The sequence below is a fragment of the Rhinolophus sinicus genome, chromosome 2, assembly GCF_057876585.1.
Source record: "Rhinolophus sinicus isolate RSI-liver-muscle chromosome 2, RSI-T2T, whole genome shotgun sequence".
Taxonomy (NCBI): domain Eukaryota; kingdom Metazoa; phylum Chordata; class Mammalia; order Chiroptera; family Rhinolophidae; genus Rhinolophus; species Rhinolophus sinicus.
Window position 1 is genome coordinate 16,717,678 of NC_142502.1, and position 60,948 is coordinate 16,778,625.

The 60,948-nt window shown below is 39.7% G+C and overlaps 1 protein-coding gene across 1 annotated transcript; it reads right to left on the reverse strand.

The window, feature by feature from the left end:
- Window positions 1-5,072: 5,072 nt before the first annotated feature.
- Window positions 5,073-60,073, reverse strand: SAMD5 (sterile alpha motif domain containing 5). Its single transcript, XM_019746928.3, has 2 exons — window positions 58,760-60,073; window positions 5,073-9,859 (listed from the first exon to the last, which is right to left on the reverse strand). The coding sequence occupies exons 1-2, from the start codon at window positions 59,222-59,224 to the stop codon at window positions 9,797-9,799; spliced, it is 528 nt and encodes a 175-aa protein (XP_019602487.1). The 5' UTR covers window positions 59,225-60,073; the 3' UTR covers window positions 5,073-9,796.
- Window positions 60,074-60,948: the final 875 nt, after the last annotated feature.

Below are 60,948 nucleotides of genomic sequence, written 5' to 3' on the forward strand. Positions count from 1 at the left end.
ACATTAGCGATGTGCCTCCTCGCCAGATGACTCTGTGAGGATGACAGGGTCACTCAGGGACCTGAGTTGGAAAGATTCAGAAAAATCTGCCTCAAAAAAGTTGTAGGATTGCCTCATGTCTATTTTTGTATGTTTGAGTGACACATCATAAACATTCTGTATAAATAAGTCGAAGATAGCTTTATCAATAAATGGAAAACAAAAACCTTAATTGAAAAGCAGTTTCGTGCAATCGTTGAATTGGCAACACTCTTCTTTTTCAGTGCGACGTAGCAGTGGTGTTGCCCTCTACGGCATCTTTGACTTGAGGAAATGCAATCTATTTGATACCTTCTTCAACGGGCTCCTCAAGCACTCCCTCTTTTATGATAAACTCCACTGTCATGAACCTCTTCCATTTCTTAATTTATGGTCCTTTTATTTGGTCTTGTATTAAATCTGGCCCCATAAAATACAAAGGTTAGGAGGACACACTTAAAGTCATCTGTTGAGATTCAGATTCCAGTTTTCCTGGTTACTGGCTGTGTGGCCTTGGGTAAATTACCAAAAATATGTCTTTTTCCTCAGTTCCTCATCTATAGCATGGGAATAACAATCATACCTACCTCACAAGACTGTTGTGAAGATTAAATAAGAAAATACATGTAAAGTACTTTGAAATGTCCTGGGCACATATTAAATGTCTTTTTAAGTGGTGGCAGCTCTACTTCTTAATGTTGTTCTATAATCAGTTCAAGTAAGTAAGCTTTTTTCCTAACATATCTTGAAATCAATTTTAGTCCATGTTCACAAACCTCTCCTTATATTCTACCTGCCAGCACTACCGAGCTAGAGTAAGGATTCATGTTCCCCCAACACAAAACCCTCTATGGTTGTCTTTCATGTTATTTTGTTCAACGTGCACGAGACTTCTCGTGAGGCAGTGTTAGTAACCTCACTTTTCAGATGGGAAAATAGACTGGAAGGACTAAGTCATGTGCCTAAGGACTTAACCAGGTGTGGGGAGTTCGCATGTGCATCCAGGTTTCTGTTACTCCAAATCTTAAATGTTCTTACCTCCCTTGCACATTATTCACACATATCAGGTAATAAAAGAAAGACGAGGCATGTAATTACTGGATACTTGCAAGTTTCCTCTTTGGTCCAGCCTCCGTAATTCTCAGCAGCTCTGTGGGATTCAAACCTAGGTTTGAACAACCCTGAAGTGACTCTTTTAACTACTCAATGCTTTTTTTAACCTTTCTATTGGTAGAAGGTAAAAGTAACTTTTAGGGAAGAAATAATTATTTCCAGGGACAAAACCACGGGTCATGTATTTACATTAAATATATGTAAAAGGAAGTGTGTCCAAAATGCAATTTGAGAGGGAAATGAATATTTGTATAGGGCAGGTTATCAAAATATCTTTGCTTTTTGTCTAGCAGCACACCATACGCTAGCATGTATGTGATAAGGACATTAATCACAAGTTTGATTAGTTTTAATCGCAGGAATAGATGATATTCCATTCTACAATTCAGATTAGGAAAAAATAGCCAAAAGAAAATCATAATTCAAATAGTGTCACTTGAGTATTTTCATATGCCTTCACAAATTATAATGCTTAATACATTTCTGCAAAAGAAAACCTAAATGAGCATGCAAAATTTTCTTTTATAAATTACTTGCATTTATAGTCTTATCTACAAGAAAACAGAAAAGTCAGAGGACCGGAATAACAAGAAAACCACACCCCAAGGTGAACTTCTGATAAAGAAAAACTTTGGGTGAAAGGTATTCTCTCCGCCAGACTCAAAACTTCCTGGAAGTTCCCCGAAACCAGGAAATGCCCTAGTAGAACCGACTTACAGAATTTTAAAATCAGTTTCCTTAGGTGAGTGAGAAAGTCCATTTAGTCGTTCATTCATTCAGAAATACTATTGAGCACCTACAACGTGCCAGAAAACACACCAGGAACTATGGAAGTACAAAAGGGAGACCAACAGTAGTGGGGGCAAACCGGGTGGGTTCATAGCCTCCTGCAGGTCACAGTAAAAAAATATCAGAACCATGTTACTCTGTGACTTTCTTCTAAACATGAGTCTATTCAGATACTGTTTCCCAGACCTTTCACAGGGTGTGTTTAGGTAACACTGCTCACTGGAGATTTTATAGTTGAGAGAGTAGAGGTGCAAAAGGAAGTGATTTAGCTACTAATCAGGAAAACCAAGACCTCTGATTCACGACCTCTGATTTAGTGGTCAGGATTTAGAAAAAAAATCGAATGCATATCCTTCTCTCAAAATGGCTATTTTTGCAAATGCTGTTATGTAGATTAATTTCCAAAATGAAGTCAAAGTTAAATAGATTGAGCACAACGGATGTCAAAGAATGCACACTGAATATATACAATTCACAATCGGTGCTCATTATTCAACCAAGAAACAGATGAGATTCCACAGACATCCTGTTAAAGGTACATGGATGTATTTTAAAGTAGAGGAGGTTGGCCAAAAAAGTGTCCATAATTACATGAATGCACTTTCTCCTCAGGGTAACTCTAGGAGGGGGAAGAAAAGTAATTTTTTCATTTAAAATTGTTCAAGCTCCGTCTTTTAAATTAAAAAATCCTCAGTGGAGCGGCATATGGCCTGCAATAAGACTAGAAGGTATTCATTTTCCAGGTTCAGATGAAAGACTTTTAAAGCTGCCTTATGTGAAGTGATTTTATTAATGATATAAACCATCCTATTTTTTATCAAACACTCTTATTACCGTGTTTCCCCGAAAATAAGACCCAGCCGAACAATCAGCTCTAATGCGTCTTTTGGAGCAAAAAGTAATATAATTTTTATTTTACTATAAGACCCGGTCTTATATAAAACCAGGCCTTATATTAATTTTTGCTCCAAAAGACGCATTACAGCCGATTGTCCGGCTGGGTCTTATTTTTGGGGAAACACGGTAGCTGGAGTCTCTACGGCATCCATGCATTTCACCATTTTTAAAAATACATTTTAGTGCTGCCCACCAACATCACTGACTTTTCTAAATGTGCCTGACAGATCAAGGAAGACTTTTTAAAAATATAGTTGGTATGCAATATTATACTAGTTTCAGGTGTACAATATAATGATTCAACATTTATATGCCTTACAATGAGACCACCACACTTAAGTCTCATAATCACCTGTCACTATGCGTGCAAACTTATCACAATATTATTGACTATATTCCCCTTCAACTTTTTCACCCATCCTTCCAGCCTCCTCCCCTCTGGCAGCCATCAATTTGATCTCTGTTTCTATGAGTTGGTGTTTGTTTTGTTTTGTTGGTTCATTTGTTTTGCTTCATTTTTTTAAATTCCACATATAAGTGAAACCATATGGTACTTGTCTTCCTCTGTCTTATTTCACTCAGCGCAATACCCTCTAGATCCAGTCATGTTGTTGCAAATGGAAAGATTTCATTCTTTTTATTGCTGAGCAATATTCCACATCTTCTTTAGTTGTCTATTGATGGCAAACTATGTTGCTTCATATTGTGGCGATTGTAAATAATGTGCAATGAACATAGGAGGTGCATATATCTTTTTGAATTAGTGTGTTCATATTCTTCAGATAAATACACAGAAATGGAATGGCTGGGTCATATGGTAGACCTATTTTTAGTTTTTTGAGTAATCTCCATACTGCTTTCCATAGTGGCTGTACCAATACGCAGTCCCACCAGCAGTACACAAGGGTTCCCTGTCCTCCATATCCTCGCTAACACTTATTTGTTGACTTTTTGAATAATAGGCAGCCTGTCAGGTGTGAGGTGATATCTCATTGTGGTTTGGATTTGCATTTTCCTGATGATTAGTGACATTGAGCATCTTTTCATATGTCTGATGGCTATCTTTATGACTTCTTTGGAGAATGTCTCTTCACGTCCTCTGCCCACTGTTTTGTAGATCAAGGAAGACTTGAAACCTAAGATTTTAGAGTTGAAAAATTATGTTTTAAGCTCCCGCAGAGCCCTGGGGATGCTTAGAGCTTTAGTTTATGAACAAAAATGTTCTCACATTACATCTTGAAAACTATGGATCTAAGTCAAAACGAAAGCCAGTCTAGAAAAATATCTTTTTTAAACTGCCACAGATCCCTTTAGGTATACTTTCTAGGATCTGACAGAAGATAAAAAAGTCAGAGAATCTGGGAAAATTTCAACTGACTGCTCTGATCCCAGTGCCATCATGGGCATGTCACTAGCTCTTGGCTCCTCGGTGTCTTATCTACATAATTTATCAATCAGATTAGGGTATCCGAAAGTCTCTTTTCATTTCTAAAATGCAAATGTTTACATACTTCTTCCTATTTACTCTATATCTTCATTGCTTTAAATTTACTTTCCTCTGATCTTGTAATAAAAAGTCATAATCATCAAAACATATCATGATGACATTTGTACATAATCCAAAACATGACTATAAAACTTGTTTAAATGAATGTTTTTGGGCTGTTTATCCTGTGCTAATTATTTTGGTAAGCATTCACAATAATCCACTTGCTCATGGTCCTAAAGGAAGAAGGTTGTAAGGGTGGGATTGAATCCAGCGGGCTCCAGATGTAATGATCCCTGAGATGCTGCTTATCTGTAGTTGAATCATAACAATCTTTGGGTGATGGAGATTTGGGGGCTGTGGAAGCCACAGCAGGATCACAGGAGGGGAAACTCCATACCCTGCCACTGTCACCCCACCTCCAACTGTGGTAGGCCACGATTACTGGCACAGCATCACGTGCCATCATGCTCAGGATAACATTTTTAGTCAGAAGTGGAGTGAGAGGGAAGGGGAGAAAGCCACACTATAAACATATATAACAATCACACAAAAGCCTCTAAGTACACGTCATAATGATTCATTTGAATTCTGCGCGCAGTGTGGGAAGCCTTGCTTTCTCCGTTTTTTCCGAGTAGAACTCTGATTTCCCATGCTAACCGTAATGCTACAGTACCATAAACATTTACATATTGTCATTTTAAACAATGCACATACTCTACTCCGTTCACTGAAAAGTAAACAGTTACAAAAGAGGCCAAGGCAGGACCACTGTGAAAGCCATAACATTTATTGAAGAATGGACATATGTTTGCAAATCACCGCGCTGCTAGGGCACACATTCCATGGTTCATAATGCTGTTCCAATTAGACTTTTCAGAGTGCCTTCCCATACAGTCCCTTTTTAAAACAATAACTAAAAGGAAAGAAAAGGTGTCAATTGCAATTACATTTACAAAACCAAACAGCAGCTTTTACTTAGAATGACTCTGTGCTTGGCTACTTAGAAGTACACGTGCTGGTTTTTCAGGCCCAAGCTCATGTTTCTGTATGGGCGGAACTTTTCAATGAATAATGGCATTTCTAATCCAAATAGTATCTCAGAATATTGTCAAGCTTGGGGAACAGGGTGACAACTGCAATGAACAATAGGATTTCTAACATTTGCCCCAATCACTATACCACCTTGCCCTTAAAGACATGCAATACAGCATTTCATTTTTGGAATCATAAGGGAAAATTCGTCTGACAAAGAGCATGATACAGGATACATCTAGATAACATGTTTATCATATTTAATGTTTAAAAGTTGACTTCTTTTGTTCCAGTGGAAGAAATTTTGGCCAAATATTTAAAAAGACATACCACCAGCTCTTAACCTCCCATTTTCCACAAAAGGTATCTCTTAACAACAATAAAAAATAAAACTTCATTTCCAGGAATTTAAACAATTTGAAAGAAAATATCTATTTTGATAAGTAAAAAAGAAAGTTATGTTGTTCACTTTTCTGAACTACCATTCTTTTTTATCTTTTGCTTTTTATGAAAATATTTGAAGTAGTGATCATCGAATAGAAAGTTATTTGATCTTATCTCCTTAGAGGTTAATAGAAAGCCAAACAGGATTTTCTATTCAAAGAATTAGTGTAAAACATCTGATGTAGGGAGATCTAACTGATGACCGTTGAGGCTGCTATAAGAGTAAAATTAGAAAATTCTAAGAGAAAGAAAGCTTAGCTGATTTGTTTTGCTCAGCACAACTTATTTTGTTTAATTTAATACAGCACCTATTATGGCTTTATTCTAAGCACAGTTGTCAGCTGGTCTCTTCTAAGGATTCCTTATTACTTACTTAGTCCTTGGTCTGAACGGAGAACTATCAACGTAAGGTCAGGCTCTCGCTCATTTCTTCTGTATGTGTTGGATATTATATTCTACTCTTTATTCTTTATTTACTTGGAGATTCAGAACTCTTCCACCTGCCTGAACGTGATATTTTGACACCTAATATTACATTTAAAAGTTATATAAACTAAATATTTTGTCCAAGAATTTCATTTTCTTTGACCTCTCTGTTGCTCCTCAAGGGATAGGCAAGGGACATGTTTGAAGCACTCAGACCCTTCACAGAGAACAATCTCAGTTTCCTAGTAGTTGGTTCCCAGTCACTGGCACCTCTGACTTATCTTCACATACAAGACATTGCTGACTGACCATCACCAGCTTTGTATCTTGCCTGTATCTTGCCACCCCAGAAGCAGCTATGGTGGATTGCCCGGTTGCACTCTTAATTTGTAAACCAAGTCATAAAATCAAAGGAAAACATCCATATGCCACTCACTAATTTGCACACCAAATTTATAAAACTAAAGCTGTTATAAAAAGAGGAAAGTTAGAGAAACACCTTCATATGTCTCTGTGTGACCACTTGAAAAGTGTTGGCCTTACTGATTTGCTTATTGTTTTTAAAAATCGCATTCTTTTTCATTCAATCGATAAACATTTACTGAACTCCTAATATGAGTGGCCACTGCAACTTTTAAAAATATTTCCTAAAAGAAAGCAAAGGGGGCCTTATTCATTGGGTTTCAGACAGCAATAAGAACACATCAATTTATGCTTGAGTTTTTCTAGTCCATTTTAAGGTAATCTCTTTCATATTAGAGGAAATAAAGAAGGTAACTGAGAGTAAAGAGGGGAAGGGAGAGAGGCATTTATCACCTACTATGTGCCAAGTTCTGGGCCATAAACTGTGTGGGTGTTGGTTGCAGAACTCTTAAGCCTCTTAAGAACTATAGGAGGTATTTATTTTTCCTATCTGATGGACAAAGATAAAAGCTTTTATGAATTTAATAATTGTTAAAGATCATTCCCTTGCTACACTTCAGCTTATGTTCTTAACAGATTCGCCACAGGAAAAGGCTATCAACATGACTCTAGTATTTGAACTAAGATCTGAGGACCTCCAAAGTAAAAACTCAAAGCTTATTGCGTTTGTTGTTGATTTCACAACACTAAGACACGTGCTCTATGTTGCTATAAAGTCCTTTAGTGATTGTGTATGCCCTATGCCAAGAAATATTTTCTGGGAATAACATCCTTCTTTTCTCACCCCTCAAAATTTTGTTTTAAAATGAACTGAACAAAATTTTGCTACAGTCCTCCAAATTCCTCAATATTATGAAATAAAAGTCTGTAATTAATCTCTCTTGATGTTTTAGAAAATATAAATCAAGATAACCCTCTAGTTTTGATATGGTATTTGTCCCTTAGCTACTTCCTTTATTTTAAAAAAATTAAGGGTAGCATGAATGTTAGATAAAACAAACAAAACACTATGAACAAACTACCCTTCTTCAGAGTAATTATCTCCAGATAAAATTCATGGTAAGACTACTTCCTTTCTCTTATATTCTAACTCTTACCTTATCTTGTTTTAATGCAAAGGAATTAATGGTCTTCCTTTAATACTTCTCTGCTTATTTTAAAGTTTTCTTCGTCTAGTTTTAAGTAAGAAATCTTTAAAATCCATCAGCTATTTCACCATCCTAGATTGTGACTCTTAATTTAGGTAGAGGATTGTTAGTTTCGAATTCCAATAGCAGACACATAGAGGTGATTTAAATTTGGCAAGATAATTGAAGTTGGACATTACACAAATGGAAAATAAAACCTGAAATGACCAAAGAGCCCCCTTCTTGATTGCAGTAGATTGCATCATAATGCCCATGGTAAAAATAATAGATTTTTCAGCTATTGGGTCCTTTCTAGCAACAGTTCAACAAATGCATGTAAATGTACATCTGTGAAATAAATCTGCCACAGATGCCGCACCTGGAAATGAGGTCTCTAACAGGAAGCCATTTATTATCATAATAAATTACGTCTGTAATCCATACAGACCCTCCCCCACACACTCCTTTAAAAAAAAAAAATCTAGCTTGAAAATTTTAAAGGCTCTAGTTCGCTTGCAAAAGAAAAAAAAGAAGGGTTGATTGGAGGATTGGAGTACAATCCTTAAGAAACTAAGAAACTACCACCTATTATAGTTTAAAGGACAACTTGTACATGCTTTGAGAGCTTAATTTCCTTGTGTTTGTATTTAAAAGCAAGATTGATTTTTATCCAGTGTCTAAATTAATCTGTAGAAGTAGTTAAACTCTGTAAACCTTAGATTTTTAAAACAGTATTGTGATAAAATCACCCTTGGAGACCTTAACTACCTACCCAATCCTAGGGACCAGTATGCACCAGGAAGAAATGAATGTAAATGTCTTTCCTTTGGAGAGTTTCAAACGCTTGAGCACCACAAAGCTGATGTAAACTCACGTCTCTTATGTACTTCTAAGTGGGGCAGGGGAGATGCTGCAGTACAGTACTGCCCACCTCTTCTCAGGATTTGCCTGACCCAAGAGTTTGTGGCATATCTATGTCTTCTTTGATTGATCTCCTTTCAATGACATTTTTGGTCCTATCAACATGGCTGCATTTTCTAAGAAGAAAATAAAACTACCAATATCCAAAGGCAAGAACATAGGAATGAGAAACACTCCAGAGTCGTCTTAATTTCCTTCTCCCATCTCATGCTGCTCTCCTTTTTGGCTGTGGTTATACAGAGTTCTCAGTGCCCGCTGTCACAGCCCACGCCACGTCCCTGCCCCCCAGGCCCGAGGTCAGAAACCTGGGGAGTGAGGTGGGATCAGGCATTGCATTGGCCACAGCAGTGTCCAGGGAGTGAAGAAAGCGAGCCACCAAGTTACATAGCTGGCTCTTGCTCAGTGCATGTCAGAGCAAGTCCCTCTCTCTGGTCCAAATGCCAACCTTCAGCCAGATTAAATTTGAAAAGAAAAATTAGAAAAAATTATCTTCTCTTGGTTATGTTCCCTACTTTGTCAGCTTTATCATTGTACCTATATATGAAATAACTATATAAAGCACCTTAAAATAAGAATTCCCTCACAGAACTATTCTATATAGAATTATGTAAAATATGTCCACCTACGAAAACATAGTCTTATATAAAGAGGAAAAAAGGATGTTGAAATAAAAAATTGAAGCTACTATTTTCAAGTGAAAGGCTAATTTGAAAACGATGTAATCACTGCTAATGCCAGAAATCTGCTTTTGGTCTGGTATTACACTTAAAATTAGTTTTACCCAAAGGCCTTAGCCGACCTCATTTATTTTCATCAAGAACTCATAGGATGGAGGGGAGAATCCCAAAATATGCATAAAACTGTATCTCACAATGGTGTGATTTTTTAAAATGAACTCAGTACTTCTTTCTGTGTGATATTTCACTGCCTCATTTCTAGCTATAAGTTACCCAGTTTACTAAGTTGATTACTCCAGAATTTTTCCAAGCAAAAAGTTAAGCTGATGAGTATTTCCAGGGTCATCATCCATTTCCCTTTTTGAAAGAAGGTTCTAAATATGCCCTTTTCCAGTCTTCAGTCACCTCATCAGTCCTCCACGAGTTCTCAAAAATGATATCTAGCGGTTCTGTGATGACTTCGGCCAATTCATTAAGTACGCTAGGATGCCAGCCATTGGGACCTGTGGATTTGAACATATCGGGGTTATTGAAGTTCTCCTTTACCCATTCTTCCCCTAGTCCAGCATGGATTCCTGCTCCTGTTTTTAAGTCACACTTGTCCCTTTCTGGGCACCAAGTGGACTTTTGAAAAACAGCCTTAAGTGCTGCTTTTTATCTATCAATTTATCTGTGTGCAGCTATTAAATAAAAATCTATTTTTTTCTTCTCAAGGCTATTCTCATGCCTGTTCTTGTCAAGTTTTGTTTTAAAGAGGTCTCCTTCTTTGGTATGAAAGAAGTCTAATTCTTTCTTCCTTTATGTTTCGTGTAAGAAAGGAAAGTAAGACAAAATTAAATAAACATATATCTTGTAAGTCTGCCTTCCTAAGTCACATCATGCAGTACTATACTTCAGCATCCTGAGTAACAGAGTAACAGTTAACACACTGCGAGACATTCTAACGGCTGCCTGTCATACTCAGAGGATGCATATCTATTCACCTTGTCCCTACAAGAGCTAATTCAAAGTGCACCCTTCAAAATAAAACCGATTCACAATCATTTTTCATTATCATCATTTGTATGCAGAAACAGTAACTTTTTCACACAGGCATTTTAAAAGGTTGGTTGTACAAGAGCCGGAAAGAGATTAATATGGATTTCTTACAAAGCACCAACCTAGCAGAATTTATTTGTTGTTGTGTGGTCATCTGTGCCAATGTGGATTGATATTACACTAATTATCTCCAAGCTCTGATAGGTGTTGACAGTTTTAACCCCTTCATTGTCACAACCATTCCTCCAAAATTGAAAGACGGCAACAGATTACAGTTTCCTGCCCATCTGTCATGGCAAATACCCTGTGCCCAGACTCCTTTGACAGATCTGGAATGGACAAAGGAGAGGAAGAAAGGAGAGCGTGAAGGAAGAAAGGACACTTGAGTCTTTCACATGATTTCTGATATGACAGGCAAATAGTGCTGCTAGGATTCAGCTTTTTATCTGTTAGGTTTTTGTTTTTCATTGGAAAAGGTTGAATCAATTTTGCTTTCTTTTATTTTGTTTTCCTAGTTTATCTCACTCCTACCTTACCCCTAGTTTTATGTCTTACAAAAAAAAGATATTCATATTGTAGGCATCATTAAAAAGTCTCTTTTGAAAAATAATTCTACGCATTTCTCTAGGGTAAAACAATTTGTTTTAGCACATGCCAGTTTCACCCCTGCTCCAATAGCCACCTGCTGATGGCAATATGTTAACTAATATGTCATTATTAATTAGTTTGGGTAATATCATCCGGCAGTTGCATCTACACTGAAAGAAAGTACTCCTATCCATGCTGAGAAGTATCTTTCTCCAGAGAATAAAGCTATTTTCAGGACTTTTTTTCCCTTCACACTAAGTAATAATTACCATTAATTAATATAGTCAAATAGTCACTCAAATAAACTATATCCAAGCCAATGTCTCTATTAAAATCCCTCCTGTTACAAACTGTGAAAAGTAATGTTCAATCTATCTTGGCTAAACTAAGTTTTTGGAGAGGGAGTAAGGGGAAGTTTACCTTAATATAAAGAAAGCAAAACTGTTCAGTGTTTAACACTCTAATAAGTGAATAAATGAAAAGACATTACACCAAAAACTATAGTTACTCTATAGTGCAAGGTAACTCATTATTTCTATCAGAAAAACCAGAAAGAGCCTCAGGTTACAGCATGAGGGGTTACTAAAACCCAGGAAGATGATAGCTAGCGAAAAGACGGGGTCACCAAAGGAGGAGGCAGCATCTCGAGGACATTCTTAGTAAAAAAAAAAAAAAATCTAACATGTTACCATGCTAGATACAGCTCTGCCTAAGGCCTGGAAGGTGGCCTCACCTACCTCTAAAGTCATTTTATTCTAGGAACCTATAACAATAAAGACAATACCTTTGGACAGGCTGTCCTCTAGCAATGCAGACACCCTCCATCCTAAACTCATCCGGAGACGAGGACCACAGGGTCATTTACAAATCTAGCATCAAGCTCACGGCCTCCAAAACCTCTTGTGTCTTCAGTTCAACAAAAATGAATCACATTCATTAAACAAGCCCAGCCTTGCAAGTTGCTGTTTTTCATTCTTTGGGGGAGAGGGTGGGAGGCAGACAAACAGGATTTCCGCAGTTGGGTCATGGAGAGTTTCAGGATGTGAGAGCAGTTGCAGAGAACAGTAATTAGCCCAGCACATATTGCTTCATGCTCATAGGAACCACTGGTGATTTCCCCGCTACGTGCGCGCCTCCATGCTCTGGCAGCTGACATGCATTGTGACATTCCCAATCCTGCTACTCACAGACCCCACTCTTCAAGTGGAAGAGAAATGAACACATTTTTAAAATTCTGACGAGCTTTAAGAGGTAACTGCTGAAAATTAGTCTTCTGAGTAAATAGGCACGGCCAGTCCGGCCTCATTTCACGCAGCCCCTCCCCTCACCACACATTACCCATATTTCATTTACCCTTAAATTATCTGGCCTACTCCTACAATGAAAAAATGCTCTTTTTTCACTCCACCAAGAAAAATAATAATCTGCTTATATGTGTTTACAGTGTTCTTTGGATATAGTACTAGGTTGGCTTACAAATCATGAAAGGAATGGGCTCAAATCTGGTCCTTTCTAAAATTTCATGAAAGCCAAGTTCTGGAACAACAAATAGCAATGTACAGTTTGGGTTCTATTAATGCTCCTGAAGTTTGCTATTTTTATACACAGAGTTTGTAAGAAATGTTTTTGTTGGTAATGAGCCAAATGATTCTCTCCCTATCGCTAGGAAAATGTTACTCAAATATCCTTGTTGGTCTAATACCCTCCTCTCCTGCCTTTGAGACCACTCTCAATAAGAGAGTTCTTACCTTAGAGCCACACACACCTAATTCTGGGGCTGAACTGTGACTTTGTTGTATTTGTTGTAGGCTATTATGGGGGGAAGCCTCTCATTTCACAAATATTTGGCAATTCTAATCTACCCTGTTTCCCTGAAAATAAGACCTATCCAAACAATCAGCTCTAATGTGTCTTTTGGAGCAAAAATTAATATAAAACCAAGTATATGTTATATTATATTATATTATATTATATTATATTATATTATATTAGACTCAGTCTTATAGTAAAATAAGACCGGGTCTTGTATTAATTTTTGCTCCAAAAGACACATTAGAGCTGATGGTCTGGCTGGGTCTTATTTTTGGGGAAACACTGTATGTTAGAGTTCCAATCTGAGAAACAGGAAAGGGCAGAAAAAAAATTACTTAATGAATAAAGAAATTATTATCCTATGGCTGAAAATTAAGATTTATGAGATTACATTTTTTTCTCTCAGTTGATTATTCTGATTTTTAACTGATTTCAAGTCTGTTACTCTTTTTTAGCTTGTGATTCCACACCGCCAGTACCCTGCATTAAAGGCTATCATTATTATATGCAGGAAAACCCATTTAGAAGTTATTTCTCTATTGTGCTATTATTCTAAGGATGTCGCTCCATTGCAGATATACAGCCAATAGACATAAATTCCCCATATTTGGTTACTGGGATAAAAAAACTAACACTGGTGACTATACATTAATAGTCCATGCAATTTCTTTACAATTGAGGGTCAACTTTCTCATAGGAAAAATTAATTAGGAATGATGTCTTCTCTCCTCCTAGATGACCAAAGGGGCACAAAGCTGAACCTTTGGGCAGTTGGTGACAGGACACAGGATTTTTTCACCTCATGACGTTCTCAAGCTAAGTTTATCAACATTCCGCCGTTTCATACTGCCTAGCATTATGGGACCAAGGAAGGTTGGGAATTTGCTCAGAGAGAGGGGACTTAAATACATTTTAACTGTAAACTTCTCCAAGGGCAGAAACCATATTTTATAGTTTTTTATGTCTCCTTCGGGAACATTATAGATAATGCCTCACATTACTACTATTGGCTGATTGAATCGTCCACACTATAATTTTCACATATAATTTCTCAGTAAACTACGATCCTATTGTGAAATTTCAGTCAAGCGAGTCAGATAGGAGGGCACCTCCCTTTGCCCGTACAACAGAGAAAAACTTATCGATAGATGTTCACTAGACCCATATGTATCTGAATGGTCATCTTTCAGTTCCTCAAAAGGCCCCTAAGCGTCTTTCCTTTTTTTTTTTTTTTTTTTTTTCCTGTTTTTCACTTTAAACACAAATACCTAAATGCTATATACACTTTTGTATACAACTCTCCTCTCTTCATTCATGGTGTGTCCTCGGTTAGTACTGATTTACTACCTAGTTCCTGGAACAAACTAAGTGGGTTTTAATAAACTGTACTGGTTCTCAATACCTCCTCACCCCTCGTGGTTCAATTCCTCACTCAGGACTTACCTGCAAGTTTCCAGCAAATGAAAAGTAGACTGGAGAGGCTGGAAATTTCCTACCTGCTTATTATTCAGAAAACTCTCAGAAACAAATTCAGGGGTTAAAAGATAAAAGCGCCTTTGTTTACGCTATCCTCAGGGCATTAAGAGATCTTGTAATTTTTCCAACTGAATAGCTATGTAAATCCGATTTCTTAAAAGCATTTTGTTATACTCATCACTGAATATTCTGAATATGCTAAATTCCCATAGAGGGGTTATGATCAGCAAGTGGTGGCAAGCTCCTGGAGACCTTACTTCAGAAGCCCAGGACCCCTTCACTGTCTAGTGTTACAGCCCTGTTTATCTGTACCAGGAAGAAATTATCAGGACTCAACTGTTGGGAATTCGGGATTGCTCTTTCAATAGTTTTATAATTAACAGCTTCTCACAACATAAAACTAGAGCTAAGTCACTACACTTTCAAGAAGTTTAAAGTACAGTAAAGGCGGCAAAGGGGTAGCTGGAGGAGACAGTGCCTTTAAGAACAAAGAGGGAGTTTGGGCAACTTTACAGATTGAGTGGAAGGATTCCATGGAGAGGGACTAAATGCAAGAAAACAAAGGGAAAATCATGGACCATAATTATTACTTGGGCCAAGAGTAGTTACCAGGGGAGGGATTAGTCTCAGAGGGGCGAGGGGTAATTTCCCATCAGAAATAGAGGGAAGGAAGAACAGATGGGCAAAGATGCCCACATATTTTGAAGTGAATTAGAGTGAGGGAGAGAGCTCATGTAATGACCAAGCCAAGAGGCCCTGAAGAAGGAGGGTGTGAGAAGCACAGGTTGGAGAATACAGGGGAAGTCTGAAATAGCTACCAGGGGAACTGTGACACGAAGTCAGTTTGAAACTGCAGGAGGATAGATCCGACTGGATTGGACTGCGCAGAATTATAGATATGGACTTTAAGAGTTTCTCTCTATTATACTGTAAGGTCTCCAAAGACCACCCAACATAGTGATCAAGATATAGGCCTACAAATGCATGACACAAGTCCAGAACAGAGATAATGATAAATGCTAGAGTTTGCTGAACACCAGGAAGCTATCCGCCAGTGCAGCTCTTTAAGACGTACATGTTTGGTGTGTCTTTTGATACAACAGTCTTGTTGAGGACTACCTTGGTCTGTTCAGGCTGCAATAACAGAATACCACACACTGGGTGGGTTATAAACAACAGAAATGTATTTCTCAGACTTCCGGAGGCTGGGAAGTCTAAGATCAAGGGTTTGGTAAGGACACTTTCCCTGGTTCATAGATACCATCTTCCATTGTATTTTCACATGGAAGAGGTGCAAGAGGTGCTCTCTGAGGCCTCTTTATAAGGGCACTAATCCCATTCATAAGGGCTCCACCTTCATGGCATACTCACCTCCCAAAGGCCCTTCCTCCAAATACCATTACACTGAGGATTAGGCTTCAACATGTGAATTTGGGGAACAAACATTCATTCTATAGCAATGTCTATCTCTAACCAGGCTTACTGGCTGCTCACTTAAGGGTCCTCATTGTCCTCTCCCTCCCTGTCTCTCTCTCTCTCTCTCTCTCTCTCTCTCTCTCTCTCTCTCTCTCCCACTTACTCATAGTAAAATTATCCATTATTATGTACAAACGGTCTCTGAAATCACCATGAACACTAACTTTTATTACAATTATCATTAATATAGTTGTCATTAACGATATATTTATAGTGCATACTACGATTATTATTACCTGCCTGCCCTGGCAACAGTAAACAACTACTAATATTTATTGAGTGACCTTCCTCTGAGCCAGGCACTGAGAATATTCTCTGTTTGCACATAATCTCATTACTTCTCACCTCAAGCCAACATGATGACTATATCATGGACCCAGCTTTATAGATAAGGAATCTGAGTTTTTCCAGTGTAGATCACCTGGTAGCATCAGAGGGATAACCAGCGACAGAATGGTTCTGTGCAACAGCAAAGCCCAACCTAGTAAAAGCATGCCTGCACTCCCAATCACTTCAGAGCGGGAACGTATACTAGCTGAGTAGTGTTTCCCCAAATTAACATCTACCTGGAACCTCAGAATGTGAACTTGGAAATACGGCCTTTCCAGATGGTTCAGGCTCTCCAGATAAACCAGGCGAGTCCTAAATCCAATCACTGGAGTCCTTACGAGAAGAGGGGAGGACACAAGGAGACACTCATAGAAACACCGGTCCTGTGAACACAGAGGCAGAGAATGGAGTGATGGAGCCACAAGTCAAATAATGCCACGAGCTACCAGAATCTGGAGTAGGCCAGGAAGAATTCTCCCCTCGAGACTTTGGAGGGAGTATGGCCCCGCCAAAACCTTGATTTCATACTTCTGGGCTCCTGAACTGAGAGAAAAGAAACTTCTTTTGTTTTAAGCTACTCATTTCATGGTACTTTGTTACAGCAGCCCTCAGAAACTAATACAGAACTCTTTCAGAGAAACAATAATTTCTCAAGTGCTCTTAGGAATATTTTCAATCACTTCATTGTTTTTCACAGCACATGCACATATGATTTGAGGCAAAAGTTATTTTAGTTTTATTCAGAATAGCAAATGTTATGCATAACGTTTACTTACAGTATTATATTTAATGTCATTCATAATATGTAAGGAAAATTTTGACTACTTGCTATTAAATAAATGATGCAAACTGTTTAATTATGTAAGAAAAATATGATTTATAAAAAATACATTAAAAACTATAGACTGTTTATACATAGACCCCATGTATATTTAAATGAGGCTTGATATGTACTATTTACTACACCATCAGAAACAGAAACATCAGCATTTGAAATTATTGTTTTTCTTTTATATAATGTCCAATGGTTTATTATTTACCTAAATATTTATTATTTGTTTTAAATTGCAAGACAAGAAATAAAGTTTCAGTGGCTATTTGCAAGCAATCTCTATAAATAACCCACTATGTATGTGGATATTTCTGTTTCCAAAAAATTAGAATTGAATATAATTGCCACTATTTTCCTGTTTTGATATCAGTTATTGAAGAATGAGAGTTTAATGTGCAATGTAAGCATATTTGAGCTCTATGAGGGTTTCATTTTAAAGAGGAAAACATTTAAATATTTTTTATTGAATTATTGAAAGATATACTGGGGGTGCCAAAAATATGTATACAAGTGGACACTTTGGTCAACATTGTTTGCCATAATCAGAAGTGTCTGGATGCTGATGGTAACCACTCTGAACATCTCTTGTAATTGCAGAAGTGAAATGTGACTTGTATTCATCTTTTGTTATCAGTATATATTGATTACTAAAATTTTAATAGTCTTTTCCTTTCTTAAAATGTGTATACATTTTTTTGGCACGCTCTGTATAATTAAACAGTCCCTATTGCCAACCTGGACAACTTTTTTGCCTCTTCTGATAGCTCCAGATGGAAAATACTGCACTGTTCTATATTGGCAGTTCAAAACATTTAGTTCTAGGAGCCATTTGAATTTTTTTAAAACATTGAGGATTCTAAAGAGATTTTGTTTATATGGGTTATAACTATTGATATTTACCATAGTTGAAATGACAACTGAGAAATATTTAAAATATTTAATTCATTTAAAAATAAAAATAATAAATATATCACGTTAACATAAATAACATATTTTTAAGAAAAATAAATTTATCCCCCCAGTAATAATGAGAAGCATGGTAGGATGGTATTGTTTTGCTTTTTTGTGGATCTTTTTAGTCAACAGTCTAAGAGAGTCTCACATCTTCTGTGTTTGATCTGTGCCAATACTTTTTTTTTTTAGTTGAAGTATATGAAGAAAATCTAGCCTCACACAGATGTGTCCTTAGAAAAAGGAAGAGTATTTTAATGGCTTTTTAAGATAGATAATTGTAGATTCTTTTTGATATCATGCCCAAACTTGACAACAGATAGTTTCTCAAAGGTCAGTTGCAATGGGAAATCTGAAACCATATGCATGAACTTTTCATACTCTACTACATTAGAGTCGTCGGTCTATCTTCTACTATTAATGAATCTCTTGCCATATGTGATTTGGTAACATCACGCATTGGTCATTTGGGAAATACTGGGTCCCTGAGTCATGCAGATCTTCCAAATGTTAATGTTAACATATATCATTATTCCATATTGGAAAAGTAGCATTTGTTAATATCACCCATCTCATCAAAAAAGCTTTCAAGTATTGATAAAACTGTCAGGCTCAATGTGTCAGATACAAGTTTTCCAAAAATGTAATTATTACTTGAATATTCAAATTTTATCATTAACAACAAACACCGTAAATTGTTTTTTCTTGAAATATTAGGTCCACTTAATTCATCTTTGAGAAATTATCTGTGAAATACCAAGACTACATAACCATGGCGCATTCTTCAGTTGTTCTTACAAGAAAATAAGTTCCATGAATAAAGCTGCTAGTTCAGCTAGCAACGCAAACAATATCATAACTGGTTTGCAAGGAGACAAGGCTTACACACACTTCCATTTGCAACACAAGTCTTTTATGAGTAGCTCCATTTTATCACACACATTAAAAAAAAATGTACTCAAAAGTTGGACTTTAAGAAACTTATTAACCAACTATTGCTTCATCAAGGATATTTTAAGGAAAATAGCTTTTTTTTGGCATGTGTGCAGATGAAGAATACAATAGGCACTACAATGGTTTGGTGCCACTGCCTTGATCGGCACTAATGTATGAGCCTTTCACCCAGTTGCTTTTATTTTCCCAGTGCAAATGTCCACACAGTGAAAAGGGCAAATAATGTCATAGCATTGCTATGAAATAACTATTACCTCACAGACTCCCTAAAAGGATTTCAGGAACCTGCCAATGATCTGTAGACCACACTTTGAGAACCACTGCTGTATACCACTTCTAGATTGAGAGTCAAGGCAGATATCACAAAATCAGCACCAGCAGCCTCACATCAGCTCATTATTCTGGAATATAAGTTTGCCCTTTGAAATTCTAGCTCCTCCTTAACAATCACTCTGTATTTACCCCCTGACTCCTTTCTGGCTTGGCTCCTTGAAACTAGAAAGTCTGGAGGCTTCTCGCCATGAAGGTGAGTTGACTTTCCTCTCCTGTCTGGTGAAAGAGTTTACAAAAGACAGCTGGGCTGATCAGGAAAAACACTTCTCTAAGGGACTCTACTTGTCAGCCTTGACAATAACAATAGCTTCTGAAATGACTTGGACAATTCTGAGTACAGCCAGCCTGCCCCATCAAAATAATCCTTGGTCCCCTGGTGTCTAGTGCCAGCTTCTCGAACTGAAGCGTGGCCTCCACGGGCCCTTGGCCTCACCTGCCAAATTGAAAGGGGCAGGGAAGCAAGACAACTGCCATAATCCTCTTCAGCAATTCCCTAGAAAACATATTTGCATGTTTATTGGCAGCCAGATTGAAAGAAGACCCATGGTATCTTGCACTGGTTTCTATCATTCTACCGTTCTTCTGGTTTTGGCAAGGGAAGGAGGGACACTTTCAAATGTCTTACAAAAGCAACATGGTCTGATGCTATCATTCTGGGTCTCAAGAACCATCAACTAATTGCTTTAAAGGCACAGTACTTATAAAGTCATCTGCATAATCTTCAAGATGCTGGCCTTGTCCAAATGAACTCTGGGGACGTGCAAACGGATTACCCAAAGCAGTAATGTGTGTAAACAGGACTGAGTTCCATCAAACACTGGAGGTCTTTACCGCACATCCTTGCTATTATGAAGTGACAGTTCTAAAAGGTTTGAGAGCAAAGCCCAGATCAAAGGGCATCACAGTTATAGTCCAAGGTAACCCAATGTTGTTGTGTCCAGAGTAAGCCCAGGGTGTGTGTGTGTGTGTGTGTGTGTGTGTGTGTGTGTGTGTGTGTGTGTGTGTGTGTGCGCGCGCGTGTGTAATGTATTAAGGGCTAGGGTGGGGAGTGGAGGACACATGGATATATATTACCTCAATGCAAACCAGCCTATCATCCAGGAATTCCTCAGCAGTCATCAGATCCCTTCCTGCCAGGACAGAAGGAAAATCCCCTGGGGCAGCAGGTGCAGGGCTAGAGACCCCTGCTAAGACTCTGGAATGAAACCCAGGTTTACTACTTCCTGGATGGGTGGCACTGGGTACATTACTTAACCCAACCACTCTGTGTTTCAGTTTCCCATCCATAAAATGGGAATAACAGTAGTACCTACGTCTCAAAGGGCTGTCAGGATTATATGAGCCAATATTTGCAAGACTGTTTAGAACAGTATCTGGCACAGGGTAAGCCTATCAAAGTGTTTGGATGTTTTATCTAATACCTACCCCATAAAAGGCCTGGAATTCTATTCCTTGCTTCAATCACTGAGCGATATCATAAACCCACCTCTAAGGAGGCATAGATACTTAGTCACATCTTCAGAACAAAACATAACAGATGTGCAGAAGCATTATTAAGTTAGTCATCCACAAACGTTATTAGAATAAATCATGAATAATGTGTGTGCTTTAAATACTATCTAGCCATTGACTTTTAAAAATTTCACTTAGCTTCGTAAAACATGCCCTGTAGAACATAGCTATCAAGATTAGTAGTTCTCAGTTTGTTCAAGCAAAAAGACCTCTTTAATTGTTTTAAAAACATAGACCTTCCCCCACACACAGGGCACGAGAAAAATTATTGTTTTAAAAGTGACAGAGAATTTAAGAACACCTTCACATAAATTTATACAATACATATTGTCTACGTAGAGATGCACTGACAATGGTTGGTACCCAAATAGGTTCCAGGACTCTTGTATTAATTTCTCAAGAGTTTGTGTTCCTCGGATTAGGAGCCACTTTCCCAGAGGAAGAGAATCATCAGAAGCTAAAATAGCTTCTTCAAGAAATTCAAATACATTAAAATAAAGATCGATTCACCAAGTGAAAGTCAGACCCCAGAATCCCAACTTCAATAAAACACTGAGTGGTCATCGCTACATTCTTGCACTGGTTAGCGAACCCCAGGCAAGAAGACTTTAGAGCAGAATTTCAAGAAGCTAAAGACCAACATTTTTTCTGTCTTAAATCAGAATAGCTTGCTTTCCTCTCCACACAATCTTCCATGGTCGGTCCTTAACAATTTTATTGTTTACTGCTTCAGGAGTTCAACCCACTGCAGCAAAGACGCCAAACAGGGAAACAGATAATCCCACGCAGTTTCTGCAGGAACGATGCCTGGACCCAGAGATAATAAGAAGGACCCAAATTCCCAGAAACGAAACCAGATCATGGAAACATCTCCAAGCAAAAACACTGAAGCTCAACGGATTGGATATTTTTCAGAAAACTAAAAACCAGAATAACAAGAGATTTTAGAACCCCCCCTCCCCACCTTTTGTTGATTGGCGTGTCCCCTGCATGACATGGAATGCAATCCTAAGACCTGACTTTTGTCCCTCAGATAAAATAGAATAAAAATACATACATACATACACATACATTATATATATATATATATATATATATATATATATATATATGCGTGTGTATATATATATATGCGTGTGTGTATATATATATATATATATATGTATATATGCTCAAATCACATTTAGAAACAAGTTCTTTAATTATTTTCTTCTGTGCTTCTTTCTCATTCCCTTTGAGACCAAATGTAAAATAACCTTTCACATGATTGCATTTTACCATCACTTTAAAGGAGAATTTGTTTTTACTTTAGGATCTAATGTGCAAAATCATGCTACTTAACACTACATTATATTCACAGATCATGCAAGTTAAATAAAGACACCTTGCTGATTTCTTAACACAGGTTCAGCTAAGATTAGTTATGCATCTGGCACCTTAACATTCAGATGGAGAGGGAGCCTTAGTTAAAAATCACACTTTGCATTGTAAGTGCTTAGAATTTCATAGTTCATTTAAGAGCATCACAATCAAGAATTTAATTATGTCAAAATAGAATGGTATCTTCTTAACAGCCAAGATTACATCCCCCTCAATTTTTCTCCCTACTCCCCCCAAAGTGGATCTTTTTCCTTAACCTTTTATGGACTTGTTTTCTGACCTATGAAATAAGGAATTTGGTTAGATGATTTCAAGATAGCCGGTTCTATCCTGCTGTGATTTAAAAAAAAAGATTTCTAGTGAATAAACTGACAAGGAGGCAGAGTGGACACAGTCAAAATGCTGTGGGAAAGTCGCCAACTCAATTCCTAAACAAGGTGGCATTTCCCATGATGCCAGACAAATGTCCCACAGGGCACTGTCAGCGGACTGGTAAAATCAGAGTTGAAGGGTAACACGGTACCATTAGCAACACTTCCACCACAATCTCAACTCTGCTTTAACATTTCAATGTTTGCCTAACAATGTGTTATTCAACATATCACTAAATTTCAAAATAAAACAAAAAAACATGGATTCCTCCCTGTAACAAAGAACTGTGTGTTATAGCATCAGGATAGGCTGAGAGCTAATGATGGGAAATTAATCTGTGTGCGTGGGAAGGGGAAGGTCTTATTTTTGGATCAGCACATCTAACAATAACTTTCAGGCTGAGTAGCAAAGTGTCTATGCTTTGCAAGTTTCTATAAACACACAGTATAATTCTTTACGCTGCTGAATTACTTAAATAATTCATGCCAGTGGTGGAAAGTGTTCTGATCGGTTCAATTAAATGGGGGTCTAACTGGGGACTAGTCATGTTCCCCCACCAACCACAACCTGAGACAAAGGCTTGTGTGCAGGGAGTTCATTTGGGAATGTGATCCCAGAGAGTAGAAGTAAGGGCCAGGGAGAGTAAAACAAAGGATGAGGGCCAACATAGGGCTGTATTATGAAGTTGGCCACTTGGTGATGTGTTCAATTCTGAAAGACTTTCTAAGGAGCCTTAAGAAATGCATCTCAGAATTGTACTTGTAAGAGAAGGAAGAAGGAAACATTTGTCCCTCAGCGTCTATTACCGATTTGTCAAGGTTTGCCTCGTGGGTGTTAATTTACCTGCATTTTCTCTTTATACATGTGTGAGTGCCTACTCAGCTCTCATAGGGTGCATGACAAAATCAGAGGAGCACATGGGCATAAAGCAAGAAGCACGGGCTTAAGCCAATGAGCTGTCAGGCTGTATATAGCGGTGCTGGTTGAAACCTGTGCAGAATTGCTGCTTAGCAGTGGCTGGAATATGAATTAAGGCCAAGATGATTTGAACTGGGGCACACAAGTATCAGGCATGTGTATCAGTCAGGATGGGCCAGTTATACTGCAGTAACAAATGACCCCACAATTTCAATGGCTTACAATAACAGAGGTTTATTTTTCACTTGTGCTACAAATCCAATATGGGTCTGCTCTGGTTCTGTGCCATTTTCTTCACTCCAGGACCAAAGCTGAAAAACAGTCTCTGCCAGGAACGTTGTCCGTCATTGTGACTTGAGGGGAAAAATGAAATTTGTGAGCCTTGTACAGTTTTGTAAAGTTACTGGCTGCAAAAGGACCATATCATTGTATTCACCTTTCATTGACCAAATCATTGTCATATGCCTATTCTTAGTTCAAAGGGCTGGGACATAGAATACACCTCCAGGGAGGACGTATGCAGGAAGAGTGATTTAGAGTACAGTAAGACCATCTATCACAACATGCCTTCATTTTCACGGCAGAAAAGCCATGGATAAGAGAAACAATTTGCTTTAGGAAACCCTGTACAAATTCTTTCATAGCACCATCCTTTCTCTTTGAGCACATGACCATCCAATATTTAGAAATATTAAGTCCCAATCAAAGAAGGGAGGTTTTTAACAATGTGGAAAAAAACAAAAGTGTGCAGGGGTAACTCAGGGAGAAGCATTAGAAATCAGCTACTTCTTATGTTATGAGTTGCATCATTTTAGGGATGTTGATGAAACCACAAATGAAGTAACTTCTAAGCAAATCAATGACAGAGCTGGAACTAGGCTTCATTTCCAAGGAAGCGTTTTGGTCATAATTTTAAATTCAAGTTACCTGAAAAGTATATATATTTCCCAGAAAATATCTGTTTTTGTAGAGTAACAACCTAACATAACAATGAAACATTTTTAAAAAGCTAGGTTAGCACTACACTGTCTAGACACATCCAATTAATTTATTAATGCAACTAAGCATGCTACAGTTAGAGCATTTGATTTACCAGCCTGCTAATCACAGATACCAAGTTCTTCATATAACTTTGTATAAAAGCATCAGAATTTTGTCAGATGAAACAACCAAGACAGAAGAGGTTAGACGAGCCTCATTTAAATAAAGGAAGTCTGTATTTGGGAAAGGAAAATATACTCTAGGCCTTTAGTTAATTTGATCTGCCTCATGGGCCAATGATGAAAGGTGGCAAACCATTTCATTCATTTATTCATTTAATCAATATGTACTGAGCACCCATGACGTACACAGCACAGTTCTGAGCACTGCACTTACAGTGAAGAGCAAGGCAGCTAACATTCCTACCCTCATGGGCGTACCCTCTAGGAAGGGATGGGGGGGTGCAGAGAATAAGCAACTAGACATGTAAATAACCAAGATAATTTCAAATCGGGGCATTTTCTATAAAGACAATAAACACAAATATGACAGTGAGAGCTGGGTGCCAATCTGTGAATGATAGTCTCTTGGAGCGGGCAACATGTAAGAAAATTATGAAACCATTTATGTAAAATCACAACATGGTTTTATTAATACTTAGCAACTTTATCCTAGAAAGGCTATTGTTATTCTATGAAGATCTTTGAATGAATTTTACTCTGTGTTTTCTCTCCACTCCCTATTCCCCAATAAATCTCTCTTTTAATTGGCCATTACCATAGTTTTCTCATATTTATTAAATGCAATTTTATGATTACAGTTCTTAATTTAAAAATCAAGCAAGCTGTTTTATATGCCCATTTCCTAAATTAAGTTGCTTTTTAAGTATTTTCTGTATATCATGAAGCCTTTGAAAGAAAATGCATCTTCTCTCCCTATGAACCCCAGCCACACTTTCTTCCACTACCCACATTTAATTCTTATTGTGCAAAGAAATATTTCCTTTCAAATATGTTATTTGGGCAAAAATACAGGTGCCACCAAACAAAAACTCCCTTTCTAACCTACTCTGGGCAGAAATACATACAGGAGGCAGAATTCCACAAATGACCCCAATGGCCTGCCTTTGTCCAATCCCTTCCCTTTTGAGTATGGGGGGGAACCTGTTAATATACGATGATTAAGTTACATTATATGAAAAAAGGTTGGGAAGGTTGATTCTTTGAGTTGGCTAATCTAACTCTAGTCCTTTAAAAGCATAGTGTTTCTCTGACTAGAAGACAGGAAGTCAGAGGGATTGGAAGCATGAGAAGTACTTGACCCACCACTGCTGGTTTGAAGATAGAGGGGTTTCATGAGAAGGAATTCAGTCAGCCTCTAGATGCAGGCAGGGGCCCCTGACTAAGAGCCAGCAAAGGAATGGGAACTTTGCATGTACGGTTCTAAAGAACTGGATCCTCCTCACAACCTAAATGAGCTTAGAAGCAGGTTTGCCCCACATCCTCCAGATAAGAGCCTAGACTGGCTGATACCTTGACTTTGGCCTTATAAGACCATGAGCAGGGAACCCAGTCCAGCTTGCCTGGAATATTGACCTACTGAACCAACAAATAATAAAAGGGTATTAGTTTTTGCCATTATATTTGTTGTAATTTGTCATGCAGCAATAATATACTAATACGACATGTAACCAGATTTATCAGCTGAAGTGGTCACTGTTAAACAGCTAAATGATTCTTTCCCCTCTTCAGAATGTGTGATATTAATCTAACAAAAGGAAGGGAATTCCTTGGGAGAGAGCTGAGGAGGGTCAGTGATGGAAAAGCAGGACCCATTTGTAGGGGAGACTGATGACTGTAGACTTTCATTGTGTTGAGGAAAAGGAAATAAAGGGGTATTTCCCCTGCTATGGTATGGAGAAATGCTTCTGAACTCTGCATGTAATCATGTGAATTTTAATTGGAAAAACGCCATAGAGGCATGACATCTTTTAAACAATTTCAATATTGTTGCTCTGTCCCCCAGCAGGATGGAAAAGCAGGTAGGAGAGACTGACAGGAAACGTACTCTAGCATTTATAACCCTGCCCAGTGGCAGTGGAATGCTTGCACTGGGCTACCAACCGCTCTAAGGGAAGGAAAGAGGCAGAGTGAGTAGGATAAGCTAAAAGGCACCAAGCCACAAGTGCAAGGAATTTGGGTAAAAACAACTGATTTTCTTTCTAGTTCTTAGTATGTGGGGTGGGGGACAGAGCAGCAATATTGAAATTGTTTAAAAGATGTCATGCCTCTATGGCGTTTTTCCAATTAAAATTCACATGATTACATGCAGAGTTCAGAAGCATTTCTCCATACCATAGCAGGGGAAATACCCCTTTATTTCCTTTTCCTCAACACAATGAAAGTCTACAGTCATCAGTCTCCCCTACAAATAGGTTAGGAACATCTGATGGACTTCTGGCCAACAGGATGTAAGTAGAAATAATCAAAGTCATTTCTAGGCCACACTCTTAAAAAGTAACCTGAACCAATATTCAGTTCTCTTGTCTCTGATGAGGGCATGTGTTCAGGTGATCGGCCACTAGATGGAGGGAACCTGGATCTCTGAGTCACTGAATGGAAGAAAGCCGCCACCCGACATACACTAGACTTTGCAGGAGCCAGACATAAGTATTTGTTATATTGAGGTTTTGAGATTTGGGGGGTGGGGGGTGGTATTTTCTTATTATAGCATAGCTTAATACTAACTTACTCTGACTAATATATGTACATTTTTTTCATTTGATTTAACAGGTTGAAGCAGAATTTCTTTATTTTTGACTTTTTTCTTGATTTAGTACAATACCCAAGCATTACATAAGAACATTAACACAGGAGTTTGAATATCAAATTTAATTACTGATACAGGAATTCACATTCTGACACATCTGATACTTGCACTAGATTTCTGTCTCATATAAAACTACAGTGAGGAGCACATAAATCCTGAATCTATCGATTTGTCTGTTTATCTATCTATCTATCTATCTATCTATGAATTTACACACACATAATTATTAATAATAGGAATAATGACAAACTCCTTCCTGCAAAGCTAGTTTAAAGTGCACTTATCATTAACTAGATCTCCATCCCCCCTTACCTTCACCTCCAAATCAGAAGGGCCTACCTCCCTATCTTTTCAGCCTAATTTAAGCAGTGTCAACCTGGGACAAGGACACATTTACAATGAAAACTAGCATTTGTTTAGCATGGAGAAGGGCTCACATTCAGAAGTAAAAATTGTTTTCCTGGATATTCAGAAAAGATGTTAACTATTTATAAACCAGAAGGCAGAAGTGAATGTATCAGGCTGTCTAACCCAATCACTCCTTTTTCCATTTATCTAAAATGAATTTCAAAAGACCTAAGAAGAGACAAAGGCTAATACATATCCTTTAATGTACAAGATTATAATTAACCTAATGTCTGTTTCAAATTTACTATTATCTATTAAAGAATAAATAATTTTACAGCCCTCTAATGTAGCTCTTAAACTTTAAATCACTGACCGTAACTAATAAGCAGCTTAATAGCAAGAATACCCAAAATAGAGCCACAGACAACAATTTCACTAAGAGTAAATCATCATTTTTAATGCAAAGGCAACAGCAAATCTCCATAATTACTGGGTGCATTTTGAATCACTTTTATTATTACTGCACTGGCCCCATTAAAAATCCAACACACTGAACTGCATGGAATATAAAACTGGAATTATGATACCCCACAAACTCTAATTGAAATCCATAAATTTTTCTACCCATATTCAGAATTATTTTGTTGCCAAAGACTTTCGGCTATTCAGAATCACCTTTGAAAGCATTTGCTTTGTCTTGAGCGATAAGAGCATTTTCCACTGCCAACTTCGGGGAGTGGATTCTCAAGCAAAATTATATGGATGGTTTCTTACTCCTTTAGTATGTTACCTTTCTAAAGTACACTATAATATGTAAAAAAAAAAAAAGAATGGAAAAATCAAATAGAATAGACCACCCACAAAAGGATATTAAACAGTGCATCACTTCCGGAATCATGGGAATCACTGCCACACCCGCCCTCACTCAGGGATGTAATGTAGGCTACAACAGACCTACAACATCCTTAGTAAACATGACAAAAGTATGTCACTAAATTTCCAAAAGGGTAACAATGTCAACATTCTTACTTGCTTGCATATGGGAAATGAACACAGGAGGAGCCACCAAGCCAGTCTGAGGGATGGCGATACTATGAACATAACTTTCTGTACGTTTAATAGAAAATGATTTAATAACTGCCTCTGAAAAATATTCCCTCAATACTGGAGGTCACAATAATGTATGTATGTAGATAAAGTATTTACTGTTTACATCACATGGCTGAGTATGCAGTGCAATCATCCTATTAAAATCAAATTTTGTATATATTGACTCTTACTAATTTGCCTGATGTCCACAATAGAGGTGACAGCCCTGCAAAACCAACAATTTTCTTATCATAAGGTTGGGTCTAAATGATATGCATGATAATTTTCTATTCACAGTATACTGGCATCCAAAGGGCCTTGATCTTTGAGTATCGTAGTTTTAAATGCACCTTTTCTATTACGTACCTTTAAAAAGAGAAGGTCTTGCTCTCCCTTGAACACTCCTTCCACACTCTACACGTTAGCTTATTATTTTATATTTTCATGGAATACCTCCACACCTCCTCCCAACTCCTATCTAGACCTAACTCAAATGCCATTCTTTAGGTTATAATTTCCCAGATCATCCCATCCTGAAGAATTCATTCTCCTTATTCTAAACTCTTAGATCAACTAAATCTGCCAATTTTCCATCTTTGCTGCTTTAAGCTATCACTTAACTTATGCATTTAATCTTTCACATATTTCTGTCTTATCAATTACTCAAGTTCATCAACAGAGACCATATCTTAGTGCTGAAGTATTAAAGAAAACTGTCCATAATTCTAAATACTTAACACTTGCTTACTTCTAGAACTAGGTGTCCATTCTCAAGTTATTTAGACCTAAATACTGTATATTCTGTTTATTATATCCAATGTGGCTCCAAGCAAATCAAATACACAAATATCAATACAAAGACTGATAATTTTTTTAAACATTAAAATTTCCTCACTCCTATCTAATTCTGACCTTGTTCTCACTAGAACTTTCTCCAGCAGTGAAGTTTTGTCTGCCATGATGCTCTCATGAGGAATTTTAAAAATGTTTCTAGATGTCAAAATGCATGCATGTGTTTAAGTAAATACACATTACCAAGGGCTAAATGACACATCTATCAACAGAGAAAGAAAAATTTTGCAGCTAGAAGGAATGTAACTTCAACTCTTGATTTTGTCATTCTATGATGCTGGCACATTGATTCACTGGTTTAAAAAACCAGGATGGGGGAGTAGGGTTAGAATGACCCAGATCAGTTGATTTTCAAACCAGATCCTCAGCGTGACCCAGCCTGCCGGTAGGGGTGTGGGAGCTGGCTCCTGTTCCTTGCCCCAACCACTCATTCAGACAGGCTACTGTTAACTCTGCTTTAGGGTTTGGGATTCCTTATGAGATTTTGCCTCAAGAAGGGTTCTACAAGAGGAGAAGAAAGGAAATTCCCAGTTCTTTCACCTCTGACATGGGATATCTCTATAAATACTCTCATTTTATACAGCAGAAAACTCAGGTTGGGAAGGTCTAGGACTCACCTCCCTCAGGGCTCAAACGAAAGCAGACAATGGCAGAGCAGGGATCTGACCACCATATTCTGCCTGTTGTCCTTCTTCTCAATTCTAGGTGCAGCAGGTGTGTCCACACTGTGGCAGGAAGTGACCTGCCCTCCCAGCCCCTTGTCATGGTCCAGACCAAGAACTTGCTCTGGGGACTGTGATGGTTAACTTTGGGTGTCAACTTGGTTTGGCTACGGTGCCCAGACTTTTTGTCAAACAGTCTAGATGTTGTTGTAAGGCGTCTTTTAGATGTGATTAACATTTAAATCAGTACACTTTGAGTAAAGTAGACTACCCTGCATAATGTGGGAGAGCCTCATCCAACTTGTTGAAGGCCTTAAAAGAAAAGACTAAAGACCACCCACCTCTGCCCTCCCCACCCCTAAGAGAAACCAGGAAGGAATTCTGCCTCCAGACTGCCTCTGGCCTCAAGATTGCAACATCAACTCTTCCCTGGGTCTCCAGCTTGCCAGCCTGCCCTTGTAGATCTCAGACTTGCCAGCCCTCACAATTGCATGTGCCAGTTTCTTAAAATCTTTCTCTCTCTCTGTCTCTCTCTCCTTGTCTCCCTCCCACCCCCTCTACACACACACACACACACACACACACACACACACACACACACACACAACCTTTGGTTCTGTTTCTCTAATACAGGGCTCTTCATCCTGGTGGACTTGCAATGACTCTGTCTTCTGCCACCCCTGACGTCCTTGCCAATCCTGTTGCCAGCTTCCCAATCTCAACCTGAAAGGTTGCTTGATCTCTTAAATGCTCCTTCTGCTTGACCAAAGGAAGGTCTACCACGAGGTTGAAGCCTCAGAGCTTCTTACCTGGGTTTTCTCAGGCCTTTTAACTCTTTTGCCTAATCATGTATTCCATTCCTTTAAAAGGGTCCCCTCAATTGTAAAATCTTCAGGCCTCAGAAGACCCGGCTCTATCCCTGGGCTTAGTAGGTTAGTCTGTGACCCTCCTCTGGAGTCTGAATTCTCTATGTGCTGACGTTGTCTATGGCAGCTCCACCAGATGACTTCCCTGCCCAACCCTGACCAGTCCTGGACCCAGGCTGCATTGGACGTACATACAGCGCAGGGAGTAAAACACAACCCTTCCTTTAAATCTCAGCCCAGAAGAGCTTCAGTTAACCTTTACTACCGAAAAATCACAAAAGTTACTATAATCATAAGGCCTCAGTGTTTAACAACTGGTTTTCCAGGAGGAAAAAAATGTATGCACACACACACATTCATAAATGTATTATACATTTTACTGCTATAAAGGATGTGTAGCACACCATTTACAAAAGGATAATAAACTCTATAATATCCCTTCTTGTAAATTCCACTTACCTAATTGATGCTCACAGAATGCTTTTGTTGATATGGGCTAACTTCTGGTGTTGGAAGCCAACCTATATTATAATAACGAGTGTAGTTCTGACATGAATATTGGTTGATATAATGAATAAGATGCAGATGGAGGCAAGTGTCTTTTTAGGGAGCCCTCCATTCAGGGTAACATTTGATGGGTGCTGGGCCTTGAGGCTAAAGAGCTGAATAAGACATGGGCCTGCCTTCATATATTATAGAACTAAGAAGACCTAAAACAGCAATTATCCTGCTAATAATCTAATATTATAATTAAATACTGCAATTTCAGGCAGGATATTTTCAATGCTTAGCCAAATTACTTCTAAAATTTACATAATCATAACTGACTATTATGACCTTAGCGTTGATTTCCTTTGTGGACTGGACTTTATTCACATAAACAAGATTAAAGTGTTTTTCTAAAACATTACAACAAAAATTGAGTGTTTTATAACATACAGAACCTCTTTCATCTCTAAAACTTTTTTAAAAAGTTAAAACTATTATTTTTAAACCCTTGAAAGTTTAAATGTCCTGGGATAATTGAAATATATACTGTGGTTTTGCTATATAGATTTCTCAAGCCACGAAGGGATCTACAGTAGGGGGGGAAAAGGCCTATGTGTTAGGAATGTCACACTATTTAATATGCTATAGCCAAGTCAGTTGTTCACAATTTTAAATAAGACTAACTCTAAATGAAAGTTGGTCAAGTTAGGACAGAGGTTAACTAGGATTAACCTGGATACATGTACCACGATGTTTTATTTATCAGAATAACAGATTGAGACACCAAATAGCAGACACTTCAAAGAAGGCTGATTATGCAAAACGCCCAGGGCTCAGAACCCAGAATATGACTCTTCTCTCAGGGTTTGGGAACCACTGGCACGGCCCCACATCTCACTAATTCCTCATCTCCAGCCCAAGCCACTTTACACTCCTACTCTCTTCCTTTCAGTTAGTGATTTCTTAGCATTTACAACGAACCCTTTGTCTGCAAGGTTTGCATCTCACTGGTTGTTCTGCTTATTAAATTAATGACACAATCCTTAGCAATAACCACAACGATTTGAAAAACAAAACGAAACAAAAACAAAACCACAAACCAGTTGTGGCGGAGGAGGCAGGGGTTGGCGCTGGATGGCATGTCTCCAAGACGCCAGCTAAAGGAAGGAGTTGGATGGCTCCAGAGGGCACTGCTTCATTCCGTGCTCCTTTGCAGAAAGGAAATGAGAACTGACATGCCTATCACTTAGGAGAAGCTGTCTGCACCTGCCTCCTGCACCCTGCAGAACGGCCTGGCTCTGAGGTAAATGCCAACAAGTACAGAGTGGCTGTGCCTGCGTGTGCTCGTATTACTGTGATTCCTGCCCGTGTCACCTCTACTTGTAGTTAAAAATCTAAGGTTAATTACTACCAAAGAGAAATCTCAAACACATACAACTATCTCCCTTCCTACCACAAAACCTCGTAATATCTTCGATGGTTCTGTTTGTAGTTTTTTAAAGCAGAACCTAAATGTCAGAAAAATATCTTTCTATATATGGTAAAGATTAATCCACTTTAAAGAAAAAAGGAAGACCATAAGAAAAAATGCTGAAGAATCCCAACTGTATATATTTTTAAATGTCTTCGCAACCCATCGTTAAAACTAACAAACCTTTTTCACTAACTTTATTCTTTTAAACAAGCAATACAAGCTGTATCTCAGTCACCATTTGCATTGGATAAACTGGGCATAGCCTGAAAGAATTATTTTATGATACTATTCAAAACAGCCTTATATTACAAAGTATTTGTAAGTACCCAACTCATTTTTGTTGGATAGTTCCAAATGTTCTAAGATGAGTATACTACTAGGAAAATAAGTGATAGGAAAAGTAATGATACACTGACTGCTTTACTCTGGCATAGAGATGTAGGCAGACATAAAAGGTCCAAGAAAATCATCACTGATGAGTGTATTCAGCATTTTCTGAGCCCTATCTTTCCTTTATGCAAAACTCTTGGTAGGCTTCCTGTGACGTTATCTACAATGAAGCAATAATGGCATCCAATGTTTCTGTACATCTTAACAACACAAAGAAATAACTTATTTGTGTGTTAACCTCATACGTAAGGCACTTAAAGTTTATACTATTGACAGAATCAAGTGTTCAATTCTAGAAGATAAATCCACTTATGTTACATTTAAACTGATTTCGTCAAATTGTTGGCATAAGGCCAAAGTAAGTTACTCTTCAAAATACTACTGCGTACCCAGGAACAAAAGGTTCACTTTATTTGATAAGGTTATACGAAGACTATTTATGATATTTTTCAACCATTTGCAACGTATGATTGTCAAATTAAGAAAAAATTATTTCTTCGATTTATGTACATATGACCACAAAAACTAATATTTTGCCAACAGTTCTATTGCTAACATGCCTATGAATACCATTTTCATCTTTAATAATAGCTAACACTGAATACGTGTTAGATTAGTGAGCTTACTGAGTGCTTACTATGTATCAAGGATTGTGCTAAGTGCTTGACATACATTTTCTCATTTAATCCTCAGAACAATCCTATGAGGTAGGGAACATTAGTATCTTCCATTTATAGATAAGAGTGGCAAAGAAAGGTCAAACTGTCTGTCCGAGGTCATACAGATCAAAAGAGATGAAGCCCAGTGCATCTGACCTGAAAGACTGGGATCCCATTAACTGTACTGCTCGGTACTTGTTTAGTTGGCTATTGTCTCGTAAATGTCATAGAACTATGCTATGGATTTACGGCCATTGTTTCCAAACTTACTGAAAACTATTGTAATATGGATGATGTCTAGATGAATAGAGACTGAGCTCTTCAGAAGGGATCATTTTCACTAAGCAACAATCTAGTTTCATCAGCTTCTGAGCAATTAGCCACCTTAAGTCTTAGATTCAAGCTCAGCTTCCAACCAGATATGACCTGGATTGATTTAAACCCCAATACCAGAACTTTCTGTCAGGTGGTGCAGCATGGACTTAATTCCTAAGGTCAGTGTTATGGTGTCTCCTCTAAAAATAACATGTTGAAATCCAAACCCACAGTGCCTCAGAGAGTGGCAATACTGGAAACAGGGTCTTTAAAGAGGTAATTACAGTAAAATGACATCATACGACAGGGCCCCAATACAATTTGACTGATGTCTTTATAAAAAGAGGAAGTTAGGAGATTAGCACGTTGCGTACGAATCACGAGAATCTTCACGAGGGATTTAAACCCCGCCGTACGCAACGTGTTAGGACGCAGACAACACACGAACTGAAGGGTAAATAGTTGAGGACACAGCGATAAGATGGTCATCTACCAGCTACGGAGAGAGACCTCAGAAAAAACAAAATCTGCTGACACCTTGATCTTGGACTTCTAGCCTCCAGAACTGTGAGAAAATAAATTTCTGCTGCTTAAGCCACCCAGTCTGTGGTATTTTGTTATGGCAGCCCTAGCATACTAAAATAGTCAGCAATTAAATCCATGTTCAACCCCTGCAGTAATACCCTGTTCCTGGGTTATATGCTTCTGACCAATATAATAGGAAAATTCATTGATTACCACTGGAGCAATGTAGCAAAGGTTTTTAAACCAAAGCTCAGAAGATGGGGGATACAATAAATGGGGTGCATGTGGATAAACAGATTAAGAATTCCTAAGGATAGAATGCAAAAGAAATCAAAGAATGGGAAAAGTATGAGGGAACTTTGTAAAATAAATAGGTTTTTAGGTAACTCTCCAGGTCAAATATATACTTGACATGCCCAAATTGGTGGAATGAATTCCAAACTCCTTAACACTACAGGAAAGTGTCTTAACAACCCATCTCATTCCTAGGCTGCACCCTACACCATATAACCACTATCTCCATCCTACACCACCCACTGTGGACCACTCACTTAACCATATCTTGCACTTTCTTTACTCTTGAGATTTTGCTTACTCTGTTTCATGCATTCATTCATTCAAATATTTGTGGCAATGTGCTGAATATACAAGTTTATAAAATGGACAAGATCCTTGTACAACTCACAGTACAGTCCTCAGCTTCCATTTCCTACTCTACACTATGGCTCTGCCTAGTGAAATCCTGTCTATCCTTCACTGCCAGTTACTCTCCAAAGATCCTTCAAATGCCCAATCAAAATGAACAGCTCTCGGGTAGGCCCGGGTGGCTCAGGCAGTTGAGCTCCATGCTCCTAACTTCGAGGGCTGTTGGTTCGATTCCCACATGGGCCAGTGGGCTCTCAACCACAAGATTGCCGGTTCAACTCAAGTCCCGCAAGGGATGGTGGGCAGCGCCCCCTGCAACTAAGATTGAACATGGCACCCTGAGCTGAGCTGCCGCTGAGCTCCAGAGAATGGCTCAGTCGGTTGGAGTGCGTGGAGCGCGTCCTCTCAACCACAAGGTTGCCGGTTGGACTCTGCGCCCCCTGCAACTAGCAACGGCAACTGAACCTGGAGCTGAGCTGCGCCCTCCACAACTAAGATTGAAACGGACAACAACTTGACTTGGAAAAAAATCCTGGAAGTACACACTGTTCCCCAATAAAGTCCTGTTCCCTTCCCCAGTAAAATCTTTCAAAAAAAGAAAAAAAGCATTTATACACACAATAGGTATACAATACATACTTACTCATGAATTAGTTATGGAACCAAGGGGATTGAATAAAATATACTTCTGTATTTAGAAAAAAAATGAACAGTTCTCTCTTTGGTGCTCCTGTAGAACTCAGTTTATACTTCATTTTGGCATTCAGATCATTCAGAAGGTTATGTACACACACACACACAATGTATGAATTTGTGTGTGTGTTTGTGAGTGTGTTTGTGTACACATGTTAGGATGTACTTAGATACAGACATAGAAATAGAGAGTTAGAAATAAAGATCTTCCTTCAGGTTATAAATTCCATTAGGGCACAAGTTATACTTCAGTTAACTTTGAATTTCCCCATGTAACACCTAACAGTGCTTTTTACATTCTTGGTGTTTGATAAATATTTGCTGAATGTAATTAATAATTTTAATAAATAATAATCAGTAATATGTTAAGACACAGAACAAAACCAATATGTAAAACTCACCAAATCTGAGCCTAAAGTTTTCTAGGTTTACAATGTTTTCTCTGCAGTACACTGTTCCCCACGTCCTGTGCAAATGTTTGTACTTTTTAGCTGAATTGCAATAACCCCAATTTATCATTACTGAACTCTGCCTCAGGAATTCATTTCTAGCAGGACATCTGAAGACTGCGACATTAACAAAACATCAAAAGGCAGCCAGGTGTGGTCTCTGTGGTACACCCGAGGATAATGGCAGAAGCTTGAGCCTGTATCTGCCCATTGGAACTTAAGATTGATACAGAGATTGATGTCTTATCACTATCACAAAACCAGTTAGCTTTCCAGAAGGTATGCTGACTTTCTCGGTGTGTTTTTCTACATGTAGGTAAGCATATCAACAGAACGATCCTGCGAAAGAAGCAGAATTTGTCAAGCACATCAAGGAACATTGACAGTAACTGGTGCTTCTCTCATACAGGCTGGCAGATGTTTCTCTCTTCATCAGATTTCGGGACACTGGGGTTAACTGATTTTGCCCAGGTAGGAACTAACCATGGTTCACACCTCAATTACAATCTAAACTGCTCTCTTCAGGAGGTTGATGGCGGTGGGTTAAGTCTCACCATTCCACTCAGAGTAACAAGTCACAATATCAACAACAGTATCAAGTCACAAATGGGAAAAAGAATCATATCCCTTGTAACCCCTAACAAGCTATACTTTGGATAGCAATTGAGTTTACTAAAAGTTCAAATACTATTCACACAGATTTAGTTCTTTTTGTGAGGTGATTTTCCCCCCCCTTTGTATTAGGTTGGTGCAAAAGTAATTGCGATTTAAAAGGTTGAAAATAATGGCAAAAACCGCAATTACTTTTGCACCATAGTAGTAGCATTCCATGGACTTCTAAAAATGCATTCCCGCTCTCAAAAAGGCCAAAATGCTGACCAGTTTGCCTCCAACACACACTCCTTCAAGGGTCAAGCACATCATCACCTTCTTTATAACATCTTCCTGCTTTCCAGATTAGATACCTATTCCATAGACTCTGTAACAGGCTCCCATGCCTTGGGTTTCTGGGCGAGAATTCCTGCCCGTTCTCAGGAATATTTTTTGCTTTCCCATTCCTGAATCCCGAGATATCAACAGTTTTCTGTTCTCCACGATGAATCATTTCCACAAAGTGATGGCGGATACTACCAACCACCTGTGTTCAAGGAGCCGATTTTCCCGATTTCCCGACCAACTTTTCTCGGGATTCAGGAACTAAAAGCAGAAAAAAAATTCAGGAGAACAGGCGGGAATTCCCGCCCGGAAACCCTACCCATGCCTTCTCAAGTACTTATCACAATCAATGCATTGGAATCCCCCATTGACTGGTTTGTTTTCACAATAAGTTCTTGAGGGCACAGACTGAGCCTTATTCTTCAAGGTAATTCCACCACTTAACACAAGGTTTGACATAGAGCGTGCTAAGTAAAATAGATTTTGAATAAATGCAGAAATGAGTCTATGCAATAAGACAATCATCAATTTTGAAGTACATTAGTAACATTTACCTATTCAGGTCATCAACAATACGTGGAGATTCAACTCTATTACATGTAGAAGCTAAAGCAACATCATCACTAATAGCAGTATTGACTTACTGTGTTCTGGGGACTTTTCTAAGCCCTTTATGTGTGCCATTTAATTAAATGCTCACAAAAAAACAATTTTATACATAAGGAAACTAAGGCCGCAAGAAGTGAAGTAACTTGTTCCAGGTCCCTCAGATAGCATGGCATTACCATGGAGACTGCTAAAAGTTTTGTTTTTTGTTTTTTATAATTGCATTTTAAATAATATTCTGAGAAGCTACTATATGTTCTTCTAGAATTTAATAGCATTTTTAGACAGGTGTGTTAAGATAATTTGCATGCAATTATTTACCCTTTTAATCTATACAGCCCAATGAGTTTTGACAGGTGCACAAGTATATAGTCATGTAACCACAACCACAATCAAGACATAAAACATTTTCATCATCTCGAAACCTTTTCACATGCCCTTTTGCAGCCATTCCCATCCCTCCAGCCCAGCCCATGGCAATCACTGATCTTGTTTATGTCATTATAGTTCTGTCTGTTCCAATTTTGTAATATCAATGGAATTATACACTATGTAGTCTTTTGTGTCTGACTTTTTCATTTTGCATAATGCTTCTGAGGTTTACCCATGTTATTGGAAGTGTCAGTAATTGGTTCCTTTTTCTTGCTCAGTAGTATTTCATAGTATGGATATATGACAACCTATTTATCCATTCACAAGTAGATGAAGATTTGGGGCTATTTCCAGTTTGGAAATATGTGTATTTTATGTATATGTATATTCTATAGAATATGTATATTCTATTCTATGTATATTTGTGTAGAGGTCATTGTATGTACATATGTTTAATGTCTCTTGGGTATAGAGGTATGAGTGGGGCTGCTTGGTTGTATGGTAAGCTTCTATTCACCTTTATAAGAAACTGCCAAAAGTGGTTGGACCATCCTGCTTCCCTACCAGAAATGCATCAGAGTTCCATTTGCTTTATATTCTTAACAGTACTTGGTTTTCACATGCTTTTTCCAAAGTTGTTGGACCATCCTGCTTCCCTAACAGAAATGCGTAAGATTTCCATTTGCTTTACATTCTTAACAGTACTTGATTTTCACAGGCTTTTTCATTCTAGCCATACTAATGGTGCCTCATTGTGATTTTAACTTGCATTTCTCAAATGTTTAATGATGTTGAACATCTTTGCATGTGCATAATTGCAATCCATATATCTTCTTTAGTGAAGATCTATATGTTTGTCCATTTTCCTGTTGAAATGGTTTTCTTCTTATTAGTGAATTGTAAGAGTTCTTTATATATTCTAGTTATCAGTCCTTTATCGCATAGGCACTTTACGAATTCTTTCTCCCACTCTCTGGCTTGACCATATTGTTAACAATATGTTATAAATGTATTCCTTAACAATGCAACTTTTTTAATAAGCTCTAATTTTTAGAACAGTTTTATATTTACAGAAAAATTCATATACACCTATACCCAGTTTCCCCTATTTTTAATGTCTTACATTAGGATGGTATATATTTTTTAATAATTAATAGCCATTGTTAAAGTTTCTATCTGACAGTTGTATTCCTGGCCATGCTTGGGTTTAAGTTCTACTGACTATTTTTTCTCTTGATAGGGCTTTTTTTTTTTTTCCTTTTCCTTTTGTACATCTTGCAATTTTTGATTAAATGCAAAACAACTGTATGTGAAAAAAACAGGTGAGACTGAGGTAAACTGAATTTACTTCTGGAATGGGCATATCTCTTCTGTTTTCAGGCTATTATTGTGAGCGGTGGAGTCAATCTAAAAGTTGTTGAACTGGGTTTGTGTTTTGTTGTTGCTGTAGTAACTTTCAGAGCAGCAAAAACTATGAATTCCTCCAGTAGTGGATTTCACCCACTTTGTGTTTAGTGTGAGGTCTTGGTAACAAAAGAGTTTTTTTCCTTTTCTTTTTTGGAGCATGAAATTATTTATTTATATTTTTTCAATTATAGTTGACATACAGTATTATATTAGTTTCTGGTGTATAACATAGTGATTTGTACGAAGTGATGACTACAATAAGTCTAGTAATCATCTGTCACCATAGGAAGTTATTACGATAGTAATGGCTATATTCCCTATGCTGTAAATTATATCCCTGTAACTTATTTTATAACTGTAAACTTTTACCTCTTAATGACAAAGGGTTTTTCTTAGTGTTCCTGTTCCACGTGTATACAACACAGGGTGCCTCTCTGTGCGCATGCTCTTCCCCTAGACTTAGGCTTGTTACTCCATGCAGGTCTCATTATGGGGTCAAAGGATTTTTATTTATTCTCCTGCTGCAGTCTCTGTCATTGACCTTGTGCACCTGAGCTTCAGAGGGAAGACTTTCTCAGCATTCCTACCGTGTCTCCCCCAAAATAAGACATAGCTGGACCATCAGCTCTAATGTATCTCTTGGAGCAAAAATTAATATTAGACCCCGTCTTATGTTAACATAAGACGGGGTCTAATATCATATCATATCACATCATATCATCATATCATATCATTATATAATATCAGACCGGGTCTTATATTAATTTCTGCTCCAAAAGATGCATTAGAGCTGATGGTCCAGCTATGTCTTATTTTGGGGAGACACGGTACCACTTCCACCCTGAATAACAGCCAATCTCTACCTTGTACTGTTGGTGGGTCTTGGGTCCAAGCTGCTCCTCCTCAAATATGGCAGACCACTATTTAATATCAGTTCAGATCCCGGGCACAAGTGGATTTCCTACCCCTCCCTTGGTGCAAATAGGATTTATCTAGCTTCAGTCAGTGCTGAAAGACTGCATTTTCTATTCTTATCCCAACTGCCAATCTTTGCCTGGATCCAAGTGTTTGGTCATGTTTCTTGCCCATCCCCTGCCTATGAGAGTTTTATGTCCTACGACAGAAGTTCTAGGTCACTGGTGGATTTTGTATCTATCTCCTCAGAGTAATTGATCATTACCTGCATGCCTACACTACTGAGAGACTCTCTGGTTTTCTGCCCCATTCCTATATTTCCCATGAATATCTAGCGTAGGCCTGTGGCAAAACGTAGCAAGGAGATATCCATCCTCTTTATGTCTGGGGTTCTTGAGAATTTGAAATTCTCATGCTGGCCCCTACGAGCCTATAAAGAATCACAAAAATTTTACTTGTTTTCTTCATATCTGCTTTGATGGCTGCTAACCATCCCTCTTGGGCCCTACCAAAGACAAAACAACAATGCGTCCCTTCTCTCCTTGGAAATTAGACCACCTGACCTCCTTTAGACCTCAAGTCTCTGATGGGATGAAAAAAGTTATCATATTGTGGGTTATCCATCTTTTTTTTTCTTGTAGTTAAACTGTGAGTAATATTTTCTTGTGGCTTTCCACATCCTAAGCAAAATCAAAATTCTAGAGTTTAATATTATTTAAAACAAGTCATTCATCCTGTAGGACAGGACTTATAGTATAAATAAACGCTTTCACATTATTTTGATACTTCCCTCCCCTTCCAACAAAATTAAGCCTCATATTCAGTATGTGAGTCTATTTTCACACTCAAATGATCTGAAGGTATTCTTCCCAAACCCACATGATATTCTGAGATGTAACATGGGCTCAGTCTTATTAAAATTGTACAATATCTCAACTAATTCTTCAGAACAGGCTAATTCCCACTTTTACAAATAAGGCCAGAAGACAGACTGTTTCTCTAAGTTTACCATTGCTACTCACTGAATTTCAAATATTTATTCCTAATTTTAATAGCAAAATAAGACCATTCAAATATATGAATCTAAGCGAGGAGAAAATGGTTATGTAGTTTTTTTACCAAACAAATAAAGATTTATATATGTCCCCCCAACAAGTATCTTAAAAAGTAATTTTTGTTGGGAGACTATTCTAATTACAACAGTAGAGCGACATATGTGACCAAGATATTAATGAGTCTTTCTCCCTGGATATGCACATTTCTAAGAAAACAAGTCTTATCACTTGGTAATCACGTTTTTGTTTTGATTTTCATTTGATTGTTTGGGATTTAGTACTAAAAATAGGACTACCCACTAGCTAACTTGTCTACCACAATAATTTTCAACTATTTCCACATCCTACCTTAAACACCATTTGCCATTGTAGATATTCAACAACTATGCTGGAGGCTACGAAAGCAACTCAAATTAACTTCAAAAACTATTCCAGGTAACAAAAGAATCATTTGATTAAATGTCTGGCCTTGCCTAAAAGTAGGAAAGCCTTGGATCGAAAGAACTTTCCATAAACTAATACAGCAAGGTATGGATGTAGCAAAAACTCCTGAGATGTTAAACCAAGGAGAGCCAATATTTTCTTGCACAGTATGTAACACAGTAGCAATCACACATAATTAAGGATTGCTAATCCCTTCATTGGTGGACGCTCAAGATTAACAGGACCTTTGTCACCAAATTGGTGATTCAACTTCTATCACTTTCTAGTCTCCTTCTGTCGATCAGTATTTGTAATGAATACATATCAAAAGAATGAAGGAATTATTTTTGTCTTAAACCAAATATAAAATATGGATTCATTCTACCATAACATCTTTAAAATGTACAGTAATTAGTATGTTATTGATTTTTTTAAAAAGTGATGAAAATCTGTGGGATGTATCCACTCCCTACCCCACACTTATTTTTCACCGACTGACAGACAGCTGCAAAACTGCATAAAGCAATGTTTTCAGGCAGAACTGCACAGTGACAAGTACCACGGGCTCTGGGATGAGAACACCTAGTATCCAGATGAGATCTGCTGTGTGACTTTGGACAAGTTATGTAAGCTCTTTAAGCCTCATTTTCCTCATCTATTAAACAGGGATGGCAAAAATAATATTTCCTTTAGAGGACTACTAGGAGGATTGAATGAAATAATGTGGTAAAGCACTATGAACAAACAATATAAATTTATCACTATTGTTATTCTGCATATTTCAAAGCTGTGTTCTTATGTTATATCTGAAGGGGCCACCAACAGCAGGAAGCTCATCCTCACTTGTGCACGTCTGACTGAAACAGTACATCTAGGTGGGAATGGAAAATAATATTTTAGCTTTCAAAACTCTGCAGGGAGAGTGAGGGAGGTGGTTCAAGCAAGAGAAGTCCCCTCTAGCTGTGAAGATGAAAATCAAACAAATCCATAAATAATTAGTACACGGTTCAATTAAGAATGAGTCTCATTTTCACAATTAATGAATCAAAGGATAATAAAAGGTTTTCAGAAGACAGGTTGAGGAGCCATTGCCTTTTCAATTTGCCATAGCCTTTCAATTGCACACACCCTCTTTCCCCACACATCACCTTTAATATAATTTAGCATGCAAATCCCCAAACAGCAATATTGGGGGTGATAAAAAAATATATCATACTTCTTGCCAGGGAGCAGGACTAATACGGTTCAGCAGTTCAAGTACGTCACAGCATTCTAATAAATGATCACGAGACAATCAGAAGATTCAATCCACCACCACCACATTCAAGGTAAGTGTAAGGGATCACATTAACAGAGATAAACACACTGGCCCAAACTGCTATACCAAGAAGTGGCAGTAAAAACTCTGACCTAACATGACACAGCGATAAAAGTCAAAGTTAATATCACTGACCTAACTCCAACTCTCCACCACCTTTCTGTAATGAAGTAGATCTCAAAAGAGTAATTACTTTGCATACCCTCTGGCTCAACTCTAATCTGTAATGCATGGAATATGCGTAACCTGAATCTTTTGCCCACTGTACAAGCCTAAGCAAGCCAGAGACAGAGCTGGTTTGTGTGATTCCCAAAGAGCAACTAATCCAATTCTTCCTTTAGATGCCTTCTCAATGACAGTGACTAGATCAGAGACTGTGAATACAATTCACAAGTTATCAAATTATTGGTTTTTTTCTTTTAGATTTACATGAAGTTACTTTTCACCTTAACTGGATCTGTAGAAAGCAAGTCCCAAGAATTGCTGTTTTTTAACATAAAATATTTTCTTTTCGTAAAGATCAAGCATAGCTTTAATACTTCCTGGCCATGAAAATATTGCTGGTACTTAATGCAGCCCAACTTTTGTCAATCAAGAGGAATGCTTCATAATGCAGCAGTGTTCCATTCTTGTTGACACATGGTGACTTTAAAGTGGCTATATCTTTACTGCATGACTGATGGCCAGCTGGGGGAGCTTTGGGTGCCTCCGTTTCTGCACACTCAGCGGAGTTCAGCACCTGATGTGAGTATTTTCTCCAGAAACACATCGGTCCTGTACCCCATCTTTAATCCTTGTTTCAATGACCTTTAAAAAAAAAAATCATTCTATTTGACCTGTCAACAAATTTTAAATGTAAATCAAGGATTTGTTGTAATTATATTTCAATAGTTTTTCAGTTTTATCTTTGTCACACATTGGGCTGTTGTTTCTATGCAAAGCCAAACATTCAAATTAAAATGAATGACACTTCAATTTCTTTTATAAGGGTTTTCAATTTAACATGGCATCTGGCAAGCAACCCTCATCTGTATTTTCTGCTCAAAGGCCTGAGATGCGGTGGGGGAGGAAGGAAGCAGAGGAGTTGATTCTGGAGTGGGAGGTGGGGACAAGGGACAGTGCGTGGAAGAGTGGGAAGATGCTGTGAAAACAGTATAATCAAGGGATTCAAGTTAACCCCTCCTGCCCTTCAGAGTCTCTGCCCTCTGGTTCAGAAACAAAATGTCTCCACAAACCAGAAAACTAAACCATTATCCACAACTACCTGGCAATTGTCTTTTGAGCAACGAGAGTGCAGTGCTAGTCCTTCCATCTCACTGCTGTCACTGCCTCTTGTGCCTGTGTAGACAGAGACTGCAACTTCTAAAAAGCTAATGGCAGGAAGTCAACTGTAACAATAGCAGGATAATAACTGAAGTTGTACCAAACTGAAGGAAAATGCCAAGCATTATTAATGAAAGAAACAATATGTAATGTAATAGAATGTCCATGATGATCTGGGAGTGAGATTATAAAATTCCTCCTCTCACTTCAAAAGACATCATTTGATTATTTACTTCACCTCAGCTATTTAAGGATAGTTTAATATTAGGAAATGTCTTCATGTAACATGTAACACCAACATTAGGCCCAGTAAGACAAAGACTCTCAATTATTTTTAAGTTGCTAAAAAGATATTTAGTAGCATCAAATATCCATCCCCAATAAAAATGCCTACAAAATTAGGAAAACAATGATGTTTTTTAACATCATGAAGAATAATAACAAATTACTTGTAGTAGTTTCATTAACATTTGGGAAAAGACAAGAACACATAATTGTCATTATCATTTAACATTGCTATATAAATTCTAGCCAATGGAATAAGGCCAGAACACAGAAATAAAAGCTGTAATTCCTGTAAAATCGGTGAGAGAATTATGCTGTGTGTATGATTATGTTTATTATTAGAACTTTCTATCGTGTGCCAAATAAATTTCAAATGGATTAGAGTGCTAAATGTAGAAATAGAACAAAAAAATTAATAGGAGATAAAGGTATATGTTAACTGATCTTGGACTAGAGAAAGTGACTACTATGTGTCAGATATTCAACGTGGCCCTTTTCATATATTGGCTCACTGATCCCTCACAATATTAAGAAGCAGGTAATAGTATACCCATTTTATAGATCAGGCAACTCCGATTTAGAAAGATTAAATAACTTGCCCAAGTATATGGTAAAAATATTTCAAACTCAGTTCTAGCTGAGACTATATCCTCCATATTCCTTCAGTTTGGAAGAAATAACTAAAATTATTGATAAGGTGGAATACATACGAGTTGTTTTTTTTCTTTTTTTCTTAAATTTAGGACAGCCCAAAAAAACACAAAACAAAAAAAGGTCCCATTCAATTCTAAGGTAAATCACATTCGGAGGGAAAAATCTACACAATAATGATTATTTTCCTTAACACATAGTGTTCTTGCTAAGCAGCTAGTAGAAGTCTGAGGCTAATAGGAAAAAATAGGCAAGCTCCATGAACAGGCGTACATCATTATAAATGTGAAAAGCCACAGATACGAAATTATATAAACTGGTAATCCAAGAAAACTAATTCAAATAATGATGAAATACCATTTCTCAAACACGACGTTTTCAAATAATGAAGTATAGCAATCAATAACACAGGTAAGCTTTCAACCCAATAAGAAGATAATTAAATTAATTATGCTGCTAACCGAAGAATATGTCTTAGTATTAAAATTAATTTTAAATGTGATCTGCTGGCATAGGCATAGCCTCCCCTCATCCATACGTAGTACCGTACCAGACTAGTGCATATACACAAGACATACATTCTTATACATAAATGATTTTAAAGAAATATAGTGTAGTGTTAGAAATTGTAACACGGATTTTGAAATTTCTTCTTGATCTGCTTCAGTGCCCTCCAAATTTTCTCAGTTCAGTGTGTTTATTTTCAATCACAAATAAACACAATTTTATTATTTATTATTTTCAAAATTTTATTATAAACATAATGATTTATTCAGTACCGATAAGAACACCTTAAATCAATCAAGTCGATTTAGAAATCGATCAAGTTGTAGAATTTACAAAGCAACTTCATAAACCTGATCCCATTTAATTCATACTGGAACACTGTGAGACAGATACGGGCATCATCTTACAGAAGAAATAACTTCTCTTAAACTAATATGACTACATTTATTTATGCCTTCTGAAAACAGGACAAAGGGAAAGGTTCACCCCACTTGCAGGTAACAAAGGAGTCCTTTAAAACAAGATAAAACTTTAAATTATGAGCATGCCCTTCAGACAACTCTAAATAATGTCAGTAATAAAATACTCTTCCCTGAAAAAAACTCTCTTGTTGACCTAAATTCTAGTTGCCACAATTATGATGAGTTTTGATGGTAGGTATATTCGCTTCAGATTAGTATCTTTTCATTATCTGTCCTTGAATAAGCATTGTGGTCAACATGGGAGTTAACTCAGAGAACTCCTCATTATATAGTTGGCACCAACCCACAGACTAGGTTACAGCAGTCCTTTTCTAGAATAAGCGTGTAAAAGTCATCATGTCTCTCCCATGGTACTTCATATTCCTAAGTTAAACAATAGATTTGAAATAAACAATAATAGCATCATGATTTGACAAAACAAAGAAATAAAACTTGAGTTATGTCCATGCTATTATCCTTATGAGATTACTTGGAGTTTTTATTTGTGTTGAAAAATCAAAACAGTGAAATAGTACAAAATGAAAGATGCAATAGTGTAGTTTATCAAGAAAATAATTACTGTGTATTATTCCATGACTATTACTTAAAGTAATTTTGTCAAATAGAGGTGGGGTGTTAAAAAATGATACACTCTGAGTGTCAAAAACCTCTAGTCTTACTATAAAGTTACGGTATTTTCTAGGAAAAACATCTTAAAATTTGGAAAATCTGTTCATTATGATTTTGATAAACACAAGAATACGTACCAATTATTTTCCTTATCTTTCTGACATGTTCCAAATCAAGTAGGCTTTATTTTGTTTATATTTATAACTTTATGGAAACATAACAGCAAGGTTTTTAAGAGCTCATTAGACTATTTATTTCAACTAAAAGCATAATGAAATCTCTTCAAACTATTAGGTGTCACTTAGTCTCTATGTAAGATAGAGTGTATGCTTAATGCCTTTTGGCATGATCCACAGTTACTTGCCTTAATTGTTTTTAGATTGACTGAAAACAAGGATTCCCTTCCTAGTCCTCCCAGGCCTCCCCAAGCTCAAACCAGTAGTTGATCTGAAATAGCGTTTTTTGATACAATTTAGAAAATAACTGTTAAAGCCTTTCAACTCAAGAGCTAGCAGTAGTAATCATAAGCCTTAGCTATAGCCAAGGACGTGACACTGTTTCTAGTTCTTACACAGGCCGTAACATTGAGAAGCTGTGTCTATCATGGTTCCTGGTATTCTTTCCCTCACCACGGGCAACGTTGTTCCAAATACCTTAGGATAGCTCTTATTTATTTTAAGGACCAGCCCAGGTCAAGTCCATGTCATCTGACCCAATTTACTTCAAGAAAATTTATTTAGGAATATATTTCTGGTAGACCAGAATCTGGCCTCTTTCGTATCTGAAAAAAAAAAAAAATGCACTTTTCTCAAAACTTATTACTTATTTTGCACGGTATACCTTAGAAAACTACCTAAGAGCAGAGAAGGTTCATGAGGGCATCCGTAATACTGCTACCCTTCCTTCACATCTTTTTTTTTTTTTTCACTCAAGAGTAAGGAAGGCAGAATAAGTACAATCATGACTTCTTTAATACCTAAGGTGGCACTGTAAAGAATAAAGCTTTCTAAGAACAGGACAAGCAAATGACAAGCCATAATAACACCCTGGGACTCCCCAAAATCCAGATTATCCCATTGAGTGCTACAGTTTACTAAAATCTGTGCACAGTTTACCTAATTCCTCCCTTTTATAGCTACAGGCACCTTTAATTATCCATTTGGAGAGTCCACGACGAGCGTAGTCCACTACCAGCGTCTCACTCTTTGTAAACACATAGGGAATTGACTTTTGTGTTTTGAAAAGCCTTGTTGAGGATTTTCCATATTTACAATATGGATACATACCAAAAAACTCATTTTGTTGTTATATTCTGTTTTCCATTTTTCACATTTTATTGAACGCCATTACTCTTAATTGCCTGATTTGATTCCAAATTACTTTAAGTATTTACCCCAAACAAGATCCACCTTAGAAGAATGAAGGTTTGCCACCACAGCAGATACTCTAAAGAGTGTTTTGCAGGTGCTGGAGTTTCAGAAATGTTTTGAGTGATAACAACACTCTCTTCTACCCAGTGACCATTTTGAAGATTACAACCTAACTTTGAATATCCAAATTCTGAAATGTTTATATTTTAAAAAATCACTTTCATTATTGTATCCTCAGATACATAGAAATAACTTAGCATCGTTTGTACTAAAAAAATAAATAAATAAATAAAAAATCTACCAATGATTAATTACCAAACAAATATCCCTATTATCAGGAATCAGACCTGGGACAATGGGCTCTTCTGTACACAGAGGACATATGACCAGAGGTTGAATTGTCAAAAACAAAGCTAGGTACGGGGTAATAGGAGCCAGCACAGGGGAGCACTTACCAGGAGCCAGGCTATTCATCTGGCCAATGCTTTTGTCTTGTTAATATCCAACAGAAGCAATTTGCTTTTAGTTGGCAAGGCCACCTTCGCTGTCCTACTACATGGGCATATCAACTCTCCAGCCCAAAGTCATAACTTAGTTCACAGGGATCTTGATTGCATTTCCCTTCCACAAGATTTCACACTGGTCCTTTACATTGATGACATTGTGTTGCTTGAACCTAGTGAGCAAGAAGTAGCAACTACTCTAAACTTATTAGTAAGACATTTGCATGTAGGAAGGTGGGAAATCTGACAAAAATTCCAGGGCCTTCTACTTCAGTGAAATTTTCAGGGGTACTGTGGTGTGGGACATACTGAGATATCCTTCCTAAAGTGAGGATAAGTTGTGGCATCTGGCCCTTCCTACAACCAAAAAAAGTGGCACAATGCCTAATGGGCTGCTTTGGATTTTGGAGGTAACAGATTCCTCATTTGGATGTGTTACTCCAACCCATTTACCGAGAGACTCACAACGCTGCTAGTTTTCTTTATCCAATCATCAATACTACTCAGCCACAAGGAAAGATGAAATACTGCCATTTGCAACAACATGGATGTATCTTGAGAATATCATGCTAAGTGAAATAAGCCAGATGGAAAAAAATTAAGAACCATATGATTTCACTAATATGTGGGATATAAAATAGAAAGCAACAAATGAACGAACAAACAAGGTAAACAAACAAAAACTCATAGACACAGACAACAGTACGGTGGTTACCAGAGAGAAAGGCGGGATGGTGGAGGCAGAAGAGGGTAAAGGGGGTCAAATATATGGTGACAGAAGGAGATTTCACTTTGGGTAGTAAACACACAATGCAATATATAGATGATGTTTTATTAAACTTATATAATCTTTATAACCAATGTCTCCCCAAGCAATTTAATAAAACTTAAAAAAAAAAAAAAAAAAAAAAAAAGAAAAGGGGCCCGCCCGGTGGCTCAGGTGGTTGGAGCGCTGCACCCCTAACTCAGAAGGCCACCAGTTCGATTCCTACATTGGCCTGTGAGCTGCGCCCTCTACAGCTAAGATTGTGAACAACAGCTCTCCCTGGAGCTGGGCTGCCATGAGCAGCCTGAGGTCAGCGTGAGCTGCCACGGGCTGCTGTGTGCTGCCATGGGCTACCTTGTGCTGCCATGAGTGGCCAGTGGCCAGTGTGAGTGGCTGGCAGCCATTGTGAGCAGCTGGCAGCCAGCGACAGCTGCCGTGAGCTATTGTGAGCGGCCGACTGACGACCAGCGACCAACTGCCTAGCCAGGTGGAGCACAAGGCTCATAATACCAGCATGGGCCAGGGAGCTGTGTCCTACACAACTACACTGAGAAACAATGGCTTGAACCAGAGTGTGGGGGAGGGGAGGTGGAAGAAAAAAAAAATAAAAAGCTGCTAGTTTTGAGTTTGGCCCAGAACAAGGGAAAGCTCGGCAACCGGTCCAGTCTGCCACGCACGCTGCTGTCCTACTGGGTCACATGGTCCAGCAGATCCAATGGTGCCTGAAGTGGCAGTGACAGAGAGAGAGATGCTGTTTGGAGCCTTTGGTGGCCCCTACAGGTAAATCACAGCGCAGACCCTTAGGATTTCGGAGCAGGGCCCTACACACACCTTAATTTTGGACTTCTGGCCTCCAGAACTGTGAGAGAATAGAATTCTACTGCTTTGTATACCCAGTTGTTATGGCAGGCCTTGGAAACTGATACAAATTTTGGCCTAGTAAGTTCCTGAGAACTAGCTCATCCAATTGTCATGAGAACCTCATGAAGCTGTCACGAGTATTGTCTGCTTCTTACAGAGGAGTCGCAAGTGACGTAGCATGGAGCAGAGCTGGGACGTGAACTCTGCAGTCTGGTTCTGAGTCTGCGCTCTTAACCACTACAGCACAGTGTTGACACAGACGTGTCCTATCAGTGCACAGTTCTCTCCCACCTGGAGGAACGCCAGGGCTGCCGCAACTCATGGAACCCACGTCACCTTAGTTTGGGAGCTCGGCACCATCTTGGCTCTCAGCACACTGCTACTCACAGCAGGTATGATGCGTGGGAATAGGTGACTGCATAGGGTATGATCTGAAGGCCGCCTCCAATGCCCGCGAATACCTGATATTTCATGAAAAGTGATTTGTTTTGTTAATGGCGGCCAGCCTACTAGCTGGGCCTATATTTGCACAACCCTGAGAAGATTGCCTCCTTGAATGTTGTGCCCTAGTGCCTCACTTGCCTCATCCTAATTCTTGGCCCTGCTGCAGAGGTCTTCTTTATAAATGACCTGCAGGAGTAGCATTGAATTCCCCGTTCTCCTTTGATGATGCTTCATGAATAAACATACTTTGACTTTAAATTTCACCACTGATAATCTTTACTCAAGTTTTGATGAACATTGATGTTTTGTTAACATTTGAAATCAACATTAAGAGCAAAACTCGCCACCCCCTTGACCTTTGTAGAAATAACATTAAACTCGTATATGGTACAACTACGACGATGCTGGGTTAGGCAGGCCCTCCACGAACACAATACTGAACCTGTAAGCGGAGACCATGTCCGTGTGGTTCACTCCTATAATCTTAGGGCCTGGCTGTTGGAGGAAGTCATCAAGAGGATGTGACTGCCAGCTGACCCCAGGGTTTGGAGAGTCAGACCCAGGAAAAGGCTCCTTTCTCCTGACCCTGTCATTGAAATGTATGTTCCATTCACTGTTTCCAAGCTGGGAGCCACTTCAAAACAGCCTTGAGAGAGTGATGTGTTCCTGAGACCATCTGTACCGTATGTGTGAGTGAACCCCATGAAGGCTTCTACCTAAACTTTAAGATCCTGGTGAGCAGGTGCGGAGATCTGCTTATCTTATGGCAGACAAGCCTTGTACGTAAGTTTCATGCTTATTAAAACTGCCACCTACCAATCTGGAGTGGTCTGCCTTTTTCTTCCATCTCTCCTTGCCCTGTGTGTAAAATGGTCAGTTTCAAATTTCACCAGAACTCCCAAGGATATGAACCAGCACTGGCACATGGCACAATCTCAGTATTTGTTGGATGGATGGATGGATGGATGGATGGATGGGCGGACGGACGGACGGATGAGGGTCTACGTATATGGAAACTCCGTGGACTACAAGAAGCATGAGGAAGGGGTGGCCCCAGACCACTCAAGCTCTTATCTCCCTCCTCCCTGCCCTTTTTTCTACAGTGTTCCAACCAGGGACTGAAAACAGAAAAGCCTGGAAGGACCTTTACTTGCCCAGGCTAAGGATATGTGAGGATAAGATGTGAGGTGGGGAAACTGAACTTTGCCAGCTTCCAGCCTATCCCTGATAACTCTGTGAAGGCAGAGGAATTCTTGGGAGGGAGGAATATTTATTGCCATTTCATCCTCTGCCAAGTCTCAAGGCAAAACTCCAAAGGATACAGCATATCTTTGCCAACCTCTCTCTTTCCTTCCTAAACACTTCTATATCCTGCACCCTGGCCCCAGGAACAGAAGCCCTCATGCCACCTGTCTCTCCAAATGCCTTCATCCTAAGCCATCCTCCCAAACATCCATTAACAGCCCGGTTGCCATGAGAATCTTGTTACTTAATTAAATTCACACTGAGGTGTGAATGAAGCTTAACACTCCTACAGCATCATTAAATGAGGTTATACTAACTCAAACATTTTTAATTGGTAGTGTGTGGCAAAGAGATATTTTTCAGGTAAAGAAGTCAAGAAGCCTACCCGCCGCCCATTATCCACCCTAGGGCCTGCCTTGCGATTTTCCAAGTCTGCTAGAAAACAGAATGCCTTTACAGCACCCACACCTACACACCCCCACCTACACAACCCCCATTCGCAAGCACTGTCAAACTTCAAGGGACTTGAGAAAACATCATGCACAGCCTGTAACCTGCAGCATAAACATATGAATGGGGATGGCACCTTTATGTATGTGTCGTCAGGCATTTCCCATAAACACTATTGTGTCATGTTTATATTTAGGCATAGTTATAAACGCCAGCTCATAATACTAATATTCATATATTAACACAACCTTCTCCATCAACCTCTAATCCTTCCATCTCCTCCCTCACTGGTGTCAAATGACCAAAGAAATGAGAGCTCTTTGGCGTCATCCCCACAAAGTTCCTAGTCTCCTTACCCATCCTTCCTCTCCTCCCCTCCATGGAGAAGAAACTCCTCTCCCACTGGAAGTGAATCCACCTTTCCCTTCCAGTGCTCTGGGCACAATTCCCTCCCACCTCCTCCAGGACCCTGACCTCTTGGGTTGTCTCATTTCACCCATATCTTCCTCATCTCCCCTTCTCTGGCTGCCTACCATCAACATTTACACATGCTCCAGTTTCTCTCATCCTTAAAAAAAAAAACACCCACAAATCCACAAAACTCTTCCCTTGACCTAAAGTCTCCCTTTTCCTCTAGCTATAGCCTCAGTTCTAGCTTCTCAGACCGACTTTGTTAAAAAGTTGTGTGATGCATCGAGGAAATGGAGTATTGTTCAGTTCTATAAAGAAATGAGCTATCAAACCAATGAAAGGCATGAAGGAATCTTAAATGCATATTACTAAGTAAAAGAAGCCAATCTGAAAAGGTTACATACTGTATGATTCCAACTATATTTCATTCTGGAAAAGTTAAACTAGGGAGACAGTAAAAAAAATCACTGGTTGTCAGGAGGTGGGGGATGGAGGAGAGGGCCAGAGTAAAGAGGATTTTTAGTCCAGTGAAAAGACATTATGTGTGATGTCATAATGGTAGATGCATTTCATTACAATATTTTTCCAAATCCATAGAATGCACGACACCAAGAATAACCCCCAGTGTAAGCTACAGGCGTTAGGTGATTATAATGTTTCAACATAGGTTGATCAATTGTAACAAATGTACCACTCTGGTAAGGGATGCTGATCATGGGGACGACTATGCATGTGTGGGGTCAGGGGTACACGGGAACTCTCTGTACCTTCCTCTCAACTTGCTGTGAACCTAAACCTGCTCTCAAAAAAAAAAAAATTAAAAAAAAATAAAGAAAAATAAAAAAGTCTTACCAAAAAAAAAGAAAAAAAGGCTTTCTGTGTTCCCTGTTCTACTTCTCATCGGTCCCATCACCTTAAATTGCTATTTCCGAGGTCCTCAAGTGGCATGGTTGCTACTTCCAATGGCTATGTTCTAATTCTTGTCCTACTTGACCACTCTCTGATCTCCTGACCAGCCCCTTCTCCCTGCAGCCTCACTGCTTCCAGTACCTTCCAGAACACTCCTTCCTGCTGCTTTCCCCCTAACTCTCTGCTCAACCGTTTCAGCCTCCTTTAGAGGTTCTTCTTTTGCTCATCACCCAAATCCTGGTGTTCCCCTGGTCCTTTCTCTCTTCTCCCTCAACAGCTCATTTATATTCATGGTGTCAATGTGCTGATGACGACCAAATCTCATTATTTGGCCCAGAATCTCTCCTCTGTCTCACTGCCAAATTTCCAACTGCCAACTAAACAGCTATGTTCATATATTCCAGAGGCATCGACCAGTCAGTAAGTTTAAACATGAAGGCAACATCTTTCTCCCCAAACTTGCCCTTCTCCTGGGTCCCCTACCTCAGAGAATGGCATCGCAATCCTAAATCAGAAATGTGCATGTCATCCCCACCCCTCCCCTCTCCCACCTCTGTCACCCAATCACCATGTACTGTCAATTCTGCCTCTCAATTACCTCCATCGCTCCTCTTCCACTATCACTACACAGTCCAGGCCACAAGCAAATGTCTCCTGACACTGCAACAACCTCCTAACTGTTACCCTGACTCTGGTCAGGATCCATCAATAGCTTGTCCTCTTGAGATAAACTCCAAACTCCTAAATGTGATGTCAAGGCCATCCAGGACCGCCACTGTCTGTCGCTCCATCTATTGCCACTTCCTTTTAGCATTCTGTGCTCCAGCCACATTGATTCCTTTAAATTCCTGTTTCCCTGACGCATTCCTCCCATTCTGGCCTTTGCACACATTGCTCTCTGCCTAGGAGACCCTTCCCCTAGGAGCTTCCTCCCACTGAGGCTAAACCCTCCCACCATCAGTTATCAGATCAAATGCCAGTTCTGGAAAGGCTGCCTTGATCCCATGTCCCTGCAAACTAGGTTGGATGCACTTGTCATGGCAGCATATGTTCCTGATCAAAGCAACTGACACCCTTCATCATTATTGTTCATTCCATTTTCCCGCTAGACCCCAAGTTCCCTGAGGGCACAGCTTCTGCCAACACAGTAACCTGGGGCCTAGCAGAAAGCTTTGGCAGAGAGAAGCTTGGTAAAGTAACGCAATAATGTATGGGAAGCTTTACCTGATCCCTACCCTGTGAAAACACTTTATTCCCGTTTCAGGAAGGCAGACATCACAGCAGTCAGAGAAGCTAACGAAAGGCAGGAGAGGGACTTGAGTACAGGTGCTCTTTCCAAGGTCCTGGTTTTCCAAAGCTACAGACTTCCTTTGTAAAACAAAGAGAACCTTACTTTTACCTCACGTTTTAACTCACCTATGAGGGCAAGTGGCAATTGTTGGTAACATTTAATGAACACAGCAATGCAGCAGAGCACTTGCAACGTTACCTGTTACTGTAGCAAACCCTACCTCCTACAGGGCTCTCAGGTGGGAAGCTTCCTCTACTTAGTACTTTCCCCTGCAAATGATTCACTATTCCTGCCTTCATCACCCTTCGTATAATCCAGTCAAGCCATCTAATATTCTCACCAAGTACAAAAACATCTCACAGGAACCAACGATGCAAATGACTATAAAGGAAAGGTGAGGCCCGCTCTCACACGCAGAATTCTAAATGCACATAATGAACACTATACATTCTGATCATGACAGAGCCAAGGAATCTGGAGAAATTATAACATGATCACATTTGAAAGAAAAAGTCCTAGCACTGCTTGCAAAGAAATAAACTGCATCAGAAAACAAATTCTTAAATTATTTAAAACTCAAAACTGAAGAGGCAACTCACACATAAGCAACAAATTTAGAATGACCCACATGAGCTGGCTCTACAAACCGGTATGTTCAGCTTGGGGTACATTAATTATATTTCAGTTCCTATTTTAGTGTTTTCCTTGTAACAAACATATAAACACACAGTAACAGAATTTTTCTTTTTCACAATTAAATTTGTCAGCTCTATTTTTTTCATCCTCGGAGTATCAATGAAGGAGGTACAACAACACGTCTACCCCCATTTTATCCTTTCATGAGTTCAAGAAGAATTAAATATGTATAGAAAGCAAATGGGGGTATAACTTTATTATCAAACATTATTGTTATGGGATTTATATAGAAGTTGCTGAAATAAGTATTCACATGGAAAGGCAATGGTATTACCATGTGAGGTAAAATTTTCTTCCATAAATTTCACTGACTCAAATGCACCACCATATCACGCATTGATCTAGGCAGGAAACCACGTCCAAAGCCTATGCCAAGACATTTCATGTCCTTAGAATCAATATTCTTCCACTAAAGAATCTTCTTAAACTTCTAAATTTGATATCTAGGCTTGTCTTTTAAAGTATCAGAACTGAAATGTGTTACTTCTGGCGCACCACTCTCACCTCCGGCCCCCTGCTCTCCTCTGCTCTCCGTCAGCCAGCCCCATTGCACAGCTCTTTTCTTGAAGAATATGCAAGCCCTAGTGACAACCCTTGTTCTCGGCCCCCCTTTCTGGCCAGGTCTTGACCTTACCATGTATTCAGGTACTCACATTCTCTCCACCTAAGCCCACCTCACCTCTTGGGATGTAAATCACAAAAGTCTCACCTTGAATTCCTTCGACCTGCTGACTCCAGAAAAGAGCTGTTACACTGGTGCTCAAGTCCATCTATCCACTCTTAGACTTAACTCTAACTCTACCTGCCTGGGAAAACTGTGCTCTCCTCTCCATCCCCTGCTTTGGGCCATACATCAATAATACAGTCAGAGCGGGTTAAGTGGAACATGTGTTTAATTTGAGGCAAACTGTCCTCCAGACCTGCCCTCTTTATATGGTTTTTGTAAAACAAATTTATATGCTCAAGCAGGTTATGTGAATTGCCTATCTGTCTTGCAAGGTAACATACGGGTAATGTTAAACCCTTATTTCCATCCACCCTAGATTCTGTTACCTACTTTATACAGAGTTTTCACTTGAACGTCCTTAAAGCCAGACATTATGACCTTTACATCAGACAGTAGAACAGTGCAAATACCCAAGACCAGAGCATACAGCATTTGGAGTATCTACATTTCCCTCATAGAGGACTGTGTCTGACCCCCTCCAGCTGCTGCCTCTTTGCCATCATTTCCCTCTGGCTTGATCTTCTAGATGAGGTGCTCCTTTTCCTGGGTAACCTCAGGCATGCTGGAGAATCACCTGTGCTGTCTCCTGCTCCCTTTCGAGTCAGGACCCTCTCCCTAGACAGCTGTAGAAACAAACTAACCAGACTCAGCTGGAGACAGAACTCTTGTGTGACATAACCCTGTTCCTTAATTATTCAACGCCCAAATGCACATTTCGGCCTTCCTCATGGAGCAGCTGCCATAACTTCTGGCTCCTTCCCAGAGCCTCCCTCCCCGGGGACTTACTCACTGGTCACTGACAATCTCACTTTGTGCTGTGTCCTCATCTTGGACATGCAAGGCCACTCGGTCTTTGTAAAAGTCACAGTTGTACCCACTTCATCTCTTCAGGATTAATACTAAACCAAACTGGTGACTCAGCACAGACTTTGGCGGCACACAGGTAGTGGCCCCATTATATCCAGAGTCTTCAGCACCTATTACCTCCCTACATTGAAGCTGAAGAAACTTAATCCAAGTTGACTGACAGGTTTTGCTAACTTTTCCCCTTAAAATGTTCATATCACCGGTTCACTTTTCAAATGTGAATCAGTGCTGGGATTTAACTTTATGGAATTGAGAATAACCGGGTGTGATGCCCCACTCTGTAAAGAGGTCGCCAATTTGCCTTACGAGTTTCTCAAAACAGGAAAAGAACGAGAAACTGGAAGGTTGGAAATAACATAGACATGAATGAACCATTTTGCTGGTGATCCTCAGACCCCAACGCTATCACGGAGGACATCAGAACTGGCCCTTTCCTTCTAGAGGAGCACCGTGAGTCCAGTTCCTGACAGGTGAGCACCGGAAGTTACACAGAGACTTGGTCCTACTTTAGAATTAACATCTGGGGCCGAGATCTTGTCTTACCAACCTCTGGTGACACCAGGAAGAAAGGAACGAGGAGCGAATACAGAAAGAACATAGGAGAGAATCCCAAATACCCAAAGCATCCTTGCCTCCCCGTCGCCACCTGGAATGGGTTGCGGAGCCTGGGCTGAAGCGTCTGGGCCGCGTCCCCTACCGCTGCGCGCCCCGCACCACCCGGGCGGCGCCTCCTTACCTTGCAGGAGTACGGGGGCTTGCTCAGGTGGATGCCGTCGCGAACGAGCTTATCCCTAATCATGATCTTCAGTTTCAGCTTGGGGTAGCTCACCAGCTCCCTGCTGCGGGGGGCGGTCATCTGGCTGCGGGGGTCCCCGCGGGTGCCCTGGGCCCGACCGCCGCACGGCTCCCCCCGGCGGCCGGTGGAGAGGGCGACCGCGGGCGGCCCGAGAGGAGCGGTTGGCGGCTGTGGCTCCAGCGTGAAGTAGAGGCCGGCGGCAGCGGCGTCCTGCTCCCGCAGCCGGCGGACGGCCTCCAGGATGCGGCGGCGGTGCGCGGGCGCCAGCACCCCGATGGCGTCCAGGTCCGGGTCCCCGATCTGCTTGCACACCTCCAGGTCGTCGTAGCCGTTATCCACGAAGGACTCCGCGTACTGCGGGAGCTGCAGCGCTTTCAGCCACTCGTAAACTATGTTGGTACACATGGTGGGACAGGAACCCCGCGGACAAACACCCGCGCCCGAGCGACACCAGTTCTTGGAACTTTTAATCCTCTCCTCCAAGGGGAAAGAGAAATGGCAGTAAAGTTTTCCTTTTAAAAGAAAGGCTAGGGCCGGAGACAGAACGCCATCAGAAGAAGCCTGAGGAGGGATGAAGCGTAAAAGCAGCAAAGTGAATTCCCCAAGCAGCCTGGAGCTCGCAGGCACTGGAGGCTGGGCGAGCCGCTCCGCGCCGCCCCTGGAAGCGCCGCTGCCGCCGCGGGGAGGGGCGCGCGGCGGACGCGGGAGGGGGCGGAGGCGGGCGGGGCCCGGGCACACCCGTCAGACCCGCGCGGGGTCAGCGGCGCGCGGTACCGCCCCGGAGTTTCCCCAGCCCGGGCCGTCCAGGGGCTGCGCGCTGCATCTCGGTTTCTGGCCGCCCCCGTTGGCGTTGGAACGCATGCCCCACGCTGGGAAGGCGGCTCCTCCGCGCAGACCCGCGGCCGCCCAGGAGCGCCTTGTCTTCTTTGCGAGTGCGTGTCACTGTCGTCCTCCTAGTGGGGGTGTCTTCTAAACTGCCGGGCTCCAGCGGCTGCTTGGATTGCTTCTCATATTTCTTTTTAATCCGATTTCGGTAGCCGGTGAAAATCTCTGCGCTCACTTCCCGAGCCTCCCTGACTCCAACCTGAGCGCCGTGGGCTGCCCAGGCGCACGTCCCGCCCGCCCGCCCTGGCTAGGCGAGACGGTGAGGTCAAGTTTCCCTTCTCCTTTCCCAGTCTGGCTGTTTCCGTGGAGAGCCGCTCAGTGCCCGGAGCAGTGGCGCTTTGGCCTCGCGGGTGGGCGCGATGCGGGGACTGCCCGCGCGGCGTGCACCCCCGCCCTCCTTCGCTGCAGCTGGGCGCGCTGGGCGGCGGGAGTGGCTGGTGCTTCTGCCTGGCTCGCCCTTCCTATGCTCCCGGGTCTGCGAAAGTTTGGGATGGGTTGTACTATCCCCTGGTTGGCATTCCGCCCGGTCTCCCACCCTACTTTCTGCGGGGTCCTCTCACCCTCGGCTCTGCCCGCAGGGACACTTCAAGGCGTTCAGTCCTGGAGCGCAGGGAGCAGATTTCTCTCCTCCCGCCCCGGAATCGGTGGATATGGATACCTTACCACCCAGCTGGCGTTAGAGGGGACGCTCCGACATTTCAGCCCTCGGTACTTTCTAGGGAATAACAAAATCAACCGAATTTTCCCAGTGTCCAATGCCTGAGCAAGCGCCTGAGGGTGGGGACTCGGGCAACAGATGGAACAGACCCAGTACCTCCGCTCAATTTCCTTCAGTATCTGACCTCTTCTTGGGGCTAAGAGAATTTTGGTCAGACACTGGGTGAGGCAGGTTCACTGTCTCCTTTCTTTTCGCAGAAGGGTCGTTCAACTTCTCACCTGAGCTATTTCAAGACCTGAACTGGACTTTTTCCTGCAGGAGTACCGGTGGGGTGTGCCAGCCGTTAGCCCTGACCTTCAGGTGGACAAATGATGATTTCAGAGTCTTTTCCAGACCTGCGCCTTAGGCGGAGATGTCCACCTTTCCCTGAATTAGAAGAGCTCAACGTCTTTTGGGGACACAGACCTCATAAAGAATCAGTTGACAGCTTTGGTCCTTTTGCCCAGAAAGACACCCGATGTAGGTGCACTCAAAATATCCCCTACAGTTCCGGTGTGTGTGTGTGTGTGTGTGTGTGTGTGTGTGG

Excerpts from the sequence above, each read along its gene's own strand:
- SAMD5 (XM_019746928.3), bottom strand. The coding sequence starts at position 59,224 with ATGTGTACCAACATAGTTTACGAGTGGCTGAAAGCGCTGCAGCTCCCG. Across the intron at positions 9,860-58,759 it reads AGCCCCCGTACTCCTGCAAG|GTCCCAATGGCTGGCATCCT; the intron begins GTAAGGAGGCGC and ends TCAAATCCACAG.